Below are 71,909 nucleotides of genomic sequence, written 5' to 3' on the forward strand. Positions count from 1 at the left end.
GAAGCCAGCTCTCCCTCTCCCACTCCCCCTGCTTGTGTTCCTGCTGTCCCTATCTCTCTCTCTGTCAAATAAATAAATAAAATCTTTAAAAAAAAAAAAAAGAAAAAAAAATAGAAGGAAAAAAAAAATAAAGAAAACAAGCTGGTGGGGGAAAAAAAAAAAACAAGAGGAAAAAAAACACCATGGAAATTAGAAAATAAAAAAGTAGGATAAAAGTATCAGTAATATACATTCAGCATATTTATGTTCATTTCTAAAACACAAAATATTTTATACCATGGTAGTTATAGAAATATTATAACAAAGATATGAAACATGCATGTGAACAATACCATCAACTGAGGATGATAATTTCCTCTGGTGGGGAAGGGAGGTGGGGGGGGCAAGGAGTTGTAACATTTTGCATAAAAAGAGAGAGAAGGCTATCTAACCAAACAGCAACAACTGCCTAATTCACATGCAGATAATACCATAATAAACTTGTTCAGACTTAAAAGGTCTATAATTCTCAGTCTGTTTATAATACTTCATAATCAAAAGAAAAAGAAAAAGCTACCTGAAACAAATATTGCCCCGAAACCTTTAAGTTTAATTACTATAAACTCAAGAGCAAAAACTGAACTTTTTTCAGTTAACTTTATGTTACCTATGAAAGTAACATATCGGAAGATTAAATAATCACTTCATGGCACTGACCTATACTGACATATTTTCTGCCCACACTTCCCTAAGATGTTCAGGACTATCAAGCTAGATCACCCAGTGAGCTCAGGAAAAACAGCCTACCTCTTAAATACTCCTCCCCGTCCCTGCCCCTCCCTCAGCTCTCATCTCTTTACCCTATCATACTGAACACACACCCCAAAAAAAACAAGATAAAATTAAATAAGAAATTAAATCTATACACACACACACACACACACAGCAGAAAAAATTCAGAGCTAATCCTAGAGAAGAGTCAAAGGTCTCTTTTATAAAACCCTATTATCTCCGGAGCTTTTAAGATTAGATGTCCTTAAGGAAAAAACAATCTGTGTTAAATAAATCTATAAAACAATTCCTATACACCTGTCTAAAAGCAGAACTATATCATTTGTCAGAACAATCATTTCTCTGTTCCTTTTAAGCCTGAACACTTACACCATGCCTAAAAAGACTTAACACTGAAAAGAATTAAAAAGTACGCAAGAACTGAAACCTAAAGGACCTTCCTTGATACACAGCAACTGAATATTGACTACAAGAATTGTTGATACAATAAGAACAAAATTGTTTTTATTTTATTTTTTTTTTACTTTTTAAAGATTTTATTTATCAGAGAAAGAGAGAGCACAAGCAGGGGGAGCGGCAGGCAGAGGGAGAAGCAGGCTCCCCGCTGAGCAAGGAGCCCATCATGAAACTCGACCCCAGGACCCTGGAATTATGACTCAGCCCAAGGCAGATGCTTAACCGACTGAGCCACCCAGGCATCCCCAGTTCAAAACATTTTTTTTTTAATTTAATTTTTTTATTCTTATGACAAAATTGTTTTTAAAAAGCTCCCCAAGCATGTGGGCATTCAAGATAAGGCTGAGAACACTCATCAGAGAAAGCAGAAGTCATCCTGAGATATTCTGAATAATGACTAAAGGACGAAAATTACCCTTAGTCGACTGAGATACCTTGTCAGTATATCAACTGTTTGAAAAGGTCTACTTCATTCACCTGAATGTCAGCATCTGTACCACAATCTGGGACTGAATTCTGAAAACTTAAGTCCTAAATAGGATAATATTTGCATTTGACGTTCATACTGTTCTCTGAAGGACACTTACCTGTACCAGATGTATTGGCGTAAAAATAATAAACGATCTGTAATAAAAAATAGCAAAACCAAATATGAATCAGCTATTCTTTAGGAATCGCTTTCAATTAGTTTCACTGACGATAAATCTAAAATATACTGCAGATTAACCATTACAAAATATGGAGAACAAAATTCTTAAAATAAAGGTATATAATCTAATATACACTATAACTTTTATAAGATCATACATTTGCATATGTTAAGTCCCAAGTTTGTGTTACTCAAACATTTGAAGTATTTCCTAACAGTACAAAAAGGAAATGTGAGAAATGTGGTTTGAGATGTGAGAAATGTGGTTTGAAATGTTAAATTTCACCAAAGACTTCAATAAAACCAAGGAGTAGAAGTCACCCTTTAAAACCAAAATATTTGCATAAAAATTAAGATATTATTTTGTACTTTATAGCAAAGGTTTAAAAAAAAAAATACCTAAAATGCACAAGTCCAGGGAAAACAAAATCTCTAACACACTGAAAATAAAGGGACACCTCACTTAAGTAGAGTCGGAAGGCTAGAAGGGGAGCAGTACACTCAACATCAATTATGGGAAGAAGTGTCAGGCCTCAACAGAAGAATCATCAACAGCAAAGTATCATCAGTTATAGGCCCCAAGAAGGAAGAGATGTACCAATGTACCATCAGACTGCCTACAAGAAATGGACTCCCCCTGCAACTCAGGTGGTAAGAAACCATCATCACCTGAATGCTTTACTCCAATGGGCTTTCATTCAGAACAACCCCTCCCAACTTCCTCCTCCAGAAAATAATGTTCTTCTCCTCTGTTTGTTATACTTGGCTATAGTTTTACTGTAACTTGCTTGTCCTGAATTGCAATTCTGTTATTCCTGAATAACCCTCTTTTGCTGGTAGAATAACTGACAGTTTTACTTTTAAGATTAACTACACTATTGACAAATGACGCTTTATATGATCTCATTTAAAATGTGTATGGGAGTGTGAACATGTAGGTGTAGATCAATGAAAAAAAGTCTGAAGGGTAACAGATTTTCTCCAGGTGGTAAAATGAGAAAATTGTTCATTCGAATTTATAGTTATCCATATTCTCTGAATTTCTCTAAATGAATTTTATTACTTGTGTATATTTTCTAAGTTATCAAAATTTTAAAATATATATCACAATGAAAATTGAATATTCTAGTGCTTATAAGAGAAGATAAAATTATAGTTAATTTCAAGCATTTAACTCCTTTGAAACCGAATCTTCTTTTTAGAAGTAGCTCAAATTCACCAGTTATTACAAGGATGAGCTCTGGAGCCAGAAAGACATGCAGTCAAATTCCAAATGAGTGACCTTGGACAAGTTTCCTCATCTAAAAACATGAAGTCATAACAGCACCTACCTTGCTGGTCTAATAAAGGATTAGATCAATAAATATAAATAAAGTTCTCACAGCAGCAACGTAATACAGCCAGTGCTCAAGATTTTCTCAGATACTGTGAGCTCATATGCAAACTTTGTCAGGAGTTACATGAATGCTCTGGTTAATCAAATTTTTAATCTGAATAACTCTGACCAGATGTCGCTGAAACATCACATAAACCACTTAAAATTAAAATACACACATATATAAAATTAAAATCGGATAACATGTATGCTATTCATTTTTATCAGGCTCTATAAGTCTAAAGAACATTTTAAAATTGCTCAAGTTTTGGGGACACCTGGGTGGCTCAGTCAGTTAAGCATCTGCCTTCGGCTGAGGTCATGATCCCAGGGTCCTGGGATCTAGTCCCACATCAGGCTCCTTGCTCAGCGGGGAGCCTGCTTCTCCCTCTGACCCTCCCCCCTCTCATGTGCTCTCTCTCATTCTCTCTCAAATAAATAAATAAAAAACCTTTAAAAAAAAAATAAAAATAAATAAATAAATAAAATTCCTAAAGTTTCAAAAACAGCGAAGTTATAAATGAAATGAAAAAATTATCTAACTATATCATTGTATAAAGAAAAATAAGCTATACTTACCTCTAATCGCTTTTGTGACGATAAAGGATGCACCATGTTTTCGGTTGCCTCTAGACTGCAATGGGAAAAAAGAATATTACATTTGAGAATTTTCTACTAATACTTATACAATATGTAAAGTTACATTTCTTTGCTAATAGTGCAGGGTACAAGTTACCAGTATTTACAAATCGCTATTTAGAAACAAAAGAAGTAGAAGCAGGACTGAAAACAGTGAAAGCAAAAGTAAGCATGGTAGAGTTACAGGCATTCATCAGGACACAGGACAAGGATTGAAGCTGGAAACTCAAACACCAAATGTCGAAACACCAGTCCAGAGACAGAAGAAGTCAAGGGAAAAGACCATATTGGTTGCCAGTTCAGTAGTCTACTTGGGTGGGTTAGAAAGGCCTAAAATAATTTTTGCTTGCAGGAAAAGTGCTCGTATGGATTAATAAACTCGTACCTGGAGGCAAATTTGAGTATTTGTTGTATATCCACAGAGAAAATGCTACTAACACGTACACTGATATACAACTGCTACATTAAATAGTTCCTAAGCATAGACTAAACAATAAGCTAAACAATAGCAGGCACTACAAATAATAAGATGTACTAATGTGCTGTTAAGAGAGGAACATGGACATATAGTAAGTGCAGACAGATACAGCTTAAAAGCACAGAAAAGGTATTTCATTCCACAAACATGAATTGATTATCCACTGATCAGTAATACACAGTTCGGTCCTGGGGAGGGTTATAAAGATGAATCCGATGTAATCGCCCTCCAAGAGCTTGAAGTTGGGCAGGTGAAATCAATAGAACCAAAACAAAAACAAAAAAAGTGCCATGAGGTTTCAATGTAAGTTGACGCTGTACTTTTTTTAATCAATTTATAATGTTAAGCATTCTGAAACATTCCTGTAATTAACCAGTGCTAAGGAGTGAATATGCAAACTTTTCTGACCAATAGCAGCAGCAACAGCCTCCTAGCTACATACCCTACAATATTCACATTGTTCAAGACAAACAGAAACTAAGTATATACTTGAAAAACAACATGTACAGCCTGAAAGAATACATTATTCAAGAATTCAAGACAAGCAAAAACTGCAATGGAAAGGAGGTTAAAGAAAAACTACAAACTTCATAGATAGGAGAATGAGCAGTTTCTCCAGTAAAGAAACGGGAAAGATGTAAAAAAGAACTCGTATGTCAGGACTCCCTGATCTTTAATAAAAGTCCGTTTGAATCTTGTTGCATCCTCGCAGTCTAAAACAATGACAGGCACTCAGTAAACATGTTGAACAAATGTGGGTTCCTGGTTCCTACTGTTCACCTTATGCTGGGAGGCCCCTCTCTACCCAACGACTGAAAACCCTAAGGTCCAGTTAAGGTTACCAACCCCCTGAACCCCTTCTTCAGCAAGGAACCCAACCCCAGGTCAGCAGGTCCTCACTCATCCCTGTCGGGGCATTTTGTTCATACCACTATCACAGCGCAATTATACTAAGTGACGAAAAAGGTTTACTGGATGGTCTGCCATCTAGACTGCAGATACTATAAAAGTTATTCACCTTTCTATGCCCACCGCCCGACACAGTATCTGGGACGTGGACGGACACACACGTACATTATCTGGGACACGGGCCGACACACTGGCATATTAAATGCTTGTTTACTGAAATACACAGGAATGGGTGCAATTGAGCACCAAGGAGGGACAAAGGTTTGATGCCGCACTCCGCGGCGGCCCTCCAGATGCTGAGGCGACTGTAGGGTCCTGGAAAGTTCTCCCGCTGCAGATGAGGATCAGCCCTGGTCTGCTCTTGCCTCGCCCCCCGGAAAGGACCACCGAGAATCCAGGCAGCAGCTGTGCCTCCCCTCCAAATATAGACAGTGAAACTGAGATCCGGAATGGGAAAGTTCGTGCCCCAGAGCCCGAGGTTCTGCCCGGACGACCGAATTCGGGAGCCCAGGACGGACCTCGGGTACCTCCCGCTTTAGGGGACCCAGACCCCTGTTACAAATCCGCGGCGCCGTTGCCAGGGCGACAGCACAAGCGGCGGAGCCCTGCTCCCCCTCCCACCCAGCTCCACCACCCTACGTGGCTCCAGCTACGTGGCTCTGCCCGGACAGCGCCCGCGCCAAGCTGGCCGCAGCTCTGGAGGGGCCTGGTTCACCTGTACTTCTGTCTCCGAGGGCCACTCGGTGTTGATCAACAGGTCATAGAGAATCGTCTCCTCCTCGCTCTCCGCGGTGGCTGGATTCACAGCCGGCACTGATTCGGAGGCCGCCATGTTCGCCCGGGAGCCGAGCAACCGAAGCAGGACCACTACGGCATCTCGCAAGGGACAAACTTCCCAGGCCACTGTCGTTTTTGATTCACAGGAAGGAGGTGTGGTTAACTGGGCGTGGAAAGGAAATGCTGGATTAACCCTTTTAAGAGTAGGAAGTACAGTGACTTTTGCCTGTCAGGGGTACGATTTAGGTCCCGGTCCCGGGGTACCCCTTGTTTATTAATCTGCGTGAGATAAACAAGTCTGAACCCCTCCTATCCAGCCAGCTTCTGTAAAACAAAAATGGTAAAGTATCTAAGATGCTAGCTTTCATTTGTATATCTGTAGCCAAATACAAAGAGAGTGCAAACAGTGGTTTTTAAATAAACACCAAAAATTATGCAACTCAGTAGATAAAGTCAATGAAAGGTGTCAGAGGAATGATGCTATAGGAGCTCAGAAAAGGCAACAAAGTTAACAGAATCAAGAGGAGTGGAGCTTGTCCTTGGTCTTTAACATTAAGTAGAATTTGAATCAAATCGAGGTTTAGGGAGAGTATCTCAAGTAAGGGGGAATGGGGTCAGCAAAGACAGGCAGAAAAATACATAGTTGAAAGAACAGGCAGCTGAATATAACCCAGTAGGAAAAGGGTATGGAGGCAATAAACTTGAAATAATACATTGAGGACCTACTGGGAGGTAGTTAAAATGCCAGCCTCATTTGTTCATTTATTCATTTAACAAATGCCTCTATGTGGAAAACCCTATACTTGCAAGCAGAGTCTATCGTAACCCTAATGAATATACAGTGTACAAGAAATTAGCACTGTGTCACACTCAAAAGAAACACAAATACTGAAGATTTCTTGCAGGAATTACATTGCATAATATCCATTAAGATGCATTAGGCAGTAATGCAATTAAAAGCCTCAGCTGGGAAGCCTAGGGATCCCATTTCTTTCAAAGTTAAATGCTCAAAGCCTGCCCAATATCACCTGCCTGCTCCCCTTACTCTCTCACCTCACTCCTGCTCCTCACCCTTGGCCCTACCACCTTCAGCCTCGCTGACCTTGCTCTTTCTGAACACAGCAAGCACACTTCACTTCAGGGACTTTGCAAAAGTTGTTCTTTCTGTTTGGGAGGCTTTCTACCAAATATTTGTCTCTCTCTCTCTCCCTCATTTCCAAGTTTTTGTTCATATGTCACCTTCTCTCCGGAAGCCTAACCTGACTGCTTGTTTGTAAATTTGTAACCACCTTCCCTGAACTCCAGATCTCCAGATCCCCCTTACCTTCTGGGTTGGTTTTTTTTTTTTTTTTTCATAACACTTATCACCCACAATGCTATATAATGTATGTTTTGTTCTATTTTTGTATTGTCTGTCCCCATTCACTAAAATGTAAGCTCCACCAGGACAGAGTGCACTACTATATATGTACCGATGCTAAAATGGAAAAAAAAAAACTCAGCTTTTCACCTGTGTAGGGTGTGTTACTTCTTATGTTCCCATTCCTACTTTTAGAAACATATCAAACATAATTTGTTTCCCTACCTGATATTGCTAATATCTAATTTTTTTTTTAATTTCCTGCTGACTCTTGCTCATGGTGACTTGTTTCTTTATGCACTCTGTGTGTGTGTCATTGTGAACTGGAATCCATTCTGGGAGCAGTTTTGGAGGTCTGGCTTAGATGGTGCCTTCCCCTGGAAAGACTTGCCTTCATTTTTGCAAGGCACCCGTGAGACTTGGATCTCCTTTAAATTAAGACTCTAAATTATTTCAGATGTTACAAATACTGTAAATTCAGGCAGGCTGTGGCCACAAATTCTCAAAGGAGACTTTTATAGCCACTCAGATTCCAAGCTGAGCAGACAAGTTTATTTGCTGTCTGGCTCTGTTTTAGGAGATTTTATCTCCTAATAGGGTTGCTCATTATGGATCCTAATTTTTTGTAGGTTGATCAGTGCTCCAGCTCCCCTCTCCTCACAAGTCTGAGGCCTTGACCCAGTCTCTCCATCCCGCCGCACCTCTATCACCTGCCCTGAAATCTAAACTCATCCCTGAGGTGGCTATAATGACTTCACTGCTTCTTCTGTGGATTCTCTTGGCTGTTGCCAGGACTCGGGGATTCTTTTCCTTCTGACCAACTCATCCACTTATTTTAAAGGCTGTGTTTCTGCTTTTATATTCTAGCTAGCATTCTTGGGGTTTGTAAGAGTCTTTCAGGACGTCTTGTCTGACCCGTTATCTGAAATGAACCTCCTGAACCTCACAGAGGGAAACACAATGGGGGTAGGCATTCTCCCCAGCTTTGCCACAAATAGCCATGCAGCTCAGATGCACAGACCACAAATAGCAGCTCAACAGTGGCTCCAACAGGAGGCAACCGGCAGCATCCAAAAGAAATGGTCTTGTTTGTCAACATGTAGAAGACACCTCTGGGGCTCCCCAGAAATATTTGGGAGGGGAGTTTACAAAAGGCTGAGGGTCCTGTGTCACCAGCTAAGAGTAAGACCAGTGAAATGACAGTGTTTCATGTTAGGATGATGACTACCATTCCTGTCCACAGTCTGGGGACACCTAGGGGGTCTCAAATAACACCAATAATTCAAGAATTCAAAAGGCAACTATAGAACCTAAATACTGTAATTTTTTGTGGACAGGAACGACAGCTTTTTAATCTCTATAAACCCAGCTTGAAGGCTGGCCCTGAATACATTTTTCTTGACTGTATGAATTTTTCATGGTTATTTTCCCACTGTTATAGATTAACCCTTTTTTGCTTAAAAGAGAAACTGCAACTTTTAAAAGTCATTTATTTTCTCCGATAAAATAGTAATTTTCTCAAGGAAAATTTCTCTGGATAGCCCATTTATGAGCTATATTTTTTTCCTACAGTTGTATTGAAATTATGGTCAAGTCCAGTTTATCCTTGAGTTTCTGCTAATGGAAACCTACAATGGGAATATTAACCAACAGAACAAGGATTCAATGAAGCCGATGAGGAATTAATAATGTGTTTGGTAGAGCAAAGTACTAACTTTTTAGAAGCTATTACATAGGATTGGACACCCTCTACAAAGCTAAATTAAACACCATGGATTAAGAACCATTTGAGGTAGAATTATTAAACGTCTTCCAATTTTAATGATGTTACCTCTTCAGTGGAATTTCATGCAGTGAATTGTTTCCTGGTGAAGTCCTTATCATTTTAGGTTTCTCTTTAGATAAAAATGTATACTCAGTGTTAAACTCTCAGTTTTTTAAGTTTAAATTGTTATATTCTGATACAGACATGAGATTAATGATTTTAAAAGAAGCTTTCCAACCTAATTAAGTCCTAAAGAAATTAACCAAAAGAAAAATTAAAGGCATTTAAGGGGAGACACAAATCTTTACCAAAGTTAGGTCACCGAGGAATAAAACAGTATGTTAAAGTCAAATATACTGATATGCTAGGAATTGCTCTGGAATTGACATTGAACCTAAGAGGTGAAACCCAATAGTTTTTCAGTGAATGTACATTTATAGAATGGCATCTCTTCTACCCCAGTGGATCTTGACTTGTACAATCTTCCAATTCCTTCTCTGCCTCTGGCATAGACTCTAGATTCTGAAAAACTTCCTTTTGAATAACAGCTGTTACTGACTAGTTCTATTGCTTTGCACAAATTATTTAATCTATCTGTGCCTTGGTTTCCTAACTAAAGTAGGAAGACCTAAAGTAAGGCATTGTTCTGACAAAAATTCTGACCAAACTCTAGATGTTCTCCTCGAGTTGCACGTTCTTCTGACTGAGCCAGCCAGGTGCCTCCTCTGAGTCTTCCTCTTGGGTCTGTTAAAACATGTAGATTCTCTGGGACGCCTGGGTGGCTCAGTCGGTTAAGTGGCTGCCTTAGGCCCGGGTCGTGATCCCAGAGTCCTGGGATCGAGTCCCACATCGGGCTCCTTGCTCAGCAGGGAGCCTGTTTCTCCCTCTCCCACTCCCCCTGCTTGTGTTCCCTCTCTCACTGTCTCTCTCTGTCAAATAAATAAATAAAATCTTTAAAAAAATAAAAATAAAACATGTAGATTCTCAGCACAAATGATATTGTCCACCCCCTTCTCCCACCACTAAAAAGCTTAAACATTAAAAAAATTTTCTAACACCTCAAGATACATCCCTAAGATGGTCCCAGTGTCCCCCTTCCCCCAATGTGCCTGTTTGAAAAAGCTAGAACTGTTTGTTCTAGCCAACACCTGGCGGCCCCTGACCACCGATTCTCATTCCTTAAAATGAATTTACAATGGTGAATCCTCCCTCTGTCCCTTTGAGGTGTATATATACATATATATACATATATATATGTATATATATATTTCCTGCAACTCAGGAGTGTCTTTCTCAAGGACCTGAAAGCTTTCCTTTGAAATGTAATCCTCAGGAAGGACAGGGCCTCTGTGTTAGAAGTCTCTGTGTAAGGATAGAATCCTAACTTCCATAATTGCCAGCTAACACAGATGGCCTAAAATGCATTTACACTGACCAACCCTTTGTAATTTTTCACTTCCCTGACTTTGCTTAACCTTCCACCGGTTCCCTTCCCTATTCCCTGATTTTCTTTTTAAAATGTTCAGCCAAGGGCACCTGGGTGGCTCAGTTGGTTGAGCGACTGCCTTCGGCTCAGGTCATGATCCTGGAGTCCCGGGATCGAGTCCCGCATCAGGCTCCCTGCTCAGCAGGGGATCTGCTTCTCCCTCTGACCCTCTTCCCTCTTGTGCTGTCTCTCATTCTCTCTCTCAAATAAATAAATAAAATCTTAAAAAAAAAAATGTTCAGCCAAGCCTGTATAAATCAAAGTTTACTTAGTTCATTCTGGACTTTCTTTAATGCAACAATGTATTACTGATTAAAACCTGTCCTTACCACTTTAACCAGTGTCTGGCTCGTTTCATCTTTGACAATTCAAGAAGTGAGAAAAAAAAATGTTTTAAATACAATAAGATATAAAATAAAATAAATAAAATAATATAGTAGACATCTAAGAATAAAGCCATGAACTCAACATGACCAAGTAGATAAGCTCTAAAAAAAAATCAGTTCTAAAATCATCTCACTACATATGTGGTCCAGGGATGCCCACATCCATCAAAACGTGTTTAAATGCACATTTCTGGACTCCATTTCAGATGGGAGCAATCAAAATTTCTGATGGCAAGACCGAGGAATCTGAGTTGAAAGAGCTCCCCAGAGTAATTCTGATCTACTTGAGTTTAAAGATCAGTGGCCTAATCAAGTATAAATGTGCAGGTGAAAAATTTCTTCTAAACAAGCAGGTAGGGCATAGTACTTATTCTGTTGGCCTTAGCACTTATTAGGTAAGATTTCTCAAATAAAAATTAGGAGTGGAGGGTGGGGAGGGAAAAGAGCAGGTATGGATTTCTGCCCTTTTCTCATCAGAACCCACATAAATAGGAAAGAAGTCTAGGCCAAAGGACCGCAAGTCTTCCAGTCCTTCCATGGGGGGATATAGTCCCTTGAATGGATGCATAAAGCTTATATGTCCCCTGTTCTTGAATCTGCATTGGGTCTGTGCATGATTGCTCTTACATCTGAGCCTAGACTTAAGGCTTAGCAGCTTCTGTTTTCTCCCTCTTAGATTCCTGAGCTGCCAAGAAGGCCGGGCTATGCTACTGGAGAGAGAGGCCCAGTGGAGAGGCTCCAAAGGGAGGTGACTGGCAGCATCCAAAAGAAATAGAGTTGTTTGCCAACCTGCTGCCTTGCCTTTAATCTTTTTTCTCAACTGATGCTAACACCATTGACCCAGTTATCCCCACTAGAAACTCAGGAGTAGTACCAATGCCTTTCCTCCTCTCTCATTTATCCCACTTTCTCTACCTGCCACGCTGCCCCCAGTCAAATCCAACACTGCCAGTTTAATGATATTGCTCTTACCTGTCGCTTCCTGTCTGACATTCTTTCATGGTCCTGGTTCAAGTTTCAGTTACTTCTTATGTGTGTTACTGGGATAACCTGGTAGTGGTGCTCTACAAATACATTCCTCACAAGACCCCCAGAAAGAGTTATATAAAATGAAAATCTGATCATATCACTGCCTTGCTTGCTTTAAATCTCCTTCACCCACAACAGTGGTTCTCAAACTGTTGTCCCCAGACCAGCAGCATCAGCATCAGCATCAGCATCACCTGGGAACTTGTGAGACATGCCAATGAGAGGTCTACTAACCCCAGACCTACAGAATCAGAAACTCTGGGAAGGAGGGCCCCACGTCTGCATTTTAGCAAGCCCTCCAGGAGATTCTGAGGCACACTGAGGGTTGGGAAACACTGACTTACCAGATTAAACCAATCTTCTTCATCTGACAGACATAGTCCTCCCTGATCTAATCCGGGTCCAACTGCTGTAGCCTTATTTATATCCATTGGATGATTTGAACTTGACATCTGAAGAATGGAGAAATGTTTGTTATGTTCAGGTGTAGGAGCTCATCTCCAAAAATGCCCACCAACAATTCCAGCCTCATTTTATCCATGCTCTTGTGTAGCTCCCTCCACAGGGAAGAGGGCTTGTCCATGTATCCAGTAGGATATTGTGGCAACAATGGTATGAGACACGGGCAGGGAAATATGGAATGTGTAGTGGAAGAAAGTGGCTGTAAATAATAGCTATGACTAGGGGCGCCTGGGTGGCTCAGTCTTAAGCGTCTGCATTTGGCTCAGGTCGTGATCCCAGGGTCCTTGGATCCAGCCCCGCATCAGGCTCCCTGCTCAGCGGGAAGCCTGCTTCTCCCTCTCCCACTCCCCCTGCTTGTGTTCCCTCTCTCGCTGTGTCTCTCTCTGTCAAAAAAAATAAATAAAATCTTAAAAAAAAAAAATAGCTATGACCATGTGACCAGTTTCAGAAATGTGACTACAATTGTCGTATTTCTTCCCTATTTTGTTATGAATGTGTGTGTGTTACACATACACACTAAGCAAATATATTTCCTTTCCTCTATTATCCCTTTATCATGTAACATAAGATGTATTTATTTTATGTCCTAGTATTTAAGTATTGTTAACTTAACATAATGGTATTCAAATGAGAAGATACCAAGAAGAGTAAACATCATGCAAGGACTTTGCATCCTCATCTGGGGAAAGGGTTAGTGAGTTTTCAGTTGTACACAGGACAGTTGTATCATGTTAGCTGGGAGTGTGACCTTGTCATTGTCTTTGTTTGGAGATTAAGTATAGTTTAAGAAGATACACATGGGGGCCAAGTTGACAAGGGGCGAATTTGCGGTGCTTAATTTTATACATCAACTTGTCTGGGTAACATTGGGCCTCATTCAATCAGTGGAAGGCCTTGACAGAACACAAGGCTGACCTCCCGCAAGGAAGAGGAAATTTTGCCAGCAGACAGCCTTCAGACCTGAACTGCATTATCAGCAGTTCCTGGTTCTCCAGTCTGATAACCCATCGTATAGATTTTAAACTTACCAGCCTCTGTAATTGCATGAGTTAATTTCTTAAGTCTCTTTCTTTATATATATATATATACACATATATGTGTATATATATATATATACATCCTTTTGGTTCTGTTCTCTGGAGAACTCTAATACATGGCCACACAAATTTATACCCTGTCCCACATGCTTTTCTTGTAATGAAATGCTACCACTCATGTTTCAAGTGGTTATATCTAGAATCCCCTTGAACCTGGACAGATCTTTATAAATGCCTCAATTCATAGAATAGGGAGGAAGGGATACTGCTTGACTTCAGAAGCTTGGTCATTAAAGATGACCTGGTCCTTGGGATGCTGCCTTTGGAGTATAAACATTATGTTGTGAGGGAGTCCAAGTCACATGGAGCGGCCACAGTTAGCCAACAGCCCCAGCCAGGGTGTCGATGACATGAGAGCATCAATTACATCATGGGAGTGAAGGAACCTTCGAATGATTCCAATGCCTAGGCTTTGAGTCTTTCAGTTGAAACGATAGGTATTGAGGAACAGAGGTAAGTCATTCCTGCTGTGCTCTGCAAAGGTTCCTCACCCACAAAATCTACGGGCATAATAAATGGATATTTTATGCCACTACATTTTTGGGTAATTTGTTATGCAGCCGAAGTACCTGGAACATCACTATTCAGAGCTATACTTAAAGCAGCTGCCATGAATTCCCAGTCTTATTATTGTAATATCATAGGAACCTATGACCAGGTAGTATAAATTTCCATATTCACAATTATTTTCTCCAGGCATTTTGAAGAATTCTTGGCCATCTTTCTTATTGCCCCTGCTGCTGCTGATGCTTCTTCTTTTTTTTAATATAGCACGTTGTCTTGTTTCAGCCAGCTTTAAATAAAAATCACAGACCTTGTTAACAAGAAAACCTGTGATCAGTTTCACAGACAGGAAGGGGGTGCCGGGAAGCAAGGACACCAGGAGGGAGGCTGAAAAAGCAAGCCTGAAGCCTGTGTGCAGATGCAAAATGGCTCTCTTCTGTGGGTAATGGAACTCAGGGGTCCTGGCACATTCTGGGCAGCTGGATTCAGAACATTTTTCTGGTGCACAGTCTGTTCTTAAACACCCACAACCTCCAGGCCATGTTCTCTTGCTCAGGCTCCAAGTGTCATGCCATCTCCCCAAGAGCCATCAGCATCACTCACAGGGGCTGATGAGCACTCAAGATGGTGGGCGTGGGAGAGAGAGTGGCATTCATTGCCTGCCGGCCAGTTAGCACCCAACCATAAATCCTGTCCCTCCTGGCTAGCTTATAATGAGACCGACACTGTTAGTGAGATCTCTTTTTCTGTTTTACAGTCCCTCTGGAACTCATCTGGGTTGTCCTTTGTCTCCCTCTCCCCGTATATCTGGAGTGATGGACTTTATAGCCACCTCTTCAGGGGATAGAGAATTATAGATCTCTGGATTTATGTCTGTTTGCCAGGCCCTCTCTGGTTCCTGCACCATAAGGCGAATGCTGGGGCAGCGAGAATGATGTTGCATTCTAATAGATCTGGACCAGCTTCTGACAGCTTATTTTGACCAAAGCATAAAATTCAATGATTGTTGCTCAGCTTAGAAGCTACAGGAAATTCAGAGGGAAAAAAGAGGATGTTTAAGCGTGAACCTCCCTGTCTCCAAACTGCTTTCTGAGTAAGGCAAATGGAGAAAAACAGGGTAAGCTAAGGCCAACAAATTTAATAACAACAATGGCTGATCTGGAAGGAACACGATTTGTCCCAATGATGCTGTATGAAAAAACTGTTTCCTGATTTTGTGGGATTACCACCTGCTACTTGAATAGATCAGGGGTCTGTTATGAAAGCAAGGGGGTATGGTCGCCAGCCTCTAAGATGGCCCCCAAATGATCCTTATCTACTGGCACTGACACCTCTTTGTGTTTTCACACTGAACACGACTTTGTGACCAATAAAGCACTGCAGAAGTGACTGTGTGATTTTGATGGCTAGCCCATGAAAGATACCACACACTCTATCTTGTTCTCTAGGACCACTTGTTCTGGTGGTAAGGGAGCGGGGCTTGGGGGGTGGGGCACCAGCAGCCATACCCTGAGAACATTCAAGCAGCCAAGGAAGAGGTCTATGTGGAGAAGAGAAGCCTCCTGCTAACAGCCACACAGTCATGAGAGCGAGCTACCTTTACAAACTGAGCCTCCCTCCCCAGCCTCAGATGATTGCAATCCCCACCAGCAGACTGACTACAATAACAAGAATGACTGTCAGCAGAAGTGCCCGGCCAGGCTGCTCCTGAATTTCTGTTCTAGAGAAACTGTGAGTGATAATAAACGGTTACTGTTTTAAGTCCCTAGATTGTGGGGCAACTTGTTTTGTAGCAAGAGATACCTAATGGGGATATATCAATTAGGGTTAGATTTGGCTGTGTGGGACAAAGAGCCCAAAACAAGTAAGATAGATGTTTATTTCTCTCCCATGTAAGAAATCTCGAGTCACAGTTTTGGCTAGTATGGTGCCGCTTACTAGGGACTCAAGCTACTTCTCCCTTTTTGTTCTGCCATCCTCAATATATGGCTCTCTTCTCATGGTTCAGTAAGGCTGCTCAAACTCTAGCCATCATGTCCACAGTCCAGCCAACAGGAAGGAAGAAGAGCAAGAAGAATATATCACCTCTCTTAAGGAGCCTTTTCTGTGTATGCATTGGCCAGAACACAGGCATATGGCTATCTAAGTCCCAGGGAGGCTGGGGAGTCCTTATTCTGGGCAGCCATACGTCCAACTAAGAGTCAGAAATTTAAGGAAAAAGAGAAATAAATATCAGGGCAAACTAGCAGTATTTGCTAGCTGGGGATTGGCATCAAACAGGATTTGCTGCTAGGTGCTAGCTTAGCTGAATCTCAGTAACAACCAGGAGCTTGCTGAGAAGATAGGGGTGGTTATACTTTATATGTCTGTACACTCTTTGCCAATCCCTGCCTCAAAAGATTGAGTCTGTTTTCCCTTTTTATGAATCTGGGCTGGCCACATGATTTGTGTTAATCAACAGAATGTGACAAAAGTGACAGTTACTACCTCCCAGGCTGATTTAAGAAATATGCAGCATCTGCTTTCTATCTTTAGAACACATCCTCTTGGAGCCCAGCTACCGCGTGGGAAGTCTGTCTTGCCGGGACGAGTTTTGCTGTGAGAAGATCCAAGCTGGCCTGTGGAGAGAGGGAGACCATAATGGGAGCACTGTGGCACCACACACAGCAGTGAAGTCTTCTCAGACCTTCCAGCCCAGCCAGATGCCTGCTGAAGGCAGCTCACAGAATCATAAGCAAAGACATTGGTTATTGTATTCATTTTGGAATGGATGTTACACAGCAAGAGATAACCGAAACTAAAAAGGAAAGGCTATGCTAGGGAGAGGAAGCAGCATAAGAAAATACACAGCTGTAAGAGGCAATCTGGTGTATGTAAGGAATCCTACATCATTTAATTTGCTGGAGGGTGAAATGACCCTAAGTCATCATCTGGAAGTAAACAGGAGGCTGGGTATGGAGGGTCTGGTGTGTGCCATACTAAGGAGGGTTGGTTCAGGAGCCTTACCAACTATGAACTGTATCAAAGGGAAGGGGGTTTCCTATTGGAAGGTTGGCCACATGAGGTTTACTGATAGCAGGATTCAGGATCTGGAGCCAAGTACTCTAGAGTCCTCTCTTCTCCTAACCTGTGGATGGGAGGGCAGACTCCCTGGGCAGCACTGGAGGAGGCAGAAGCTTGTGGTTTCATGTACGGAATGATGGGTAGGTTTGTATCATATGAAGAAGGACTTGGGTTTGTATCATGAAGATATCGCATTTTCTGATCAACTTCTTTTACATTAAGACAACTTTTTCTCCCTTACTGCTTCCATCGTCTTGGGGGTTGGATCCTTAGGAACTAGGCAGCTTGCTTTATCTTTATCAAGAATCAGATTGAGATCTGAGGAGGGGGTTGGGTGTCAATCAAAATGTCAAAGTAAACAACCTGATTTGACTTCTATTTCCTAGGCTGGATTCAGGGTCACTGTATATGACACATTTCATTCTTATTTTTGGTTGTGAGGAAATGACCAGGTATTCAAGGACTGTTTTTGATGGTGCCTTCATGACCCAGGCCAAAAATGTCTCCTCCTTAGAGCCACAATTGGTTGCTTATTGCTCTATTCTAGATCATTTGAAAACATTTTCTGAATGACGCATTACACCAAATCCATACTGATGAATGTTTCATCTCCATTCTTTTCTGTACCTATTGGCAATGTGTTAGGTTGCAAGCAAGAGAGAATTATCAGTGGCTTAAGTACATAAGGCATTCTCAAACCACAAGAGATCTAGAGGTAGCCAGACCTGGGCTGGCAACTTGGATTACCATTGTCATCAAGGATCCAACCTCCTCCTATTTTGTTTCAATAGCCATAGCATGAAGCTTTCATCTGCATGACGCATTGCTGTCTTTCCAGGCACCACGTCCAGGTCCCAGGAGGAAGAAGAGCACGTGCCAGTCAGGTCTTTATCTTTTAAAGAGTCCCTACATGGGACTTCCATTTACATCTCTCCAGGCGGAACCAGGGCTCATGGCTATCCCTCTCTACAGGGGAGTCGGCAAAGGTGATTAGTTTTTTCTTTTCTTTTCTATCTCCCAGTCTGTATAATAGAGAAGATCAAGGAGGAAGGGGGCTGTGTGTGGCTTTCGGGTGGCCAGTCGACAGAGTCCTTCACTGGACCCCTTCTCTTTACACTGTCCTGGGTTTCTGAAGGGCATATTTCCCAGGCCTGTCTTAGTAGTTGCAAAATCAACCGTAGGTTCTTGAAAATACACAGCACAGTCTTTCTGGGTACATGGATTATGTACTAAAATTCCACCACAACATAATTATTGAGGTTCAAAAGACCCAAATACATAAAATGTGGGGTTCTATGTGAGGTTCTAGAAATAAATGTGGGGGGAAAGTCCCAGCTAGTAGTTTTAAATCCAGTGCAAACTCTACCAAGGCTCAGCTGCAGTTTGGCGCCACCTGCTGGTGGTTGTCATCCCACCTAAAGACCCAGGAGTGGCTGGTTTTCTGGGATTCTAGGACTTTCCCTGATAGTAGGCCTCCACGTTATCAGCTTGTTCTGGGAAGAGTAGACCAGCAGCATACTGGAGTGGGTGCACTCATCCTCTGTCTCTTGGTTTAGTGAAGGAGTTGCCTGCTATTTCTTTGCCTGGCCTTGTCCTTACCTGCCAAAGTGGGTAGCCAATCACATTTTATCCCAGTTCACATTATTCAGGGTATTACCACACCCCCACACACCGCCCCCCACTGATATTTATTAAAGTAGTATATTAAATGAGCTAAACCTGATAGAGCATAAGCAGAAAACATCATTCCTTCCCTTCAAACCCTCTCTATGGGCTGTTTCTTTCCCTGACCTAGATAGAGCCTCTGGCATCTTCCAAGGCTTTTCTGGTTACTCTCAGATAATGAAAAGTGGTCTGGTTTCTTCCATCACAATGAGAGCCTCATTTCTTTAATTAAATAAGCAAGTCCAGTGTAATGATCAAACTTCACAACTTGAACCAAAATTGTAGCTTCCTCCCTCCCCGGGTTGGCAATGGGGTGGAGTGTGTGGCCAGTCTCTGCTCTCCCCTCTCCCATTAGCTGTTGTTTCTGGTGTCTGGAGAGAGAAAAAGTCATGTGTGCTGGGGGAGATACCTACCTTCATCTGGCTGTTGCCATGTAATCTGATTCTGGGGCTCTCTGGTTCAGTCATGTGCAAGGTTGATTCTCTGAGGGGGTATTTTCTGTGGGTATCTTGGAGATTCTCTTGTTGGTATCTTCCCGGTGCAACTCACTTGAGGCAGGTGATACTGCTCCTCTGCTTAGAAGGTAGGAATTCAACAGGGCTCTTTGGGAGCCTGCCTGCTGTGTCACTTAGCTTCTCCAGGCAGCTCTTTGGAGCACATTTCCTTTGAAGATAGCTTCAAGTCCATTCCCACAGGTCCAGGGAGCCCTTGGGGGAAAGGTCACACATGTTCCCCCACAGGTGTTGGAAACGTGCCCTGCTCCCTCAGCAGCCTTGTCCTTCCCTTTGTCTGCCTGCCACAGCTTCTCACACAGCATGTCTAATGCTTCCCAAAGCCCAGAGATCAAAAATTCTCTGAGTAGTCCCCTAGAAAACACTTTGTCTTGAGAGAGGAAAAATGCCATAGGATGTCAACAACTCTCGTCAGAGAAATCTCTTTTTCTTATACTTTCAATCCTTTCACACATTTAATGTGGGGATTGGCTAAAGGCAAATCCTGCATGGTATGTGATCGTATGTCTGTCTTTAGAATGTGGCATCTATTCAGAATTGCTACATTGCATAACTCTCAGGGGTATCATTTGTAGAAATATATATAAAATGTGTGAGGTTATAGAATATAATGTAAGTGGTGCCCCCTGGAGGTGTGAAGCTCCAGGGCTGAACGGAATGTATCCGCCTTGGCTTTTGGAGCTTCAGGTGAATCCTGTTACACGTAACAGTAACACAGCTAACACATATCATCACCACGCGCTATGCTTTACCTATTTTGTTGAATCTTCCTAACAATCCTATCAGGCAGGTACTATTACTCATGGGTATTTTACGGATGAGTAAACGGAAGCCCAGACTTGTTAAGGTTACACAGGTTACTCAGGAAGTGGGGGTCCTGCAGTTGTACTTCTAACTCCGTCCACGCATGTTGCCTGAGGGGTTCACTTTCCTTCGTGTCATCCTGGGGCAGCCTAAAGATGGTACAGCACGCACCCTGCAGTGATGCGCACAAGGCTCAGACGCCACGCTGCCTCGTAGTAACTGTGTGTGGCTTTAGATGAGTTACTTAACTTCCCTGAATCTTCGGTCCTCATCTAAAAATACTAACACTACCTGACAGGAGGTGTGGGTAGGATTAAACATGCATTTACTCTTCCTCTCACTCTGCAAAGAGAAAGGAGTCAAAAAGGCACGGCAGTCAAATAACCTTGGAATGCTCAGTACATCAGACCCCGTGTCAGGGAGGTTGGGAGACCCAAATCAAAAGCATTAAGTGAATGTCTTGGGTGCTCATCTTCAGAGGTTGGGGGTGCTCAGAGAGGCTGCCGAGAGGGCCATGTTTTAGTGTCAGATCATCCTGGGCCACTGTGTGCCCCTCATCACATAACGTCTGGTTCCTCACGTGTGGAAAAGTGGTCCTGGTGACACATGGCACGCTCTAAGTAAACGGAAACCATTAGCACGGCTAATGATGATGACGGGTCCCTGCGGAAGGCGGGGTCCCTGAGGAAGGCGAGGTCCAGCTGAACCTGGGCAACGCGCGGCGCGCTCCAGGGCGGGCCTTTTCTTCGGCCGGAACGGTTCTCCTGGGGCTGGGGTCCTGCCCGGACTCGGAAAGCCGCAGACCGAGGGCCGGAAGCCCGCGCTGCCACTGCGAAGCGTGTCCGTGCGGAGGGAGGGAGAGCGAGCGAGCGAGCCGAGCCGCGCACTACCGGGCGAAGATGGCGGCCTTTTCTGGTGCGTCTTTGGAGCGGGGCGGGGGCTGCGGGCGGCTCCATCCGCGCCCCGGCGCTGGGGCAGCCGGCGGGGAGCCATGGGACGGGGGCGGACAGGTGCGGCGCGGCCCGGGAGGGAGCTGTCCGCAGCGGTCTCGGAACTGCGGGGAGACCCCTCGCGGGGGCCGGGCCGGTGCGCCTCGGTGTTGGCGAGTGCCTTTCTCTCTAGGGGTTGGCCGGGCGTCCCCCTGCTCCCCCTCGTCTTCCTGCCCGGCCGTGGGCCGGCCGGCCCGCCCGCCCGGGGACTCGAGGCGGCGGAGCGCTAGGCCTCCTGACCGTTTGACGTGGCAGTGGTGCTCGGGAACCCTTTTCTGCGCGCGCTTGGGGCTCGGCCCGGCCGACCGGCGGCGGCGCGTGGGCAGGGCTCAGCCGGACGTGACCGTCCTGCCTCTGTCAGTCTTTCCAAGCCTTTCTGGAACGAAAAGCCCCAGGCCCACGTCTACTATTTATTTGTTGTTAAACGCTGTGATAGCGGCATTAACGTGAAATATTGAAGCACGTTCGTCCGCATACACACTGGCGCAGCATACGTTTTGAAAGCTCATCTGTTCTTTATTTGTTGTATGATCCCCTCCTTTATTCCAAACAGTAATTCGAGGTGGCATATTTAACCCCAGAGTTGTGATTTTTTCCCTCTTCTTTGTCATCCTTTTTACATCCATAATTTTACGAAGCTTCCATAAACGTTATACATACTAAAGGTGGTGAGTTTATGTAACCGTAAATGTATCGAGTTAGGCCTAATATCGTTTAATGTTCTGAACCTATTAAGATGACTTCTGGGGCGCCTGGGTGGCTCAGTTGGTTAAGCGACTGCCTTCGGCTCAGGTCATGATCCTGGAGTCCCGGGATCGAGTCCCGCATCGGGCTCCCTGCTCGGCGGGGGGTCTGCTTCTCCCTCTGACCCTCCCCCCTCTCATGCTCTCTCTCTCTCTCTCTCTCTCATTCTCTCTCAAATAAATAAATAAAATCTTAAAAAAAAAGATGACTTCTGATATAACACAGTACTGTACTTCCTTCAGTTTACTCCTATAAGAACGTTAGGAATTCCACATCTTTAAGTCACCAGAGAGGATTTCTGGTTAGTGTTAGTTGCATCTCCTAAATGGAGGCAAGGCTGCGTCCACTTAGAGTGGTAGCTGGTTTTCTTTCCCCAGCTCTCCTAAAACAAGATTTTAGAGCCTGAGATGTGTAGAGCAGTTCCAGATTGTCATTTTAAGGTTTGCTTCTTTGGGAGTCAGGCACAAATTTCAAGAATGTTAGAGTCTGTGATAGGAAATAAAGACATGGAATCACAGAACATGAATATTCCTGTTTTTCTCTTAAATAGTAAAGTGTTCTATTTAGAGAAAACATGGTTCCAAAGCATACATGCAGAGAACATGACTAGGATGGAACAAAACGTCTAGAATTTGCTGAAAGCAGTCTGTGGTTGCTGCGTGCAGTATCACATTTCACAGGCAACTTGAGCTTGCAGTAGAGACTGCAGCATATTTAAGACCATCACTCCCCTTTTTTCAAGCACTTAGATTTTAGAGAGAGAATATAGGTGGACTCTAACGGGAGCAATTCTTAGAAAGGTCTGCTTGGATATACAACTTCAGATCTTGATTAGTTTTTTGATCTGTGGATTTTCCTGGGGAGACTTAGAGGTAGGAGAACTTTTTTTGAAAATGACTTTCATACTTACCCATATAGTTAATATTTATATTAACTAGTTGACTATGTACTAAAGTTTTAGTGTTGTACCTATTATATTAATTGCTAGTATGATTCTTCTCACATGCAAAGAAAAGCTGTTTTTCCGGTGCATATATTCAGTGTGTAGATTTGTGCCTTTTCACAAATAATTATAAGAAATAAAAAATTTCCAAATTGGTTATCTCTGGGGCTTAGGAATGTTTGAGTGTTGTTAATTTTCTAATAGAAATATGTATTTTTGTAGTAATAATAAAAGCTTCATTTTGTAAATGCAGACTTAAAAATTACTTACTTGGAAAGGAGGTCTACACAATCCAACTAACTACACGTGTAACTACCCTCTACAGTTCATTTGAGAAATGACAAAAATGACAAAATACAATCAGAAATAACCAAAGCTATTAATTTAGGACTGGCTTCAAAGTGAATTATTTAAATATCTGAACAATTAAGAACAGTAGTTCTTCAGCTGTGACTTCCAGTTACTCAAGTTTTCACTCGGCCCCTCCCTTTTTAGTTAGCCAGAGTTTGATTATGGTTGCCAATAAGTGTGGGCCTCTCTCTCCACTTGGCTGTTCACTTTTCTCAGATCGCTGAGGCTAATCACATGGTCTGCAAATAGTCAAGGCACATGACTTCCACATTATTTCTGTATAAAACAACTAAGATGTTGGTTGAGAAACCTCTCTCCAACTCTGGCAGATTTTTCACCAGTCATAGCAAGGAAGCACTCACTGCTGACTACTGTGTATCAAGTGACAACTATGTGTCAGATGTATTACATATTACCAACTATAATCTTCCTATAGCCCTACAAGGCAGGTCATATTAGTGTGATTTTGTGTGGAGAAAATAGGTTTATAGCTTCGTAAGCTCTAGAGCTCGCTTAAGGTCGCTTTGCTAGTGAGGGTTTGTATTTTAACTCAAGTCTGTTAACTATACTCTTTTAATGGTGCCATAGTCTGGAGGTACTAAATAACAGCTATGCTCCAAAGCCTTTTCCCTTTTCTTTGAACAGTAATTTTAAAAGCAGTATTATTTAAGTTTAATATGTTCAGTTTTTTAAAGTGAATTTTTATTTTCAGAGATGGGTGTTATGCCTGAGATTGCTCAAGCTGTAGAAGAGATGGATTGGCTGTAAGTACACAAAGCTTAAATGTACCTGTGACAACAATGTTCGGTAATTTAAACAGTGGCTAGTGAACTTACAAAATATTTTTGAGTCTAGTTGAGTAACTAAAATTCAGTTTTTCTTAAGATTCTCTTAAATTATAGAAAGCTTCCTTTTTAAACTTTTTAAACTTTGATTTATTTTTAACTGGAAAAGATTGGTGCTATTTACCAAATAAAGTTTTCTTTTAGGTTTATAGTTTAACATAACTTATTTAGCATAGGTACTTCTCTTTTTACTAACTAAAATTCTTCAAAATATGATTCTTTTAGTCTCCCAACTGATATCCAGGCTGAATCTATCCCACTGATCCTAGGAGGCGGTGATGTACTTATGGTATGTTTACATTTGGGGAGGTATTTGAGAGCTGAGGACACACATTTCTGGGGCTGTTTGTGACCCACTTGAAGAGCTCCATAGGCTTAGAAATGTTATTTTCACCAAATTACTTTTATTCACAAACATTTAGGATACACATACTGTATTCAAAGTAATGAGGCAGAAGTTGTGCGGAACACAAGGGTGAATAAGATGCAGTCTTTACCCTTGAGAAGCTTAAATCCAGTAGCATAGTAAGACAGGTACACAGATAAATGTCTGTCATACAAGGGGCTCTACTTGGGGGAAGTATATTTTGGACAAAGGAAAGATGAAAGAGAAATGCTCTATACATAGAGAATGTATCAACAACAACAGTGAGTAGGAGAATGCAGGATATGATCCCAGAATAATTCAATTAGATGGTAGCATAAAATGTATGTGTGTGTGGGGGGGGAGGTGTATAACTTGAGATAAGATGGGAAGTATATAGTGGGTCAGATTATTTGGGCTCTTTCTCAAGTGTCATGTTAAAGAATTGGTATTTGTTGGCAGGGCGGAATCATGGGAAATTTTTTTAAAAATTTATTTAGAGAGCGAGAATGCCTGCACGAGCCGGGGTTGGGGGAGGAGCAGAGGGAAAGGGAGAGAGAATCTTAAGCAGACTCCCCCAAGACTGGAGTCTGATGTAGCGGTCCATCCCACAACCCTCAGATCATGACCTGAGCCAAAACAAGGAGTTGGACACTTAACCGACTGAGCCGCCTCAGGTATCCTGGGATCACTGGAAATTTTTAACTGGGGATGTGTTATGTCGTTAAAACTGTATTTATGAAGACTGGTTTGGTAGCAGTTTGTAGTATAGCTCAGATTAGATACTGCTGGGATACTTCTGTAGTAATCTAGGTTAGAACGATGAGGGCTTGGATTTGAATGGTAGCAATGGGAAAGGAAAGGGGAAAGCAGATTCTTGAGGGATGGGGGAGAAGTGACAAGATTGGCAGTAGTCACAGTTGACTGAAGAAACCTGAGGAATCTAGAGGCACTGTGAAAATTACATAGCCAGTCAAGCCTTAAAGATTTCTCCATGCTGTCATGTTAATTTGACTTTTTAAATTGACAACCTAAATTGTAAACTCAACTATTTTTTTCCCACTTAGGCTGCGGAAACAGGAAGTGGAAAAACTGGTGTAAGTAATAAACTTAAATTGACTTACTTTGTAAGAGTTGATTTTTAAAGCAAGTTTGAGCAGTAGTTTTTACTTTGAATAGTTAATAAAACAACCTTTTCCAAAATGTAAGGAATGATTGCTTGCCACTGAGAGTGATATTTTAGTTGCCAGCTAATTCTGAAATAAGATGTGCAGGAGCATAGATTTAAGACTAGTACAGTTTTAAACTGATCTTGGATAAAGAGTTGTAGTATCTTTAGTATTTATATTTATTTCTGAATTTTAATGCAATGGCTCTGGTAATAAAGAGGCTGCACATAGAGGTGGCTCTCCTGTTGGCCTGGACCAGGGAAGCAGTTTGTCAGACTGGACAGTATTTTTCCTCTTTGAGATGTTCTGAAGGTCCCCATTGTTTATGGTTTTGGGTTATCAACTGCCTCCTGTTTCCTTCATTTAATCAACTCTCTTGTTATCTTGCTGGTATTTTGAGTTTGGGCAAATGAAATTAGAGTAGCAATCTGGAATATGTAATTATTTAATGTGCATGTGTAACTTTTGTAACGCTGACTGTTAAACTGTCATTAATATCTGAATACTCATGTAGAGAACTATTGTTTCTTTGATAGGCTTTCAGTATTCCAGTTATCCAGATAGTTTATGAAACTCTGAAAGACCAACAGGAAGGCAAAAAAGGAAAAACAACAATTAAAACTGGTGCTTCAGGTAAGTTTTGAATATTAATATTTTCCTTTTGTGTAAAAATAGTAATTCTCTTTCCTGGCATTGACAGATGGGGGGTGAGAGTGTGTGTTTTTACTCTCAATACTTGGGGGATAGGGCTGTTGGCATTGGGTGCCCTGGAAATCAGGGATGCTAAATGCCATTTACAGCATAAACAGTGAAATATTGTCCCTCCTAAAATACTAATAGTGCTTTCTTTGAGAAAACACTGGCATTTTGGAAATTATATTTAGTTATTTTAATGTTTTTCTTAATACCTTTTACGTTTAGTATTAAAGATAAATTGTTACAATGTTTTACAAAAGTATTAAGGATTTTATGAAAAATTGATGGAATTAAAGTCCATGATGGTGGGAAATACTGCCTTCCACAGGGAAAGGAGGCATGCATTGTTTTTCCTTTAAGATAAGAAAGGAGTCCAGGAAGTTAAAATGTAAAGTGTAAATTTTAAAGTGCGTTATGTTTCGTCCTATTTACATGGAGATTGATCCTTTACTAGGATTTTCAGTCCTGTCTATGCCATGGATAATCTTAACATCAGTTTCCTCATCTGTAAATTGTGTTGCTTTCATTAAATGGTTCTGAATCCCGTTCTACCTTGAGTAATCTATGGTTTTGTTATATTTTGACAAAATTTGTTCTGTATTTTAAGTCACATTTGTTTCATGATACAAAATGGGATTGTGACAAAGTAGCAAGCTTAAGTGGAATGAACTTGGCATATCAACATTTTTCTTCTCAGTAATTTGAAAGTAACAATGTTGCATATTCATAGAATATGTTCTTAGAATGAACTCATTTGTAAATAAATTGTGAGATAATGGATATGAACTCTTTAGACTATTGGCCTATTCAAAAATAGTTTTAGAACTTGTAACAACTATAAACCATCACTTATGAGAGATGGTAATAAAAGAGAATATTTCCAGAGGAGGATAACCAGAATGGTAGTAGTTTAAGAAACAAGCACAAAAGAGATGACATAATTGTAAAATCATTGAAGGGATCTGGAGAGAAAATAACTGTTCTAGAAAGGACCAGGACTAATTAGAAATGATCTAATGAAGATTTCTGTTTAAGTACTTACTAGTAATTAGATGGAGCCCACAATGAGAGAGAGAACCTCAAGAGTAAGTTACTTCTCCATCAGAGTGTTTAAGCAGATGGTAGATATCATTTGACCACAAGTAATCTAGAAAAGATTTCTACGTTGGGCAGGAAATTAGGCCTGAAAACATACAGAGTTCTTTAGCTATTACAATTCTTTGGTTATCCATAGACTATTAAGATGTTTTAAAAAAGGAAAATGCTGGTTCTATGCAAGTGAGGAGGGAAAAAAATTGTGACTTTTGAATGTGATATTGACTTATTTAAAGGACTTGCTTTTCTTTTAAAAATGATGATTAACTAGATCCTGATATGTTGGTCATTTATTTCAACGTGTTTAGTTACCAAGGCTTCATTTTATCAGTGCCTTCATAGTTAACGACAGAGATCAGCTCCATCTCTTACCAAGTGCAGTGAAGCAAGTGAGGAGAAAAGGCTTTAGCCCATAAGGCAGTGATTATTGCCTTTCACTTTCAATTTTGCCTTTAATAAAAAGAGCAAAACGTTTACTCGTATATTCCAAATAATTTGTAAAATCACATTAAATCTAGAGGAATTAAGGTATCATATAAAATATAAAATATATTTTTTAGAGAATGGTTTTAATTTTGTATGATTGTGTGTGACTTATTTTAATTTTAGTGCTCAACAAATGGCAAATGAACCCATATGATAGAGGATCTGCTTTTGGTAAGTGGATACATTTTAGCAGCTTATTTGTAAGAAATTTGTTTTTTTAATAATACCTGAGAATACCAAGAAAATTATGAAAAAGAATAGTAAATGAAGATTTAATTTACCAGTTACTAGAATATAGTCACTATGTTTAAGTAGTTTAGTAGTGACATAGGAATAGTCAAGTAAGTCATTGGAATATAATGGAAATATGCCCCAGTATATATGATAAGTTAATATTGCAGAAAACAACATTTCAGTGGGAAAAAGGATGATTTATTCAGTAAGGGCGCTGGCATAATTGATGCTCCATCTGGAGCAATGTAAAATTAACTTATAATTAGAAAAAATTCTACATGTACTTAGGATTTAAATATACATATATGTATAATTTTTATTTTTTTTAAAGATTTTATTTATTAAAGAGAGAGAGCGTGAGAGAGCACAAGCAGGGGGAGGGATGAAGGAGAAGGAGAAGCAGACTCACTGCTGAGCAGGGAGCCAACATGGGGCTCGATCCCAGGACCCTGGGATCATGACCTGAGCTGAAGGCAGATGCTTAACCGACTGAGCCACCCAGGTGCCCATATGTATATAATTTAAATATAGAAAACTACATATACAGTTTTGAGGTGGGGGAGTTTTCCTAACCCAAAGAGGAAACTTGGGAATTGTAAAAGATAAGAGGTTTATTTGTATACAATTAAAAAAAATACGTGGGAAAGATACCACAGAAAAAAGTCAACCGAAAAAAAATACAGAGAGAACACTTGCAATGTTGATGAAATATAAAGAATACTTATAAACTGGGCGCCTGGGTGGCTCAGTTGGTTAAGCGACTGCCTTCGGCTCAGGTCATGATCCTGGAGTCCCGGGATCGAGTCCCGCGTCGGGCTCCCTGCTCAGCAGGGAGTCTGCTTCTCCCTCTGACCCTCCCCCTTCTCATGCTCTCTCTCTCTCATTCTCTCTCTCAAATAAATAAATAAAAAAAATCTTAAAAAAAAAAAAAAAGAATACTTATAAACTGGTGAGTGGTTCTTGCATAGATAGCAGATTAAGCTACTTATTTTGGTAAGAAAGATCACCAATAATGAAAGTGGGCAGAGGGTACGAATAGGCAGTTCACAGAAGAGCAAATCCAAAAATAACGTTCAAAACATTCAAAAATAACATTTATAGATAGTAGGGAAATGGGAATTAAAGTTACAGTGAGATTTTTTTTTATACCCATTTATTGGTAAGAATTGAATAGAGTGATAACCAACCTAACAAATTATTGCCTTTCTGGAAGGCAGTTTAGCATTACCGATTAAAATAAAAATATGTATTTATTTCTGGAAGGTCTAGCCCATTAGAATAAATGTGTCAGTATATAAGGATATACATACAAAGCTGTTTGATACAGCATTATTTGTAATGGTAAAAACTGACAACAAAATGAATGTTATTGCTAAGAGATTGGTTAACACAGATTAGGGTGTATCTGGGGACTACCGTGTAGCCATTACAGAGAATGAATCAGAACTACAGTGTTGACTTGGAGAAATTTTCACCAGGTGTTGGTGAGTAAGAAAAACAGGATGCAAAGAAATTGAGAGTGGGCATGAGGAATCATGCCCCAAAGAGCCAAAAACATCCAAATTGCTGCTCTCCACCATATGACCTCTAATTTATATAAAGTTTATGTCTGTATACGTGCATAAAGAATTTTAAATATAAGAATTTTAAGGATTTGCCATTGCTTGGAGAACCTTTTAATAAAAGTTCAAAGTTTTGGGGCACCTGGGTGGCTCAATCGTTAAGTGTCTGCCTTTGGCTCAGGTCGTGGTCCCAGGGTCCTGGGATCAGGCCCCGCATCGGGCTCCCTGCTCGGCGGGAAGCCTGTTGTCTCCCTCCCCAACTCTCCCTGCTTGTATTCCCTCTCTCACTGTGTCTCTCTCTGTCAAATAAATAAATAAAATCTTCAAAAAAAAAAAAAAGTTCAAAGTTTTACAGAATGTAGTACCCATATGAGTAAGAATTTATACTTTGAATAAATTAATTTCTGGTGATGTGTGATGAGATGTTTTTCTTGAAAGTTTGTTTTACATTCAGGTGCTGAATATGGGTTGCAAGCCTGAACCAGGACAGAAGTTATAGTTTCTTTCCAGTACAGACAAAAGCCATAAGCTTTCCTTAGAGTCAGTAAGCTCTAATAAGCACTGTGACTGACCATGAGGTAGAATATAGAACATGATTTTTTAGGGTCCTAATATTAGCAAATAACAATGACAGGTTTGTTTATTTGTGCTTTTTCCTGCTTTCTCTTAATGGATCTGGATCCATGGATTGGGGAACAAGCCAGAGACAAGCCAGAGATACTTCCTGTTTTCCTTTTAGTGTAGTATTTGTTTAAGCTCTAATTTAAGCATAAAATCAGAGCAACAGGTATTGATGAGTGAGTGCTGCATCCCCTCTGAGGATCCATTTCTTTAAAAGACTCTAGAGAATGGTTGTCTAAACACATTTGTGTTGGTGATACAGCTACACTGTCAGTGGGAGTGAGATTAGGTGCTGTGTTGATTACTTTCCAGACTTGATGCAGTAAAATCTTGTCCTAGTTAACAGATAACAGTATAGGAACTAGTCCGCCACATGGCCAGGGCCCCCCAAGGGATTAATAAGGGTGATTACTTGTGGGGAAGATCTTATTACTCAGAAATCAGTAAGTCTCGGTGTTTGGAACGTTGCAACAAGTCAAGTGAAGCAATTATTTTGTTGGTGACTGAATGATATTTGTTTCAGGATGCTTAATTTGATATAATCTGTACTGACCTGGTTTTTTGTGTTTTTCTCAAATCCAGCAATTGGGTCTGATGGTCTTTGTTGTCAAAGCAGAGAAGTGAAGGAGTGGCATGGATGCAGAGCTACTAAAGGATTAACGAAAGGTATTTAAATAGCATTTTGACCTGTATCAACTTTAAGTAGCTTTAAATCAAGGATCTGAAAAGATTTCTAATGTTATAGAAAGATCGATAGTTCTTCATTTGGAACATACAAATTGTATGATTGTATGAAATTCAGAAACAATGGGAAAGTGGCTACATGGTAAATGATTCATAGGTGTGTATAAATCTCAAAGTATTTTGCCCTTATAGGGAAGCACTACTATGAAGTATCCTGTCATGACCAAGGATTATGCAGAGTTGGGTGGTCTTCCATGCAGGCTTCCTTAGACCTAGGTAAGCATTTCTAAAATAAACTGAATTTACTGGTTTATATTTGTGGGTTGTTGACATTTTATTATAGCGGGGAGCAAAATCATAAGCTTAACCACACAAAGTTTATGTTTTCAAGACTTGGAAATAATAAATCTATTTATACCTCACTGTGTTCCAAAAAAATTTGAAGTACTAAAAAAGTACATATTATTACAGTGTAAAACAGGAGGAAGAAGGTTAAGAATATGAGTGAAGTCAGAGTACAGTTAGTATGCATCAGTATGTACCACACGATATTGCATAGATGCTTCAAGTTTTTGTAGATTTATAGATTTAGTTTTATATTTACTCTTAACCACATAAATACATTTTAAAATCTAGGTACTGACAAGTTCGGATTTGGCTTTGGTGGAACAGGAAAGAAATCCCATAATAAACAATTTGATAATTATGGAGAGGTAAGTTGCATTATCGACCTAATCGTAGCATTAGTAACTTTTCTTGTGTACTTAATTTGGTCTCTTGTGACATGTCTAGGGGTATAAAAGGGACTCTGAAATTCAAGTGGATTTTCTGAATATTTTCAACAGAAAGTTCAGATTTGGATTTCAGCGAAGAAATGTTACAAAATGAGATAAATATTTTTCTCTTATGCCATTTATTAGCCTCTCTAAAATATATTACTTTGTCTCTGTTTTCACCCATTTTGATTTTTGGCTTTGACTTGAATGCATATGTTCTTCTCTTATTTTTCGTCGTGGTGAATCTAAATGTGGTTTTCTGTCACGTCTAAATCTATAGTAATGTGGATGAGCCTGAATATCATGTTGACTCTAAAAAGCCTGTCAGGATGCCTCTACTATGATATATGATTTGCTGTAATAGGCATTTTGTTTGTTTGTTTTGTTTTTAAAGATTTTACTTTTAAGTAATCTTTACACCCAACGTGGGACTTGAACTCGGAACCCTGAGATCAGGAGTTGTGTGCTGCACTGATTGAGCCACCCAGGCGCCCCAGTAGGGATTTTTAACACCTCCATTAGGGCTTCAAGGAATTATTTTGAAGCACTGACTACTTTTGATGTAGCTATAGGTGAACTTTTAGCTTTAATTTACAATTTTTTTTTTTCTATAAACAGCATTTCACTTTCTACTTTTCTAGGAATTCACTATGCATGATACCATTGGATGTTACCTTGATATAGATAAAGGGCATCTCAAATTCTCCAAAAATGGTAAGCTTTCAATGGATTGTCTTTTTTTTTTTAATTTTTTTTATTTGACACAGAGAGAGAGAGTGAGAGAGAGAGCACAAGCAGGGGGAGCGGCAGGCAGGCAGGCAAAGGGAGAGGGAGAAGCAGGCTCCCTGTGGAGCAAGGAGCCCAATGTGGGGCTTGATCCCAGGGCCCTGGGATCATGACCTGAGCTGAAGGCAGCTGCTTAACCGACTGAGCCACCCAGGCACTCCTCAATGGATTGTCTTTTTAGAGAAGATAGATACCCAGTATTTGTGATTTATAATTCCCTTACCCTCTTCTTCAGTCCTCCCTCCCTCCCTGCCCTTCTTTTGAACCAGTACTTATTGAGCATTTACTCTGTGCCAGGCACACTGGTAGGTGCTGGAGAAAGAGCAGAAGATGGAGTAGACAAACATGTTTCATCTTGTGGCTTACCTACTGGTGGGGAGAGACAGACAGATGCATAATATGTTAGGTTGGAACAAGTACACTGAAAGGAGTGTAATCAGGGTAAGGGACTGGAGGGTGATAACCGTCTAGGGGTAAGCTACTTTAGACTGGGTGGTCAGAGAAGCCTTCTCTGATAAGGTGCCATTTGAGTAGCAATCTGAATGAGTTGGGTGGGGTGGGCCGTACAGAAATCTTCAAAGAGTATTTCAAGCAGAGGGAACAGTAAATGCAAAGGCCTTGAGACAAAAGCGTGCTTGAGGTATTTGAGTGACACTGAGGAGGCCAGTGGGTCTGGAACACACTAAGCATGGAGCGGGATAGTAGGATGTTAGGTCAGTTGGGGTAGTGAGGCCAGGCCATATACAAACTGTCTGAGTGAGATTGGAAGCCATTAGGGTTTTGAGTAGAGAATTGATATCTTCTCTCTTCACGTTCACCGTATATCATGGCTTCTGTGTTAAAAACAGAGTGGCAGGCATGGGAGCAGTAGATAGGGAGCCAGTGGGATGCTGGGGGTTCTATTTGGGGCATATTAAATTTGAGATATTTATTACACATCTAAGTGGCGAAGTCAAGTAAGTGATTAAATGCGTAAGTCAGGAGGTCAGGGTTGGAGATACAGCTTTGGGAGACATTGGCTTATAGATGATAATTAAAGCCAGAGGACTGAATGAGATCACCTAGGGAATGAGAGTAAATAAGGAATAGGAGAGATCTGAGTCCTGGGGTGTTCTTTTGGTTAGAAGTCAGCAGATTGTGGAGAATCTTAGCAGAGGTGAAGGAGGAGAACCAAGAGAGATTGAGGTCCTGTAGTACAGCTGAAGAAAGTATTTGAAGAAGGGAAGAATCAGATTGTATCCAGTGCTGCTGATGGGTGTAGCCTAGAAAGAAAGATGAAGGTTAACTGCTGGGTTTGGCAAGTGGATATCACTGATGATCTCTGTTTGGTGAGCGTGACGGGTGAATTGGGGGGAGCCTGATTGGGAATCACTTCAATAGAGAATGGGATGAAATGAAATGACACAGTGAAAATGGAAATCAGGGAGTTTTACTACAAACGAGAGAAGAAAAATAGAAGGTAAATAGAGGAAGATGTGGATTCAAGGAGGCTGTCTGTGTTTTAATGTTATCGTATGCTCGTATGCCATGGACTATCTTGTTGTGTCTAATGGAAGTGATCGGTATGAAGGGAATGATTGAAAATGTAGAGCGGGTGAAGGGGCACTTGCAGGAGTAAAGTAAAAAAGAGGAGTTTGACATTAGGCAATCCAATTTATCCGTGGGAATAGGATGGGAAAGCATGAATGCGGGTAGGTTGGTAGATTTGATGATGTGAACATGTGGATGTTCTTTTCTGATCATTTCACTTTCCTCAATCTCTTTCTCTCTCTTTTTTTTTTTTTTAGGAAAAGACCTTGGTCTGGCATTTGAAATACCACCACATATGAAGAACCAAGCCCTCTTTCCTGCTTGTGTTTTAAAGGTAATCAGAAAAATGATGCTATGATTATAAGCTACTTTGATACGCTTTATTTTGTACTGGTTAGTTTGCTGTTAGGTTAAGAATTTTCATTTTCTCCCTTTATTCCATGCTAGAATGCCGAACTAAAATTTAACTTTGGTGAAGAAGAATTTAAGTTTCCACCAAAAGATGGTTTTGTTGCTCTTTCCAAGGCATCGGATAGTTATGTTGTTAAATCACAGCACACAGGTATTGCTCCTGAGTGGGTAAGAATTGCAAGAATGGGGTACTGGCGAAAACTCCAGTAAGGAGGCTTCTCATAGTGAGTGAGTTACACATGCTCCCTGTGCTGGTTTAGTCACACATCTTTACTTAACATGTCAGTAAAATTCAGTTTCAAAACCTAATTCATAAACTCTTGAGTATTTGGTTTCAGTTTAGACGTTTTGGGGAACTTGATCATGATGATGATATCTAGTATTTATAAAATTGTGCTTATTAAATGTCATGGCACTGTGTTAAGTTCTTTACATAGATTATTTAATCTTCACAACCCTATAAGGTAGTACTCTTCCCATTTTACAGACAAAGACCTCGAGGAATAGGGACTTGACGTAACTTGCCCAAGGTCACACAGCAAGTAAGTGGTAGAACTGAATTTAAACCCAAGCAGTCGGACTCCAAAGCTCATACTCTACCATTGTGTTGGCTAATCAATTTTAGTTACTTAAAGTAAATACATTTCATAGCTTGTTTACTTTATCACAAGACGTATAATCTATTGCAATCACTGCAAGTAAATTTAAGGAAGCTGTAGTTCATTTTAGGAATCTTAGCTTTATTTTGTTTTATGAACATCTATACTTTTTGACAGTTGTTATTGAAAATTTTGGTATTGGAATATTTGCGCTCATGCTTTACAACCGAAGGCATGGAGGGGTGATTTGAACATGGTCCATTGGTTTTTATTTTCTTAAGGTAATGCACAAGTGGCACAAACGAAGTTTCTCCCCAATGCTCCGAAAGCTCTCATCGTCGAGCCCTCCCGGGAGTTAGCTGAACAAACTTTGAATAACGTCAAGCAGTTTAAGAAATATATTGATAATCCTAAATTAAGGTAAAGCTTCCTTTTGTGCTCGAATGCCTTTTTTTTTTTAGGTTTGAGGTGTTTGGAAGAAGAATAAGAAAAAAAATGAGGTAGAAATTCAGTATGCATACATATGCACAGGTGTGTGTGTAACTATTTAACTTTGATACATAGTAGCATTTAGTTTTTATATAAAACTCCTGTTAAGTTTTTTAAATGTTTATTTTGTTTTTGTTTCTCTTTTTTTTCTTTTCCTGAGGGAGAGCGACTCCCACGCTGGGATGGGGAGGTGAGGTGGGGGAGGGGCAGTGAGAATCTTAAGCAGGCTTTACTCCCAGCCCAGAGCCAGACGGAGACTAGATATCACAACCCTGAGATCATGACCTGAGCTGAAATCAAGAGTTGGATGCCACCCAGGCACTCCTGAAACTCTTGTTTGATAAGTTTGTTCAAAAGTAAGTAAATTGAGATTTTTCTTTTCCATGAAATGTCATGGTTTACAAAACAGTATCAGTAAGAATTAATTTTTTATTTTGTATTTTTTAAAGATTTATTTTAGAGCGTGTGCACGTGTGTGGGGGCGGGGGGTGTGGAGGGGCAGAGGGAGAGAGGAGAGAGACTCTTAAGCAGACTCCTCCCTGAGCACAGAGCCTGAAGTGGGGCTTAATCCCATGACCCTGAGGTCACGACCTGAGCCAAAACCAAGAGTTGGAGGCTTAACTGACTGTACCACCCAGGCGCCCCAAAATTAATTTTTTAAAGGGAACATTTCATTCAGTTTAGATCCATCACTTTATTTGTGTAGAAAATCTATCACTGTTTCTAGCATGTTGGTAAACTGTTTGGGGAAGCTGAGTCTAGCCTGTCTCACAGGGATGAGGACTTTCCATTTGGCCTTTCACTGGTCACTACCTAGTTAGAGGGCTCTGGGTACCTTTGAGGGGAGACCGTAAGTTAGGTGATCTTGTGGAGCTCCTTGCTCACTAGCAATCCCTTTTGTTTTGGGGAAAGCCATACTTTATAAACTACTCTGTGGGTTGATTTGTCACTTGGTTTTTGTTAATTATGTTTTTTATTGAAGCATAATTCTCACACCATAAAGTCACCATTTAAAGTGTACAATTCAGTGGTTTTTGGCATAGTCAGTTGTACCAGCATCACCACTGTATGATTTCAGAAACTTGGAATCGTTGACATCACGCAGGACTGTCTTTTTAATACTGATCTTTCTTACAAGTTAAACTTACTCAGGGATAAATTATACTTGATGCAATTTTTCAAGTAAAATAATTCTTAATTTTGTTTTGAGGATTGATGCATGTCACTCATTTGGGAACTATTTGAATACCTACTATGTGTGAAGTCTTAGGCTCAGGATCAGGGCCATAACAATGAGAAAGTCTTTGCTTGCACAGAATTAAGTGTGGGAGTGTGGGGATTGTGTGAAAGGGAGAGAAACAATGGAATAAATGGGATAAAATGCCTGGGGGATATGACAGGGAAAGTCACTGTTGGAGGACACAACCAGGGCATCTGCTCGTGTAAGGGACTTGGAATTCTTCATAAGAGAGTGTTTTTTTTGAAGAATGTAAGATGCTAATATGAATGGATTGTTATGCTATAATTATGTGTAAAGATTAACATGCTTATGGACAGGGACTGGAAGGGAAGATGAATAATAAAATCAGTTTATTTGTTAAGAAGGTAAAATTGTGGTTTACTCATTTTGGTATTCTGTACAAATGAGCCTTCCTTGAAAACCCAGCTCAAGTCCTAGTCTGTGAAGCTAACCTGGCTGTACCAGCCCAGTCCTTTCTCCCTCCTTGGATACCACTGACTGTGTATGCCTCACCTTAATCCTTATACACTGTCACATGTTAGTGTTCCTTGTTTTAAGTATGCATAGCTTTGCTCATCCCAACTTAGTTTTACAATCCTTAAGTCAAGGGCTGTTCTTTTATATTCCTCAAGCCTACAGTGCTTTGCACACAAGCATAGATTGGGGTGTGTGTATCTTCTGCTAAATTCATAGGGATAAATATATCTGATGAGGAAAGTGGATAAGATTATTGTAGCAGAAGAAATGATAGATTTAAGGACCATAGTTTCCAAACCTGGGAACTTAGAGACCTTATTTAAAGATATAAATTATTTATTGTTCTTCTCTTGGATATACTGAATCAGAATTTCCAGGGAATAGGAAGTAGAATTTTTTGTTTTCTTAAGAATGGCAGCTCTTCCAGGTGATTCTTACCTAGATAATCTGGCATCTAGTATTACCAGATTTAGGAAATGTAATGGCTCTAGAGTGGTAGGTGGTTAGGGAATATGCCAAGATAATGGACATTCATAGGCAAGAAAGCACTTTGTGTTGTGTATTTCTCCTATCTAAATTGTTCAAGATGAAGATAGGAAACCATAAAGCCAATTCTTAATCAGTCGTGGTGTTATAAGACTCAGTGTTAAAGTCATCTACTTTCTTAGTGTGTTCTAGGATTTTTTAAAAGATTGATCATTAAGAATAAAATTAATAAAGGAAGATACATGGTAGATATTTCTGATTGAAAGTTATCTGGCTGTATCAGGAAATAATTTTGCCTGCTTTATAAGAAGGAGACAATCTTTTGGTAAATAGCTTTAGTGAGGTCTAATTCACATACCATACAACCCACTCTTTAAAGTGTTCAGGTTGCTTTTAGTTTTTATTATATTCACAGAGTTGTACAGCTATCAACAAAACCAATTTTTAAACTTTTTCCTCACCCTCAAAGGAAACACTGTACCTGTTAACAGCCATTTGGTTTCCTCTTGACCTCTCCATGTCTAGGCAACCACCAATATATTTTCTGTCTGTAGATTTGCCTATTTTGGACATTTTACATAAATGGGATTGGGTGATACATGCTTTTTTGTGACTGGCCTCTCTCACTTACCATGATGTTGTCAGGGTTCAGTGTGGATCTGTGCTTAGTTCTTTTTTATTGCCAAAAAGTATCCCATTTATATGCATGCACCATGTTTTTGCTTATGCATCCATTAGTTGATGGACATTTGGGTTGTTACCACTTTTTGGCTACTGTGTTGTGAACATTAGTGTGCAAGTTTTTGTGTGGACATCATTTTCATTTCTTCTGGATATATACCTAGTAGTGGAATTGCTGGCTCATATAGTAGCTTCATGTTCAATGTTTTCAGGAACCGCCCAACTGTGTTCTAAAGTGACAACACCATATTACATTCCTACTAGTTTTATGTGAGGGTTCCAGTTTCTCCAAATCCTCATCAACCCTTATCTCTCATTTTGACTGTAGCCATCCTAATGGGTGTGAAGTAGTATCTTTTTATGGTTTTGATTTGCATTTCCCTAATAGTTAATGATGTTGAACATCTTTTCTTATGTTTATCGGCCATTTGTAATGTCCACATTCTTGGCCCATTTTTCAATTGGGTTGTCTTTTTGTTGAGTTGTGAGAGTTCTTTATGTATTCTGATACCCATGTAATATTATTTATTAGATACAGGATTTGCAAATATTTTCACTCTCTTGATAGTGTCTTTGAAGTACAAAAGTTTTTAATATTGATGAAGTCCAATTTTTTTTTTCATTTGTTGCTTTTGTTTTTGGTGTTGTATGTGATGAGACTTTGCCTAACACAAAGTCATGAAAATTTCCCCTATGTTTTCTTCTAAGAGTTTTATAGGTTTATGTCTTATAATTGCACCTTAATTCATTTTGAGTTAATTTTTCTGTGTAGTGTAAAGAAGAGGTTTGACTTCAGTCTTTCGCATGTGCGTATCCATTTGTTCCAGCGCCACTGGTGAAAAGACTGTTCTTCCCCCCCCCCCCCCCCCCCGAATGGCCTTGACATAAGGTGATCTTTCTTAACCTAAACGTTAAAAAAAAAAAAAAAAATTATAAGGAATGAGAAAAATTCAAACAGTACAAAAGAATATCCTGTGAAAAATAAGTCTTTCACCCCAGTTTTTAGTTATCCTACCTGGAGGCAAGTTTTAAAAATTGGTATTTATATATTCTTTCAGAGATATTTTATACACATACAACCACAGCTGTCCAAGAAGGTATAGATTGAAAGCAGATTTTGGAGCCCCAGCAATTAACCTAGTACAGGAGGACATGGAGACAAACGGGAACTGGCATCCTCTGGGTTCTGAGCTTTCACGTGCTCCTTGGCACGTCGGCCTGCTCTAGCATTTATGTGGCTGCTGGAAATGAAGTGCTCGCTTTCCACCCTTCTGCAGCCTTTTGTTGTAGATTCTTTCTCACCTAACTCAACCTTCATTTCCACTTAAGAGAAATGGATAGAATAAATCAAACGATAAAGGAAGCTTTAATCTTTTTCTATGTTATCATTATGGTATTATTTCAGGGAGCTTCTGATAATTGGAGGTGTTGCAGCGCGGGATCAGCTCTCTGTTTTGGATAATGGGGTAAGTTGTACTTTTAATTTTTAAGAGGTTACATTATGAGTTGTCATTTTGGCAGTGTACTTCTGTTGTGTTTCAAGAAAAATCAAGTGAGGCTGAAATTAGAACTAGATCAAAACAAAATTTGTTCAAAAACATGTTGCAAGTATGTCTTTTCTTTTCCCAAGAGTATACATCACAGTAGTTACTTCCAAACCCCTCATGCAAAATTCAGCATACGTGATTTTTTTTTTTTTTTTTTTTTGGTTTACCTTTTGATCACTTGGAGATTTTCTTCTTGCTTTCTCATGAATTAAGAGTCCTTTCTTTTGGGGGCGCCTGGGTGGCTCAGTTGGTTAAGCGACTGCCTTCGGCTCAGGTCATGATCCTGGAGTCCCGGGATCGAGTCCCGCATCGGGCTCCCTGCTCGGCAGGGAGTCTGCTTCTCCCTCTGACCCTCCCCCCTCTCATGTGCTCTCTCTCTCATTCTCTCTCTCAAATAAATAAATAAAATCTTTAAAAAAAAAAAAAAGAGTCCTTTCTTTTGGGGATAATGGAAAAAGAAGAAACTGGAGTTAGGAGTAGAAATGGAAATCAAGTGGATTGCAGAGAATATAGATGTTTTGGCAGTGACCCAAGGGAAGGATGAAAAGTGATAAACTGTGGTTTCAGGAGGAGGGAAATGAGTGCAGATGTGGGTCAGGGGAGTCTTACAGAGGGTGCTCGAAGGCATGCAGTTACAAAGGACAAAGCTAGGACCAGGATCCTCATTATTGGGGAATATTCTTAACCGGGCCCATCAATTCTGTGAAGCTAGATATAGAAATGACTTCATAAAATATTTCATATGTATGAAATAACTTGCCTGTTTCAAATTTCTCTTCCATTTCCTTTCCTAAATATTTTATCATTTAATCTAACCCACCTGATACTGAACCACAGCAAGGAAATATGTCCACTTCCTTCAGTTCCATTGGTGCCCTGTCAAATGAAATTTTATGCCGTATGGTTTAGATTGACCCGGTGTGACATATTAAAAGCAAAGAATCCTATTACTGTACTTGTTAATACTATTTTAAGATAGTAATATTGCTTTGATAAGTTCTTATTTGCTGTGCTATATTTTTTAGTGGTTGTAAGAGATTTAATGTTCATTCCCATTCTTGGCTCCTCAAACCCAAATCCATTTTCCTCATAATTTATTAAGCTTCTTAACTCCTGTTTTCCAGCTGTGGAGCTTTTAGGGAATTCTATATGCTTCTGTCAGTCATATCTAAAATTTGGTACTGGCTAAATCCAATGGCAATGTTACTCTGTGGCTTTCTTGACAGGATTCAGTTCCATTCTACTTAGGGAATCTAATATATTCTCCTTCTGCTCTTTCCATCTGTATTCTCTCCTCCTTTGATCTCCCATCATCCTCTGACTCAGCCGTAGTCTTATGTTATGTCTTGTGCTGGGCTAGAAGTCAGCTTTGGAGTGAGACAGTAGAACTATGTAATTTTTACAATTTTAAGAAGTTGCACAGTTATGCAACATGCGCAGTTGAGGCCTAGAGGAGTAGTTGGTGCTATTATACAGGTTTTTCCAATTTATCCTTTTTTAAACCTGAGAGACCCAGTGTCTATATTTCACATAAAGTGAGTTTTCACACTGACTTTAGCTGCTGAAATTGAGAGTGGAAACTCACATGTGGGTTGGAATCCTTTAGTAAAGAGATGTTACACACAGAACCAGAATATTTTGTTCATTGCTATGTACAGCACCTGTCGTCACAGTGCTTGGCACGTAGTTGGTTCTTAATACATTAAACAGGCCTTATCTTCATATTTACAAGCAATATTCTCTACAATGAATTGAGACTTCCTTGTAGTTATCAGTACAAATGAAATAGTCGCTTCAGAAAGTCTTTCATTTTTCATGGGAATATAAATACCTCATATTGGTTCGAATCAAAAGTCTGTTCAGTGCAGTATTCTGCTTTTTCAAGGGGTGGGATATTGAAGTAATGATACTACAGTGATAAATTTGTTAGGAGAATGTTATGTTTTTAGGCTACGGTGGAGAAAACAATTAAGAATAGAAGTGAGTTTTCAGGCCGTTTAATAGAGTAGAAGTTTTGTTTTGAATTGCCTAATTTATTGAATGACTTTATATAATATCTTATTTGTGCTCACACACACTCATCCTTATGTACACTTTAACCAACTGAGCCACCCAGGTGTCCCGTTATGTACACTTTAAAAATAACTTTCCTTAGGGCACCTGGGTGGCTCAGTTGGCTAAGCAACTGCCTTCAGCTAAGGTCATGATCCCGGAGTCCTGGGATCGAGTCCCACATCGGGCTCCCTGCTCAGTGGGGAGCCTGCTTCTCCCTCTGACCCTCTCCCCTCTCATGCTGTTTCTCTCTCTCTCTCTCAAATAAATAAATAAATAAATAAATAAAATCTTAAAAAAAAATAACTTACCTTAATAATAACCACCTGGGTGGCTCAGTCGTTAAGCGTCTGCCTTCGGCTCAGGTCATGGTCCCAGGGTCCTGGGATCGAGCCCCGCGTCGGGCTCCCTGCTCCACGGGAAGCCTGCTTCTCCCTCTCCCACTCCCCCTGCTTGTGTTCCCTCTCTCACTGTGTCTCTCTCTGTCAAATAAATAAATAAAATCTTTAAAAAAAAAAAAGTTAAATAAAACTTGTTCTTGAGTTAGACCTTTTCTCATGTTTGGACTGAGTTTGAAATCCCAGTTTGGGTACTTACAAGCTATATCATTTAAGTTCTTGTGATTTTAGTATTCTAAACTTCAGGTTCCTCATTTAAAAATAGGACTAATTGGGGCACCTGGGTGGCTGAGTCAGTGAAGCATCCGACTCTTGATCACAGCTCAGGTGTTGCTCTCAGGGTCATGAGCTCAAGCCCTGCGTTGGGCTCCACACTGGGCTTGGAGCCTACTTAAAAAAAGGGAATAATAATAGTGTTTTCTTTAGTGGTCATGAGATGATACAGTACTTGTAAAACATTAGCACAGTGCCTGTTCATTATAAGCACTTGACAAGTAGTATTCCGAGGTAGTCAGATCATCACCGTTATCAACTATAACTACATTTATCAAGCACCTGGCATACTAGGCATCAGGTGATTTATGTATCTCATCTCTCAGTTGTCACAACTGTCTTGCAATGCCAAAGGTGTTGCCCATTTCAAAAAAGAGAAAGTTGAAACTAGAAGAGGTGAACTAAGTTGAGGTCACACAGCTGGGTAATGGTGGACCTGGGATTTGAATCCTGGTTTGATTTCAGAGTTCCCCATAAATTCATTCACTCAGAAAATACAAGTTTTATATATTAGACTGTACGTAACAGTTAAGGATGTCAAAATCAGTTACCAAAATCTTCACATTAATTCCAAACCAAATACAGGTTTGGTAATAGGGCATTATCTAGAGCTCCTGTCCTGAGAATTTTGAGCTGATAGAGACTGCTTCAGTATGCATGTTTTCACTGTAAGTAAACCACTGTTGGTTGCTGTTTTACAGTGATCATAATAGTGCTTTGGTTTTCATTAGGTGCTTCTTTTGATATTTTTCAGGTAGATATAGTCGTTGGCACTCCAGGAAGACTAGATGATTTGGTGTCAACTGGAAAACTGAACTTATCCCAAGTTAGATTCCTGGTCCTGGATGAAGCTGTATGTTGAAATATAGTTATGCTTTAAAAAAAAAAGTTTGCTTATGTTTTTGGAGATAAAAATATGTTAAAATGATGAAAAAAAACACAATTCAGTCATGATCCCAATACCTAGAAATAATCATTATTGCCAGTTTGGTATATTTTCATCCACTCCTTGTATTTATATAAATACTATTTTATGTGGTAAATCAGGCTATGTGAATAGCTTGATTTGAAATGATTTCAAATATGTGAAAAAAAAGAAACCTTTTTTTTTTCCTTAATAAAGTATCATAAGTATTTCATGTCCTTATTTGTGAACAGTTTTTAAAGGCTGTCTAGTGCTCTGTTATATGGATACTTCATGGTTTATTTAACCCTCTTGTGACTAGATATATTGATTTGTTTTTTGCTCCAAATAGCTATCTTTGTTGGTGCATAGATTATTTTACACATTACAATTATTTTTTCATGTCATAGTTGCACAATGTGAACTCTAAGGACATTAATGTCTTGGAGCCTCTTGAGATGTACTTCCAAAGTATTTTCAATATGAATTGAGGTGGTTTTTTAGCACTGAGGATTTTTGTTTTCATTTGTTCATATTAAAATCATGTGCTTAAGGATATATGGTAGGAGCGGTTATCTCTCGTATTCATTCTAGAATACTGGAGTATAGTTTTTGGATTGTTTACTGTCAGCTTTTTCATATTTTAGTCACATGGAGTTTAAAGTTGAATTTATAACTTGTCTTTATCTGATAGGAAATAATCATTTTGAGAATATGGGGATATGTTTGTTTATGAATTCATTTCCATTATCTTTCTACATTTGATTTACAAAAGAAAAATTCAGGTATTGATTAAAAAATGTATGCTTTTCTTTGCTTCTCATTCAGGATGGGCTTCTTTCTCAAGGTTACTCTGATTTTATAAATAGGATTCACAATCAGATTCCTCAGATTACCTCTGATGGGAAAAGACTTCAGGTATGAAATGACGGATGCGTCTTAAAATACATGTGGACAACTGTTATGTGTTAATGCTTATTTTGTTTTGTTTTACATTTTGTTTGTGTCTTCTGATTTAAGTTAACTGCTGTATAAAACGTTTTCTTTATTACTTGAGTAAATAGTACACACAAAGAAACAGTCTTAAAAGCTGCTTGTAGAAATGAAGGAGAAGGGAACTTGAGGAAATTAGGTGTCACAGAAGATGATAAGTAAAAAATTCTTAGTTGTTTTTTTGTACAGAGCATTTAGAGTTTATATTCCAGACTGTGAGTACTGCTTCCTGTTTGAGGGGGCAGTATCTTGAGCTGTTGAAAAACAGTTGTTTTCTTTGTAATATTTCTTAAAATACTACTCTTATTTTTCTCATCCTTCTTTCCTAGGAAGAATTTGAGAGGTAAAAGAGGCTTTAAGGGGGAGAGAAGGGAATTAATAGTAACTTAAGATTTTAGATCTTCAGAAACCTCTTCATCTTAGTCTTTGTAGGACCTTGTGGAATCGATGGCATGGTTTCTGTGGCAGTGAGGGGACTCGGTGTGAGCGAGGGGACTTGGTGTGAGCGAGGGGACTCACTGTGAGTGAGGGGACCATAGTTCAGAGAGATTAACCAGCCCAAAGTCACGCCACTAGTTGCTACTGCAGGGTCAGGTATTAAACTCATCTGTAGATTCCGGGTTAGCAGACTTTGGACCGCACATTAGTATTCATATGGTAGAATTATTATTGTAAAAGAAAAGTTGATCTAAATTTTTTTTTCCTCTTAGGTGATTGTTTGCTCTGCTACTTTGCATTCTTTTGATGTGAAGAAGCTGTCTGAGAAGATAATGCATTTTCCCACATGGGTTGATTTAAAAGGAGAAGACTCCGTTCCGGACACTGTACATCATGTTGTTGTCCCAGTGAATCCCAAAACTGACAGACTCTGGGAAAGGCTTGGGAAAAACCACATTAGAGTGAGTACTTTACACTGTTAACATTTGTGGAGAATAAAACTTTCATAAACTAGCTTAACCTGCTTAAGTGATGCTTATAGCCAGATATTGTACCTAAGAAAAGAGAAGTCCAGCACATTGAGCAGAAAAGTTTAGGCCTTGAGAGCACAGAATAAGTGATGGGCTTTTATTTTTTTCTCTGTAAGAGTTACTTTTAACGATCATCTTCCTTGATGTAATTTTTATAAATGAGTAGGATTATGTGTATACATAGATCTAATTTCAGACACAATGATTGCTATGTTTAATAATATTTTAGTGTCCTCTTGAAGTTCCTTATTTTCCTAAAAATCAATTTCATGTGTCCATCTATCTTTTCCCCCCCACTGTTCTTAGATTTACCTTTATAAAATAAAGGTGTGTTATAGTAAATATACAACATTCTAAAAGCCACCTTTGCATTTTTATTATTACACTTAAAATTGATTAGCCTTAGATCCACAGTTAATGGGATCCACAGTTAAAGGGTTTTCTAAATCTGAAGAATGGTTTTGCCTATATACTCTAAAGATGTATGTCTGAAATGCAGTCCAAAGTTAGATACTTTTTTCCCTTCAAAAAAAATATCTGTTTGGAATCCTTACTTAGCCACTTGCTACCCCTTTTTTATCCTTTTCTTTTGATAGACTGATGATGTACATGCAAAAGATAACACAAGACCTGGTGCTAACAGTCCGGGTAAGTTGAATGAATGAATAAATAAATGAATGAATGAATGGGTGAATGAATGAATGAATAAATGGTGTTGAAAGATTTTGAAAATGAATTGGTTTGTCTTACTGAATTTATGCCCTATTTGCATGAAGGATTTGAGGTGACCTACAAAATTAGAACAGGAAATCTGAAAGTAAAAGCAATAGAAATAATAAGGAAATGGGGGAAATGGCTGATACCAGTGAACTTAAGAGCAATATTAATCACTGAATTTCAGATGTTAGTCTGCTGGCATCTAAGTCACAAGTATTTTGGATTTGGGAATTCTTATTTGTTGTAGGCTATCAGCAAATTTCTCTGGTAGCAGATTTTATATTGGTCCTGAATTCCAGGAGAAATGTCATGTAGATTCTTCATTGAGGGAATTAAGTAACAAAGGAAAATAGCTTACAACTTTGTGAAAGATACAGAAATTATCTTGAAATATTTTTTCTTTTTTTTTTTTTTAAAGATTTTATTTATTTATTTGAGAGAGAGAGAGAATGAGAGAGAGAGTACGAGAGGGGGGGAGGGTCAGAGGGAGAAGCAGACTCCCCGCCAAGCATGGAGCCTGATGTGGGACTCGATCCCGGGACTCCAGGATCATGACCTGAGCCAAAGGCGGTCGCTTAACCAACTGAGCCACCCAGGCACCCTATTTTATCTATTCTTTTTGTGTGTGGTAAAGTATACCTAACACAAAATTTCCCATTTTAACCATTTTCAAGTGGATCAAGTTCAGTGGCATGAAGTACATTCCTACTTTGCGTCCATTGCCACCATCCATCTCCAGGACTTTTTCATCCTCCTAAACTGAATATCATTAAATCATTAAATATTTATCAGTTTTTTTAAAAAGCTGAACATTTAATTCAATGAAGATACTTTTGTGCAGAGCAGAGACCGTTTGTATCAGGTGCATAATATTTTAAAGATCTATGAAGGTACATTGTTTTGCAAGGATAGTGATTATAGAACCTAGAGTAGATCTCAGACCCATTAGGCTGCATGTTTGATGTCAGATGTCTCAGGTGGATCATTGGGAAGGGTGAGACTGCACTTGCTTCACGGTTGGATTCATGGGTAGATTTATGACAAGTATCCGAAAGGTGAATTTTCTGAAATCTTGATTAAATAGAGTCCCTTTGAATTCAGTTTTATGTGCAGTTCCAAATTTATAAAGTGCTTGCTCAACTAGCCTTATTGTTAGAGAAGGGCAGAGATGCTGATGGTTCAAAATAGTGTATTCTCCCACTGTTGGAGAATGCATTTTATAAAATAAAGATTGTTACTTCGTATATTTTTTCTTGTAAATGTTTTGCTTAAGTTTATACAACAATTAGATATGTCTAGAGAGACTTTAGAAATATGGTGGGGTACAGAATTAAAATTTCACATTAGGTAGTTGGTAACTAGCGCAACTTCCTACTGAAACAGAGATGGGGGGTGGGGTGATGGCTAAGAAATGACTTAGTTTGACGTACAGTTTTTATTCTGTAGAGTGATGTGAACTTTCTGATGTTAGATTGATTTAAAAAGTACATTAATTATTTTTAAAAGGGGTTAAAATAATTGAGTAAACATTTATTGAGCAGTTAGGGAAGTTAATGCAAGGCAGAATATGATTAGTTGTCCATGAGAGGTAGAAACAGTTTTGTTGTAGGTATGAAGTTCTGTTTACTTGTGTGTTTGTATGTCTGTTTTCCCTCATAAGAAGTATGGTTATAGGTCTTTTGGTGCCCCCTAAACTGGCACAAATGTACATTAACAGAAATAGGAACAAATGAGTGAATGGATATTTTCTCACCATTTCATCCTGTCTTAATCTTACTTACTTTTGTCTATAATACTTATATTAAAACAGAGTGTTTTAGGTGAGTTAAGCAGTAAGTCTATGACTGTATTTGTGTGTGTTTATAACAATTTTACATTGAAATTCTTTTTCCGTTTTTGTTGTTATGGTATTCAAGAGATGTGGTCTGAAGCTATTAAAATCCTGAAGGGGGAGTATGCTGTCCGGGCAATCAAGGAACACAAGATGGATCAAGCAATTATTTTCTGTAGAACCAAAATTGACTGTGACAACTTGGAGCAATATTTTATGCAACAAGGAGGAGGTAATGTTTCCTCACTTAAAATAAATTATGTTTATTTCCTCATTTAATAGATTATTAGTCTCATGTTGTTGCGGCCTAGAATGCATGCACAGAATTTAAAATAGTGATGTTGCATTGTAAGTATCTGTGCTCATCTAGTACTTTTTCATAGGATAAGCCCCAGGAAAACAGTGAGGGCTTTCCAGTTTCAGTAGAGTGTTCTGAGGCCCTGCTGTCATTTGGAAGAAGGGTAATGTTATTGATTAATGTTAAAATTTCAAGTATAATCATTAAATAGTAGAATGTATATCTTCTAAACCAATAAATGAGGAAAAAATGATCTTAAAAAGGCTAAGAAAGCAAGAGGAAAAATAATAAGAAAAAGCAGGATGGTTAGAAATTACAGAGTAAGATGGCTGGTGGAAAAATCTGAGTATCTGAGTGAACACTATATATCAGTGGACTGAAGTCCTCGGTTAAAAGGCATAGATGGTTAGACTGCTATATCCTGTTTACAAGAGACATACTTAAAACCTGAGGACATGGACAGATCGAAAGCGCTGAAAAAATATTTCAGCTAAACTACTAATCAAAAGAAAGTCGGTCTAGCTATATTAACAAGAGATGCAGTAGAATTTAAGACAAAAATATTAACTAGAAACAAAGGTCACTATGTAATCACATAGTTAACCTACAATGAATATATGATGATTCTAATGTTATGCTCCTTATAACATGAAATAAATAAACCAACATGAAGGGATGCTCAACATGCTCAGTCGTTAGGGAAATGCAAAGTCACAATGTAATACCATTGTACGCTCATTGTAATGGCTGGATTAAAAATACAACGCCAGATTTTGGTGAGGATGTGGAACAACTGAAGCACTCATACTAATTGCTGCACAGCCACGTCGGTAAGAGGTCTTACATTTTTAAATAAAATTAACATTGCTCTCTTATGGCTTAGTAATTCAACTCCTGAATATTTACTCAAGATAAGTAAAATTTATCCAAGATTTATTGACAAAAGCTATGGGCAAGAATGGTCATAGCAGCTTTATTTATTATAGCCCCAAACTGAAGATATACCAGGTGGCCGTCAGTAGGGGAATGGCTTAAATCAGATGTGAAGTATTTTCAGTGGAATACTGCTCAGTGATACAAAGGAACAGAGTCAACAGCTGTGGGTGAATTTCAGACAACTTGCAGAATGAATGATTTCTTACGCAAGCCTATATTCTGTATGATTCCATTTGTGTGAAGTTCTAGAAGAGTCAATTAATCTGTAAGGAGAAGAAACCCACAACAGTGGTCTTTCCCCAGCAGAATGGAAGTGGGGTTAACTGGGAAAGGGCATGAGGGTACTTTGTGGAGTGACATTCATATTCTCTATCTTGACAGGGCTTTGGGCCGCATAGGTGCATGCATTTGTCAAAACTCAGCAGATATACACTTAAGATTTGTACATTCCTTGTATGTAACTTTCACCTGGAAGGAAAGTCATAAAACCTAAACAAATAACTGCATTTCTAGTTAATGAGATGCATGCTGAACTGTGTACAGATACTTGCAATTTACCTTGAAATGCATCAAAAATACAAAAATGAATTCATAGGAAAAAGGGCTAGATAGACAGTAAAGGAAATATAGTAAATGTTAGTAGTATAATCTAGGATGTGAAAATATAGCTATCTACTTTTAGAATTCTTTCATTGTTGCTGTGTTTGAAAGTACACACACATATATATATATATATAAAGCAAAATATATAAAGCAAAAATTGACAGATGTACAAGGTAACAGATAAATCCTGCTTTCATAATGGGGAGAACTCTTAACACATCTCTTTTTGTAATTGGTGTACATCAGGGAGCCAGAAAACCCAAAACGTTTTAAAAAGTTGGAACAAATGGTCAGATGAAGAACAGGTTATATTGTTAATTACAGTGAACTGTTTAGTACCTTTTTTTTCCCCCAAGTCATAGCAAACAGACTTGCTTGGTTGTTTTAGTTATAGCAGCTGTTTTGTAATACTTCTTCCTGTCCATGTTGGTTTTGAATGGAGGATTTGATTATTTGGTAAGAAATGCCATTGCTCAAGCAGTAATATTCCTTAGTTCTTTTTACCTTCCTTCCCTAAGTATTCTGGGTACCTTTGTCTAAAAACCAAATTTCCAAAACCAAAATAACACAATATATACCAGAATTTCAGAGGTTTAAGAAAGGGAATTAAGGATCCCTCCCTTCTCTATACACAGCTCAACTGGGGAGTAGGAGTGTGTTTGTGATATTTTCCTAAACCACTTGAATTCCGAATGCAGTAAGACCTAAGCTGTAGGCCTCTGGAAGTTCTGATTAGCTATTATTTCTCCTCTGCATAATTAGTTCTTGTGTTAGTCATTTTGGGTGGGTAGGTTTCATAATATATTTTTCCTTGAATTCTGGAGTAATTTTATTGAACCTAAACTTTACTGTGGCGAGTAGTTACGGCATAATTGTTACTCTGTGCTCATAATGGAGCCTACAGGTTCTGTTGTGCTCTAGAAGGCTGTTTACCCTTACTTTGGTCTGGACTGGACTGCTTTTTGTTACTGTATCTACTTGAGCTTCTTCTTTAGGATTGGCTACCACTGCATCTGCCTTTCCATCCTACCAGTTTGCTTCTAATCTGCTTTGGCCAGGGTACCTCCCAAGGAGGGTAGGCTTGTGGGTGTGGCTTTTAGTAAGGGCATGAACTTCATAATGCCTATTTTGGTTCTTCCAAGATAGATCTCTCTTGTGTACATTTTTTGGTTCTTTGCTTTATATGGGATAGGAAAGGTTCCTGGTATACATGTGTGTTTTCCTTTTAGTAACACATCTTAATTGGCATACTGTTCTGTCTACTTCTGCAGATCAGGAAAAGTGACTTAGAAATATCCTTCAAAGCAAATCAGTTTTAATGCTCATGGAGTTTATTTTAATGGCATTTCACCTATGACAGAAATTGTGTTAACCATGGTTTATGGCAGATTGGGGAACAGATTTCTGTAGAATTATATGGCACCATTGTAGTCTGAATGCTGTTGGTTTTTTGACATAGTCTTTGGTATAATACTTCCCAAGGTTAACTGTTTAATGTGCTTTTCACCAGGACCTGATAAAAAAGGACACCAGTTCTCATGTGTTTGTCTTCATGGGGACAGAAAGCCTCATGAAAGGAAGCAAAACTTGGAAAGATTTAAGGTAGTTCTATTTAGTTGATTGTATTTCCTTAATAATTAAGAGGGGACTCATAGCCAATTTTAATCAGTTCCAGTTAATATTATTAAAGCCGTTCTTGTCCTAGAAATTTTAAAAGATTTTTACCCTGTTGGAATATCCTTGCCATGACAGGGCTTAGTCATCTTTAGCAGTCAATAGTAAATTAATATATTCTCTGCACAACACTGCTGTGATAAGAATTTTCAACTTAAGTTTTAGTTAAATTCTTTCAGGTAGATATTTTTAGGAGAAGCATCACGGGATAGTTAAACTGTGTCTGTGAGTCTTATTTTTTTTAACAGTTCGTAGTAATACCCATAGAGAAGTTACTTTGTAGATTAATTTAAGATAGGTATCAAGAATATGGTTTTGTGGAATTAAAAATACTTGTAATTGTTTGGGGCACACTGTCCCAGTTATATCCTGGCAGCCCAGGAACAGGTTGGTTAGCTCTTGGTGGAGGTGGGGAGGGCTTGAGCCATTTAGAACACAAGGTCAGTAGCCTCCACCCACAGCATTCTCATGACTTACCAGTGTGTTTACCCCAGTGCAGACAGAGTACAAATAGTATTTTCTCTCAGACCCATCATATGAATAAAAGGTGGGAAGAACTGAGCTTAGGAACTTTGGGTTATGCTTCCACACTGAGCAGAATGTGGATATTGAAGCATGTTTTATGGTCGCATTTCGGTGTGTGTGCCCGACCATATCTACCCAGGGTCTTACGCTGGACCCCAGTCATCATCCCTTCCCCACCCCATCTGTAACTTTGCTGTGCCTTGGGGCACAGATGGCATCCAAAGACTAATTTGTATTTCCTTGGTGAGAGCCCTGGGCCCACTCTCTGTTCCCTTGTCTTAGGATTTTGTTTGTTGTCACAAAAAGTGTAACCTCAAGGTAAAATACCTAGTATTCTGAATTTATTTTAATATAAGGGTAAAGATAATGCTTATATTGTAACATTTTTGTTCTATTTTATCTTTCCCTTTTTTTTTAAATTTTATAAACTTTCTTCTGAATTATCAGTCAGGATTTCTAAAGATAAAGCCAAATTATAGCAGTTTAATGTCTTTGGTGTGAGAAAAAAGAAAATAAAAAATGAATCAAATTATTGATTTATTCACCTTAAATGTCTTGTTTTAGTAGATCATAACTTAAAAATTTAAGATATAGTGCAGTGCATTATGAATATCTGGACCTCTAATCTGATAGTAACACATTAGTTATTAGAGGTCTCATTTACTGGACTGGTAGTATTTCTATTTATTTTTTAGTCTGTGTCCTAATAAATTCCTTTCTCTCCTCTCTGCTCTCTTTAGAAAGGAGATGTAAGATTCTTGATTTGCACAGATGTAGCCGCCAGAGGGATTGATATCCATGGTGTTCCTTATGGTAAAAAGAAAGTTTGATAACTGCAATTTAAATTTTATGGAATTCAAAGTAAACCCTCTAATGTTTTTGAAATATTTAGAACATCAAACATCTAATGAGGTTGAAAATTTTAGAAATTAATGGCAATTGGTAATAATTATTTTGATTTGCAGTTATAAATGTCACCTTGCCTGATGAAAAGCAAAACTATGTACATCGAATTGGCAGAGTAGGAAGAGCTGAAAGGTACTGCTGTAATTTTTTTTTTTTTTTTTTTACGCTTCTATGCTTCAGGAATAAAGTCTAATAAAGACTTCTCAAATCTTTCAGGATGGGTCTGGCCATTTCCCTGGTGGCAACAGAGAAAGAAAAGGTAATCTTTTCAGTGCTGTATTATATTCATTTTTTGTGTTGTCATTTTAGATATTGGAAGTAAAAGCAGTTTGGTTTTTCCATTTACGTTGAATTCAGTTGCATATGGAATATAAGTGAACTTTTTTTTTTTAAGATTTTTATTTATTTATTGAGAGAGATAGTGATAGAGAGCATGAGAGGGAGAGAGTCAGAGGGAGAAGCAGACTCCCCGCTGAGCAGGGAGCCCGATGCGGGACTCGATCCCGGGACTCCAGGATCATGACCTGAGCCGAAGGCAGTCACTTAAACAACTGAGCCACCCAGGCACCCTAAGTGAACTTTTTAATGGCAGCTTTTTTTCCATATTCTTGAATGGACCTGCAGTAGGATGAAATTTAGAAAGGAGAAATGCAAAATGTAATTTTCACTAATAGCTTTCATGTACTTGATTTCACCAAAAACTATTTAAGCCCTCCCTGACGTCGTGTCACAGAAAACTTTTGTGAGAGAGGGTGGTAACTTATTATTTTGCAATATAATTTGATATAATTTTACAGAATAGTTTGAAGAATAAGGAATTCCCATAAACTTGTTGTCCAAACTAGTTATTCATTTTGCTTTTTGCTATTTGCTTTATCACAGAAAGCATTTGGACCTTATTTTTTGATATAATCTTGATATACCATTCTCCAGTATTTACTTTTTCATCCTTGTTTTTATCTGAGAATTCGTTTCTGTAATTGACAGGGATTTTAGGAAGACTTCGGGATTATTCTCAAAAAGAACTTTTTCAGAAGACCTAGTTAATGAGCTCCTGAATGGTGGTAGTAATTGGATGACATACCATACTGCAGTCTGTTTTTCTTGTTCCTTGGGGACAGAGGGTATTTAAAAAGCTAATTGAGGATAAAAATATCTAGCATGTGTCAATCTCCATACGTGTTAATCTTTTTTCCACCTTTCGTGTAGGTTTGGTACCACGTATGTAGCAGCCGTGGAAAAGGATGTTACAACACAAGACTCAAGGAAGATGGTGGCTGCACCATATGGTACAATGAGATGCAGGTAAGACTCCTAAAAAACACATTAAAATGGCAAAAATAGACCACATTTAATTATAAAAGTAATACCTCAGGTTTTATCTCTTTGTTAGCTGTGGGGAAAAGTAGTAATTGATTATAAAGTTAGTTATAGTTTGTAAATCGTAACTTGTGAGTTTATCTCTTCAGAAATCTAACTTCCATTTATCCTAAGTATTATAGTCCTCCTGGTTTTATTGGACACTGTTAAAATGCAACTCTGTCAAAATGAAATTTTTATTTGAAAATGCTTTTTATATTTCCTTTCCTCTCTTAGTTGCTCTCTGAGATAGAAGAGCATCTGAATTGCACCATTTCTCAGGTTGAACCAGATATAAAGGTACCATTGGATGAATTTGATGGGAAAGTCACCTATGGTCAGAAAAGGGCCGCTGGTGGTGAGTTTTGAATTACTTTAATTTCTATTCTAAATGTGAATGTGTCCTTCTTGGGCTTTAGTGTGTAGAAGAGAGTAATTTCATCCCATCATGGTAAGTGTCTATTTTTACTTTATTAATCATTTCCTCCTTATTAACTCATAGCACGGTATCCATACCTGTCTTGTAGCGTTTTTTTGGTTGTGTGATTTGTATGTGAATGAAGGACAGCGGCTTAGCTGTTTCTCTTGAGGTGTTAATGTCACAAAGAGTAGTTGAACATTTATGGAATTATTAGGAAGCGAATATAATGGCAATTTTGAACAAAGAATTGAAAACCTTTGATTTAATTTCAAGTGGTAACCCAGCATACTCTTTCCTTTGCCTGGAATGCCCTTAGCTCGTTTCTGAAAAATTTTTTTTTAAGATTCAGGCTACTGAGCCTAGTGGTTTCCAAACCAAAAAAAAAAAGGAGAGGCGGGGGGGTTGCTAGGGGCCTTGGGACACTATTAGTGAGGTCTGATCATTCATTTATATGCATTTAACTAAATGTCTTTAAAACTCACTTGTGGAGATGACTTGCCCGGTGGTACATTTTTATTGCTAGAAGCAATGTATAAACGGATGTAATTGAGCCAGAGTATTGCTGACAAGTTATTTCAAGCATGTCATTTACATTACTTTATAATTTGTGTGTGTGATGCAGGTGGAAACTATAAAGGCCATGTGGATATTTTGGCACCTACGGTTCAAGAGTTGGCTGCCCTTGAAAAGGAGGCGCAGACATCTTTCCTGCATCTTGGCTACCTTCCTAACCAGCTGTTCAGAACCTTCTGATTTTAACGTACACTGAATAAGATTTGAGTAATAAAAGTCTGTAGTCTTAAAACTCTAAAACAGTTGTATTGCTTCCAAGCAGCAGTATTTATAGTAACATAAGCTATTAATGCTAACTCTTGCATGTCAAGAAACATTAATCTTAGGAATTCTTCATAAAATGGCAACCTAATGAGAATAATAAATTTGATGACTATATTTTTATGAAGGTTTGTGTCTTATTTTTAAAGTTATTTGATAGTTTTCTTTTTCAAGAAAACTATGGGTTGACATAAAGTTTATGGGTATGTGAATTTGGCAGAGGACCTGTGTGGAACCACCAGTGAATATCTTGAATAGAATTTATCATAGAAAGTGATCCTAAATGGAGATGTTCTTCAGATGTTATAGTTACCTAGGTGTACACTGAAGCTGGAGGAGACTCGTGACAGGAAAGAAAATTGGATGATCCCAAGGCAGAAGGACAGCTTGGTTAGTTTTAGGGGGCCTGGAGTTTTTTAGAGAGGTAGAAAGGGTTCTGTGTCTAAGGATTGAAGACTGGTGTGTGATGGTGATGGTGAAGATGTATCTTGGAAGGTTTACCTTCTAAGAACCTTTCTTTCCAGAGGATAGTTACTTATAAAGATAAAACTATTCTGTTTTTCTATGTTTTAAAATTACACACAGTTCTTTGGAATATATTTCCTCAATCCCTTTTGCCTAAGATACCAGAAGGAAAAGAGAAAATTTAAACAGATAAAATTGAATTGTTATTTTGTGCCTTTTGACTCTTAGTTAATAAAGTATTATTCCTGTGCTAGGATTCTTTAAGAACATAGGCTATTATAAATTCTTGTATGATGGTTTTCAAACCTTTTAGCACTGAAATAATTTTCTTCAAACAAAATCTTGCGTGAAATTCAGTGTAGACATTAACAGTGGGAAAACCATTGCCTAGTATTTTGAGTCATAGTTTGTGCGAAATGATGAGGAGAATACCATTGTCTCACATTTAGACCATGTTCTTTGGAGATGTCCTTGAACCGCCCCAGCTGATCTCAGAGCTATGCGCTGACAGCTCTCCAGTGTCCACGCATATTAATCACTGCTTTAGAAAGGGGTTATTTTAACTGATATAACAGCAAGGAAAAGACTGAGATCTGGACCATTTAAATACTGGAGCTGGGGGAGGTCCTTTTATAGATGCAGAAGCACAGTTTGGAGGAACGCATGCCCACGTGGCTTGGTTTGGAGAAGTGAGCTAGAACTTGGGTTCCCCAGTCTCTGCTTTTACTCTTTGTCTCCCAAGGTAAGATGATCCTCAGGTCCAAATGGGTAGGTCAGGGAGGAATGGAGACTGGAAGTGGGTATTTGGCTTTTCCAATGCAAATTACTGTCCACCTGCAGTGACCTGGGCAACAGAATTTCTAAAAGGGCAAGCTGTGTGGGACCAGACCAGCAGAGGGATTGCCAGGAGACCTGGCTGGCCCTTTCTATCTACTCATATCACCAGTAACCGTTCCCTTTACTCTTAGTCCCTACTTCCAGATACCCATTCCTTCAGGCCTCTGGATTCATGCTAACAAAATAAAGAACTGTTAAAAGTCTGCTTAAAGAGGTGGTCACTGAGCCATGAGGGATGCTAATTGCCTCCCTTCTTCCTTTTAGAAACAGAACCTCCTGAGTTTTTGTCGGTACCAGATTGCCTATCTAGAGACTGCCTTTCCCAGGCTCTGGTCAAGGGGTTTGAGTGGAATTGATGCGTATAACTTCTTGGTCACGTCCTCTACCTGCCCTTTCTCTCCTCTCTCAAGGTGCAACTCGGAGATGGTATTAGTGCGCCAGTGTCCACGTTAGAAAAGTGTCCTGCTTAGGGAATGACAGAGGGACAAGGAACCTAGAGGACCTTATAGGGGAGCTGCCATCCTCTTTGGCTGACCTGCCTATTAGAGTAACTATCATCTCCAAGCCACCATATGGTTAGGTCTCTATCCCAGCTAATACAGAACACTAGGGGTACACGAAAGCCCAGGAAATGTTAAATATTAGCTATCACCTGTTAGTCTTTCTGACGTATAGCTTCAGCCTTTACTCCACAGTGTAAGAGCTTGTAAGTGTACTCACATACCTTGTGCCTGTAATTCTCGGTCAGTCTCCCCGCTACACAAAAATACAAAGACTCACCCCACCTTCAACATATCCTAGATGGCCTGGGGGCTTAGGAGTCTTGCCACATTCCCCCTCATTATCTAGTCTTTTATTCTGTTCTCTTCGAATCTAGCTTCAGGCTTTGATTGGTAGAGTTATACTTTCATAGTGACTGGTTTTGTGTTTGGCGCTTTTTTTTTCTATTTCAAATATTAATAACTTAAGCAAGCTTCTCTGACTCTTTATGGATCCACTGTGTTAAAGAGAACTGAGTCTCAAGGACTCTTAACCAGTGGCATTAGTTACAAGAGTGCCAAAACCTCGCTTACCTCATTAGCACATATTTTCCTATTATAAACAGAAATGGAAATTTCAGGTTAGAACACTACCCACCCACCTCCCCTCTATCCTTTTGACATTCTGTTCCCACTCTCAGAGGAAATCACTAACATTTTAGTTCATTTTTTGTGTGTGAGATTTTTGGTATACTGTTTAGGTCCTCCATATGTACAGTTTTGTATTTTCATTGGACATAGTATGTTCCTTGTAAATACTTGAATGGCTACATAATCCATGGAATGTGCTGTGATTTTCATGACTGCTGCATTCTTAACTGCTCATGAGCACCAAGGGGTTTGAGGAGGATGTGAACCCGGGTGTGAATCCGGCCCTAACCCATGAGAGCTGGATGACACAAGGCCAGTTCCTTAGCCTCTCTGAGATTTAGTTTCTTTGTTTATAGAAATGGCGAGAAAGTAATTCTCATCATTCAGGATTATGTTAAGCATTCAGTGAAGTCCAGCAGATAAGAGGTGCTCGTAAAATATTTTATAGTATCGGTACTGTTCACTGCTGTGAACATGTTTGATCTCTTTTGGATTGCTTGCTACTGGATTCCTAGAAACTGGATTGTTGAATTAAAATGAGTGATGCTTATGACCATTTTTCAGGGTCATTACCAGATCACTTCCTGCAAGGGTTGTACTGCTTGACACGCTAACAAGATAGGAAGAATTCTGCACAATGTATTTTACAAATGGTACTTGTTGCATTTAAAGTTTGTTTTCATACTGGTTCTTGGTGTGGTGTGTGAGTTGGTACCAGTGGGCAGAGGTCGCCTAAATATTATGTGTGGCTTCTTTGCGCGCGACTCCTTGCCCCACCCTCACCGCATTCACGTGCCACCACCATCGTTTTTGCACAATGATCCAGCTTGTAAATCAGGGGCAAAACTTTTTTTTTTTTTCCCAAGGTAGAAGTGTGTATGTCAGTGACTGAAAATAACCTGGATAAAAAAAAAAAAAAAAAAAAAAAGGTTGGTTTCCAGCCAGTTCTAAATGGGCAAAACCATTTAGTCACATTTTTTACCTTATTCTTCAAACTTAAGAGGGAACTATGCACTTCACTGCAGTCTGAACAAGATAGGTAGGATATGAGAACTGTGTAGGTAAATATAAAATACGATCTAGGGTAGGTTCACTTTTACAGAGATTTTATTACTTTCCTATAGATGGTGACACCTACCAGGGATTTTTCCAAGTGACCTTATTTGGGGGAAAAAGGAATATTTGTTAGGAGGGAAAGAATGTAGTGGAACAGGAAGGAAAGGGAGGGATATTATTTGGCTACTCTAAAGTAATTGATAGAGGATTCCTTTGGAGGGAGGAGTGGAAGGGGAATTTTTGCTGTTGTTTTCCGTTCTATTGCTCTAAGTAATTACCTTTCATTTAAAATCATCTAAAGCTCTGGTTTTCCTGACAGAGATCCCACTCTTACTGGTCAATGGTGTTGAGGGGAATTTGAAAGAACCTGGAGTTGGACAGGCCTGGATCTGACCCTGGCCACAGTCCCTGACTTGTAGTTAGCTAATCACATGCGGAGATCAGTAGGTCTCAGGTAGGACCCGGGAATCGGCATTTTAACACATTCCTCAGAAGATGGTGGCGCAGATGCACCTTGAACCACAGATCAAGAAACACTGTTCCAGAGAAATGGCTCTTAGAGCTATAATTCTCACTGTAATCTTTTGCCCTAAGACCCAGGAAGATAATTCAAAAGGACTGCTGAGAGAGAGGCTTGCTCTACTAGAATCATCTGTGGTTCAGTGCTGGTCGGCTGCCTAAATGATACCTTGTTTTGTTCCTTAGGTTGGTGGTTCTCAGCCCTGGCTGCACACCTGGATCACCTGGGGAGTTTTAAAAGACCATGCCCTTACTGCACTTCACCTCCAGAAACTCTGATTTTATTCTGGAGTGGGGCCTGGGTGCCCCAGGTGATGCTCAGCTGCTGCTAGGATTGAGAGCCAATGCTTTAAACAGAGTCTGACTCTAGATAGTTCTTGATTCTGTTGCAAATCAGTGTGTGCCCTCTGCACATGGCCAAGCTAACGCATGTTTTAAGATTACATAGAGTTTAGGTTTATAAAAATGGTGTCCTATCATTTTTGAGAAACTAAGATTTTAAAAAATTTTGTAGCCAGATGAGTTTAGTTTCCTTCAAAATAGTGATTTTTGACGATTCAGACATCTTTTAAGGATGCTTTAATTTCTTTCTGTTTTTGACATTGCCACTTTGTTTTTACTTAAAACATTTCAAATGCTTTAGACAGAGCTACTTTGTAGACTTCTTGAAATCACTGGTTCAACCCATTATTTTACCTCAAATCTTGTTTCCCTGCCTGGTAACTCATCCTGTTCACCAGAAAAGGCTCTGGTTGCCTGTTAGCTGTATTGTTTCCTTAAATCCCAATCAAAGGATAAATACTCTCTACTGCCAAAGTAGGACTTTGAAGAGGCAGCCAGAGGTTGTCTCTCTGGGGCGATAAATTGGGTGTTAAGGGCGTCCCAGTATTTTGTGGTGGGTCAGGGTCTCCGGGAAGAGAGTCCAGCATGGGATATCCTGATCAGAATAGGAATTGCCTGGATGGAGGTTGGAGTCAGAGATCACCAGGAGGGATGGGGTCAGTTGAGTATGGGAGCAATGGGATCTGATAATGAGTTTGGGGTTTCCTTTTCTTGCATGGTGATCCCCTTGAAATCCTCAAAACTTTGCTATCTTGTTAGCAAGTAGGTATGTCAGTATGAATTGGCTAATAAAGGGAGGGCTCTGTGTTTTGACAAAGTGGTGTTGGAGGGTGTGGGATTTGGTTAGGACCCTGTCTGTCCTTTGGGAAATTGTTAACATAATTGCAGGGGTTGGGGTGGGGGACCAGAAAACTCTCCTGAGCAGTTGTCTAAACCAAAACTTAGAAAGCGGACAGTCAGGCTTAGTGGCAATCAGGTTTAGCAGGAACGCCCAAGAATTCTTAAGCATATTTGGGGCAGAATTGTCTAACCTGTAGTCATACAGGCTGGAAGTTTGAGGTACTCTGTTTGGCTCTTGAAGGCTAGCAATTTGGAGACATCGGATTATACCCTATCCTTAAATACTGTTCACTTAAAGCATTAGTTCTATTGGCTGTAGTAACAAACTCTGTCATATACTTCTGTCCATCAGTTGTTATTTACTTTCCCACTGTCGACTCACCACCCTGCACCGAAATAAAACTTTCCTACAAAATGATTGAAGGCAGCAGGACCCGTCACCTATGCTACCAGCTCTTGTGGTTTTGTGGTTTGTCATTTCCCTGTCAGTGCACCAGGTGGCGCTAACGTCCCACCGTGAATACCCACAAAGACCTAAACACAGGCTGATATATTTTTACCACTTGGGGTCAGTTAAGGATTACCTGACTTCCTTTTTTTTTTTCCCCCTTCTGCTAGGATAGAAATCATAGATTCAAAGGAATTATTTCCCATTACATCTGTCAGAGTCTGTGGTCTTTTTTTCTGGATCCTGAAGGCCAAGAAATGTGCATTAGGATTTTTTCCATGAGTTGGCTCCACACAGTTTGTGCTCCAGTGGTTTTCCTGTTACAAAGCACTTACAGGATCACAGCACCCACTTTCTCCCAGACCCAGCGTTTGGAGTTGTGTGTACAAAGAACTTCCACACAGGTCAAAATTGCATTTATGCTAATTGCCATTCTCTCATTACCATCTCTAGAATGCAGAATGTACTTCCTCGGTCACTTCCTTTGATTCTGCCTGTCTCTAAAGGCCCAGATCTGAATAAAGTGAGTGGGGGTAGCGTCTCATCTTCCTACCACTTCCCCGCTGATCCTAGGAATTACGGCATTGCCCTTTGAGAGCATGGTGGAGATTTGCGGAATGATCCCTAGTTGACTTTGCCTGCCCGTGGGTGGGGATGGGTGGCGGTGAGGGCAGGATGTGTGGGCTTGGACAGACAGCCCAAACAATGAGCCTAGTCACTTCAGAAAGTAGCTCATGGCTACTTAATTTGAGAAGTCAGAACGATGATCAGACACCCCGAGTGCCAGTCTCCCTGCTGACCTAGTGACTTCTTGGGGTTGTAAATTGAGAGACCAGAAAAATGAGCAGATACATGATCTGTCATTTGCCTTCTACTTTTTTTCCAAAGAATGCCATCTTTGAGGGGTAGAGGCAGGAGGAGACTTGAGTCACTCTTCAAGAATAGCCTTTTCTGGTGTAATATAAAGCTATGACAGGAACTCGTTTGCTTCTATCATTTTCAGCTTATAATTAATCCATGTCAACCTCCATTCAGGAACCTGCAATGGGCCTTTATTGCCTTCATTTAGTCCAGACTAACTTGGGCACTTAGGGTTCTCTAAAATTCGGTGCCAGCCTTCCTATTGTCATCTCCTTTATTCGCCATTCCTCCTGAATCGGGCCTCCTCATGCCCCTCCGTATGTAATAAAAATAGCTGACATCAATTGACCCTTCACTATGTGCTAGCTGTTGTTTTGTGGGTTTACTCATCTTTATGAATTCTCCTAACCACCCCGGGAGATAGGTTCTATTAGTGTTTCCATTTTACAGATGGGAAAACCGAGGCACCCGGTGCTTAGTGATGGCTTAGGATTCCCTGGCTAGTAAGTGGTGGGGTCAGAGTTTGCATGCAGGCACTGATCCACTGAGTCCCATGCATTCTTGCTGCTGGGACTGCATGGTTGCTCTTGCCTGCGGGCAGACCTTTCCACATCCCCCCTGCCTGCCAGGATGCCACCCATCCTTAGGGGTTGAGTCACTTCTACCTCCTTCATGGGGGCAAGAGAACACCACGTTTTTGAATGCCTGCCATGAGCCAGATATTTTATATTCAGCCTCATGTAAGAGCCAGAGTTCTTAATTTTTTTAATTTTTTAATTTTTTTGTGAAGATAAGAAACCCAAAGCCCAGAGAGGTGAGTCTAAGTCCATTAAGTTGTCTGTCTGGCCCCGGAGCCTGTGCTTTTCCATCCTAAGCTCTGCCCCGAGGAAGCCTTCCAGGATCTTACTCTGTGTGTTGTCCTCACACTTTAGGTGGCTCTTAATTTTTTTAATTTTTATTTTTATTATTTTTTAAAAGTTTTTTTTATTAGTATTTATTTATTTGACAGAGAGAGACAGGAGAGAGGGAACACAGCGGGGGGAGCGGGGGGGAGAGGAGAAGCAGGCTTCCCGCCGAGCAGGGAGCCCGATGTGGGGCTCAATCCCAGGACCCTGGGATCATCATGACCTGAGCCGAAGGCAGACACTTAACGACTGAGCCACCCAGGTGCCCCTAGGTGGCTCTTAATTTTTAAAAACTGTCTTATGACTTTTTTTCTCCAGTGTTGTCAGGTGGATCGAAAGTTCTTCCAGGGAAGGGTGGGTATCTGGGCTCCAGTCTCTCTCCCTGCAGTGTGCAGAGTGGGCATACAACAAGTATTATTGGTTAGCTAAGTTTCAGGCTATGGGGAGTGGCCATCAACTTAGCTGATGGCGGCAATTCTTCTGTAGAGGTTGAGACCCCAAACAGAGACCCAAAACCTTGTGACTTTTAACATGGAGCAGGAACTGTGGTCTCCTTCTGTGGTCTCCTCCAGGCCGGGATGGAAGACCAGCACCACTCTCAACAGGCAAATACAGCTTTTAGCTTCTTCAAGAAAATCTTGACCAAAATATGAGCATGATTTTGAACATATGGGGACTAAAGCTCCAATTTCCTATGGCTGAGATTTCAGTGTTATGGTGGACCGATACTTGCACAGAAATATGTGAATTCATCATGGTTATTTTTGCAGCATTGATGTTGGCAAACTTCCAAGTCAAGAACTTTCTGCCTTTGCAGTTCTTGGTTATTTGAGGTTGATGACTCACTTTGTGTAACATCCTCTTGTTTTCCTCCTTTTCCTCCCAGGGGCCCTCCTACCTGAGAGGACTGGCGGAGCGGGAGGGTTATGGGACTCCCGCCCCTGTTGATCTTTTCAGTTTTGTTAACATTTGTTGGGAAGCCATCTTGATCTCGGCTTCTCTTTCCCGCCGCAGGTAGGTCACGTCCCTCTTCTGTGCCCTGCAAACCTTTTGCTCCTTCATTAGATCATTTATATGCCTACCTTTTATTTACCTGCTTACATATCAGTGTCTCTCCCCAGGTAGGATAGACCCTTTACAGCAGGTCTGGTTTCAGTATCCTCGGTCCTCAGGGCAGAGTCTGGCCCAGAGAAGCTTCACAAACATGTGTTGAGAAGGAAGGATAGATAGGTGGATGGATGAATTATCACAAGAAACTTCTATGAAGGAATTTTAGACATTAGCTAACAAAATAAGGATGGGAGGTTAGGATTTGTTTGCTACTTAGTTTTTATGTTTTGGACAGGAGATCTGCATATCCTGAATAGAAGGCCACAGAAAAAGACAGGCTGTGAGCCTCATCTTTCTCTTTAAGAGGGCTTATGTTTTTCGGGCAGAAGCTATGCTGGCTTAACCCAGAACCCCCTTTGGAGGAAATCCTCAGCACCACCATGCTATACTCTGCCCAGTCGATCTGCGACACAGCAGCGATATCCACTGTGTGGCAGGCTCTGCCACCATGCTTTGCATTCTTCATCTTTACAGCTCTGCAAGGCAGGAATCATTATTCCTGCAAAGATGTGGTATAACAAGTCAACAATAGTACTTGGAAACTTCAATACCCACTTTTAACAATGGATGGACCAACTAGACAAAAGATGAATAAGGAAATAGAAGACTTGAATGACACTATAAACTGACTGGACCTAACAGACAGCTCCAGAACATTCCACCCAACAACAGGGGAATACACATTCTTCTCAAGTGCACATGGAACACTCTCCAATATGGACCATATGCTAAGCCATAAAACAAGCTTCAGTACTTTGGAAAAGATTGAAATTATATCAAATATGTTATTCAATCACATTTGAATGCAACTAGAAATCAGTAACAGAAAGAACTTTGGGAAATTTATGAATATGTGGAAATTAACACACTACTAAACAACTAATGAATCAAAGAAGAAATCAAAGAGGAAGAGAGAAAGTACTGTGAGATGAAAGAAAACAGAAACACAGCATAGGAAATCTTATGGGGATGTAGGTAAAGCAGTGCTTGGAGGGAAATTTATAGCTGTGAGTGACTATCTTAAAAAGGAAGAGAGATTTCAAATCAACCTAACCTTCTACTTTAAGGCACTGGGGGGGGGGGGAACCCAAAGCAAGCAGAAGGAAGGAAATAATAAAGATTAGAATGGAAATTAGTGAAACAGAAAAGAGAAAATCAACAAAACCAAAGTTGGTTTTTGAGACGATCAATAAAGTTGACCAACCTTGGTCAGAAGGAGGTGAGGTAACTTCCCAGTGTGACCCTGATAGTAAATGACAGAACCGGGATTCCCAGCCAGGATTGTCTGATGCCAAAGCTGGGCTTGGAGGTCTGTCTCCTCTTACTTAGACTGTGTCTCAAGGACCAGGAGCTCGCCTTACTTCTCTCTGAGCCCCACTGCCTTGCCCTGTGCCTGGCACACGCAGGGGCTCAGGAAATGTTTGCTGGACTAAAATGGAAAGTAAACCTCCTCCCCACCCTTAGTCAACCATCTGTGTGAGATGATAAATTATGCTTCCCATGCAGATCGGGCTGAATTGCACTATTTCTGATGAGAAATGCTGAAAACAGCAAACTGCTTGTCCTTAAAAATAAACCCTCGGCTTCAGGGATTTGGCCCAGAAATGAACCGTGTTACAGCTCAAGCCCCAAGATTGAGTTTATGACCCTGGAGCCAGGGGTGATGGGGTTTCTGACTGGAGTGAGAAACTCGATCACCTTGACCTGGCCCCTGGGTGCAGACTGGCCGCCTGGCCGCCCTCTCCCCCATCCTGGTTACCACTCATGCTGAGAGCTGGCCTGCCCAGAGGGAGCAGCCGATCCCACAGCACAGGAGGCTGAATCCTGCCCCACGCTGATAGGTTAGGAATGAGGGTTCAGCAGTGGCACCGTGCTGAGCCAGACCAGGCTCCACGTGGAGTCTAGCTTTCTGACATTTTATAAGGGGTGAAATGTAAAGAATGTTAACTTTAATTAACCCAAGTGCATGTTGATATGTCCCAAAAGGCTGAGGGGGGAAGGTGATCCCAGGTAGATTATATGCCAGAATGCCACCACATGTTCAGGCTGGAGGGACAAGGCCACCTGTCCTGGGAGCAGGGGGGTAGGCAGGATGGCTTCACAAATGGCACATCTTCTTGGGTGGACACCTGCTATGTGAGGAAGGCAGGATGCAGGCTGTTTGCCCATTTTCGAGAAGGACTAGATGAGGCCCCTAGAAGTCGCCCGAGGACTCACAGCGGGGAGGGCAATGAATCCATGCTGGGGACTCCCAGGTCCAGTGATTTCTGGCACACCCCTGCCTCTTGGAAGGCCGCTTGAGGAACGCCCGCCATTTATGAGTTTCCCATGAAGGGTGTGTGTGTGTGTGTGTGTGTGGTGCGGGGTGGGAGGCCGGGCACTGTGCACATTCATGTGTGTGATTTCCCCGGCTTAGATGCAACAGCCCCCTTTTTTCTTTTCTTAATTTAAAGGTGACTCTCCTGGAAGCCCCAAATGTGGAATTGACCCTAAATTGAAAAGAAGATCTTTTTAGGGCAAGAGCTTTGTTCGTGTGAATTTTCTGCCTCACCAACCATGGGGAATGTGAGCTGAAGGAAAAGTCTGATAAAGGAGCTGCTCATTCATTTCAAGGGGCTGAGGAGCTATTTTGAAGGAGAAAAGTCTCCTCATTCTCTTGGCCTTTTGATCCACTCAGGCTCCGTGGCAGGAAGACGTGGAGGAATTACTCTGATCACCCAGAGCCGTCCCACCTGCTGTTGATGGGGCGGAAGGGACCAGAATTAAGCATAAGGAAATATAAGCCTTAATTCTAACTTTAAAATTAATAACCTCTAATTTGCATACCATAAAATCAGTAAAATAATAGCCCCCCCTTTTTTAAATTTTTTTTTTTTTAGAGAAAGTGATGTAAAATGTCTCCCTCTCCTCGTTCCTATGTCCGTGTCTCCCACTGTTTTGCCACCAGGATTTCTGGCACACGTGCACTATTCAAAATGTTGGGCATAGATCTAAAATCTCATTTTATAATTAGAATAAAATAACTACCTATGATCAATTAATATTAGTGTAAAAATCTGGTGATACATTACATCAAGATTAGGTTCATTTACATACACCAGTATACTCATAATGGAGGCTTAAACACAAAGGAGGTATTGCTGTTTGTTTTTTAATATAACAAAAGCGTGGAGGCAGGCAGTCTGAAGCTGATGTGGTTGGTCCTTTAGAACCCAGGTTCCTTCCACTTTGCCATACTAAGCTCACTGCTTTCATCCTCAAAGATGCCTCATGGTCTTAGCTTGCTGCTGGGGCTCCAGCCATCATATGTGCACTAAAAACAGCAGAAAGGGGAGGGGGAAGAGAGGGGGGGCACTTCCCTACCTGTCATCCTTTTGAAGAATCTTCTCAGAGTCTGACCCAACAACTTCTGTTTACATCTCTTTGGCCAGAACTTGAGGCCACATCTCTGCAAGGGAGGCTAGAACATGTTTTCTCCTTTTTTCCACTTCCTTTCTCCCTTCCTCCCTCCCTCCCTCCCTTCCTTCCTTTCTCCTTCCCTCCCTCCCTATCTCCCTCCCTCTCTTTCTCTCCCTCCCTCCCTCTCTCCCTTCCTTCCTTTCTTAAAATCTGGGCACATTGGGATCAGAGCCCCACTGCAAATGAATGGGATGAGGAAGGAAGACCGTCCCCCAAGAGAAGTTGCTAGAGCTGTGGTTGGAAAGAGGGGCATGGAGCCTGGGTGACAATGACCCAACACCCACTCCAGATGGGCCCTGAGGGTGTGGACATTCACTGATGAAAATGATTAGGTTCACAGAGGTTAGATAGCTTATCTACAATCCATGGCTGGTGAGTAGCAAGTTGGGATTTGAGCCCTGGAAATCAGGGAAGACATCAGAATGTGAAATCGGATTTGTGTCCTGAGGCACCCATTGCTGTTGATCCATTTTACCTTCCACACAACATGGTAAGGAGATGTCCATCTGGGCATGTCTGTCTATACCGGAATCTTTGAGGTGAAGATGCATCTCCCACAGCCCTGCTGAGGAAAGCAGTGTGCCAGGCTGCCCTCAGTCCAGTGTGGCCACGTGCCGGGCCTGAGGGGCAGAGTCAGCCTCAGGGAGGGGGTGGTCAGCTAGGGCACCGGCTTCTTCTGGGATTAGAATGTCTGTTAGGAATAGGTGAAGGCCGTCCCTGTAACCGGGAAACACCCTCTAAGCGGCACATGCAGCACCCAGAGGCAATCACACCCTCAGCATGGGGACCAGTGCCGGGTGCTAGTGCTGGTGGGGGAAGGACACCCCTGCTGCCCTCAGGAGCTGGATGGCACCTCATGGAAGGGTGACTGCTTGTTCTGGTGGGACGGGAATGACTGATACCTCAGAGACCTGCGGCCTGGTGGCTTTTCTCTGGGATGCTGCTGAAATGGCCTTTAGGACCTAGAGGAAGAAAAAGCTAGCCCGACCAGTGCCTCAGTTTCCCCATCGGCACATTGAACACAGTCCTTTGAATGGTCTGCCCCACTTCTTTAGGCACTTTTTGTCTTATGATCTTGGTCACTTCAAGACCTGTGGCCAGTGAAACCACACCCCATATATTCAGGCTCTAAATTCCCTAGACTCAGGGCTGAGAGACCACTGATTCCTCTCTTAGGAAGGGGCTCCAAGGTGGACAGGCTCCTTGCGGCTGGGCTCAGGCTCCTGCCTGCTCCTCTTGGGGGACAGACACCCCTTTCCCCACTGGGTGCTAAGCCCCCTCCACACAGAGCACTCCTCAGGGACACCCCCAGGCCTCCGAGTTTCTGAGAGCACCCCTGTCCTCGCCGGCTCTGTGGTGACCTTCCCGCTGGCCACGCTGCCTGGCACGTGGCAGGAGCTGGGTCGTCTTCAGGGGCAGCATCCAGCACAGTGGGAAAGGGGTTTTACTAGAGAATTAGCTGAGGGAGGCGGAAGGCAGGGACAGGAAGGCAGAGGGGTCTTCCTCCGGCTGCGGGACGGTTGTGGGACGGCTGCTGCCCAGCATGTCCTCCGCTAGCTTCTGCCCAGTTGCCCAGCTGCCCCAAGCACTGTGAGGGCCATGGTCCTCACCGACGGCCCCGCCAGCCCTGCACCGCCGAGAGGCTGCGGCGGCCCCAGTGGCCATCACAGGATGCCCTGCCAGACGAGAAACAGGATACCAGGCCGGGGACTCCTGAGGGGCCAGAGCCAGGAAGTGCTTCTTCCTGCTGCAGGGACAGCTCCGCGACCTGGAAAGGTGTGGGCCGGGATGTTCGTGTTTCCACAGTGACATCACCTCTGCTGCGGACCTGAGGCTGGGCGTCTTGGACCTAACGAGCATGTACAGCCCACACTGTTGGAAGGGAGACTGGCAGCCGATGTTTCTGCATCTGGATGGGCACATCTTGCATTGCAACCTGGGGAAGAATTCATATTTAACCACAGAAGCTTATCTCAAAAATGCAGAGCAAGACACGGGGATTCACCCCTCCACCATGCATGTGGTGTTTGCATATCTCAGTTGCATGCTCCCAGGGATGGGGAGCTCACTCTGTGCAAGACCATGAGTTTACTGCTGGACAAATTATGGCTCTGTGTTGAAATATGGATTCCTATAATTCCCTCCATTACTCTTCACTCTTCCATCCCCAAACCAGATAAATCTCTACTCCTTGTCCTTCAGAAATACCTCCCACTGGGCTGCTTTTCTCCAAAGAGCCAGCACCCCTTCAATTGTGTCTCTTTAATGTGACTTCAAGGTCCTTTTTGTCCCGGCCACTTTGCTCTGAACTTCAAAATGGTAAGGGATGGACCCCAGGACTGACACAATGCTCAAAGTGGGGTCTGGCTGGTGCGGAATGAAGCAGGCCCTCACCTCTTCGGAAATGGACATTTGACCTCTATTTGTGTGGCCTCGGGTGGCCTTAAGTGTTGGCAGCTATCAGGTTTTAGGAGCAGCTCAGCTGTCTTTCCACCCCACCCCCACCCCTTCCCAGCCAGTAGACCATCCTCCTCAAATTGAATCTTGAGCCCAAATCTGTGCCTTATCCTGGTAGAGATTACCTTGCTGGTCCCAGCACATCAGGGTTCCACAGCTTTGATTCTGTCCTTCCCCCCAGGTGTTTTGCTTTTCACCTCCTAGAGGACAATGGTTTCTTCCCCCAGTTTCTGACCATCTTGGACCCATCTTTCCCATCTTCCCATGCAGCAGCTAATTGACTCCGAGCAGTGGGTCAGCTTTGCTGCAGACCCATCCCTGGCAGCCTCCAGCAGGGAGAGGGGAGACCAGGGCTGCCCGAGGCACCGGGGGTCCCAGGCCTCCCTCTTTCCTTCCTGTTCCCCAGTGCCCGATGGTCCCTTCTTGTTGCTGCATAGGATGTGGATTTGGTTCTCTCATATTCTTCTCTCTGTCTCTGTCTCTCTCTCTCTGTTTTCATACGTCAGCTCTGTCTCTCCTAGCTTGGTCCCACATTTATCCTGTGCCCCATTCACTTATCAAGCACCAACTCAGGACAGCACCCTGCCAGGGCTTAAAGGCAGGGTTGGGCCTTTCTCTTCCTTTGTCACTTCCAAGGACGTACCACATGGAGGGACATAGTCAGAGACATTAGTGACTCATGGGAGAGCACAGGAAGCAGGAACAGTCAACCTGGAAGGGCCAGGGGGATCCTCTGGTCCTACCACCTCTGGTCAGTGGGGAGTTAAGGGCAGACCTGGGTCTTGACACAGAACTGGGCTATGCATGAACCAACAGGGACTGCGTGTTGAGGACCCATGTGCTCTCATGTGTTGGGACCTGTGCAGGCATGCTTAGCCCAGAAGGTGTGGGGGGGGGCAAGTTCCTCCCGCACATCACTTAGGTGTTAGGCAAGCCATGATGAGATGGCTGAGGACTCCCAGGGGTGAGGCCGATGCTGCCGACGTGGTGAACCTATTGTCGTCAGTCTGAAGTCGGAGAAGCTTCCTCTAAGTCTTGGCCCCCTGCCTGACCTGGGGCTAGGCTCAGAGGGTCCAGGGGCACCCCAGGTCCAACCAAGGCAGAGCTGGAATCACAAGTCAGCTCTCCAGTCCCGGCTTGGGCTGCAGTGGTGCTTGGTGGTGGAACTTGCTGGCTGGCCACCTTGACAAAAAGCTTCATGAATCTCCCTTTCCTTTAACTAGTGCAAACTCAAACTTGGGGCCGATGATTAGAAATTGGGCTGTTGGGGCGCCTGGGTGGCTCAGTTGTTAAGCGTCTGCCTTCGGCTCAGGTCATGGTCCCAGGGTCCTGGGATCGAGCCCCGCATCGGGCTCCCTGCTCGGCGGGAAGCCTGCTTCTCCCTCTCCCACTCCCCCTGCTTGTGTTCCCTCTCTCGCTGTCTCTCTCTGTCAAATAAATAAATAAAATCTTTAAAAAAAAAAAAAAAAAAAAGAAAGAAATCGGGCTGTTGTCACAGGGCCAGTTTTCTGATTAAATAATAACAACAATGACAGGTACATTCTATTGAGTGCTTTCCCTAAAGCAGGGGCTCTAGGCTCATTATCTATTTTTATTGCCCCCAGATTTCTTCAAAGGAGGCCACACCGCGCCTCCAGTTTACAAATAAGGAAACGGAGGCTCAAGGAAGTTCTGAGTAATGCCCCCACAGACTCTCAACTAGTAAGTCTGAGCCTGGGTTTGGAACATTGGTATCTCTGCCTCCAAGCTCCTGATCCTTCCGCCACCCTGCTCTGCCTCCCTGGAATTAATCCTGA

The 71,909-nt window shown here is 40.8% G+C and overlaps 2 protein-coding genes across 3 annotated transcripts in view; one reads left to right on the top strand and one right to left on the bottom strand.

Annotated features, from left to right (window-relative positions):
- The window catches only part of NBAS (NBAS subunit of NRZ tethering complex), a 313,356-nt gene extending 307,247 nt beyond the window's left edge, over positions 1-6,109 (bottom strand). The window contains exons 1-3 of the mRNA XM_021697807.1: positions 5,993-6,109; positions 3,831-3,885; positions 1,815-1,851 (exon numbers count right to left, since the gene is read on the bottom strand). Of these exons, the coding sequence (XP_021553482.1) occupies positions 1,815-1,851; positions 3,831-3,885; positions 5,993-6,109 (209 nt within the window). The remainder of the gene's footprint in view (positions 1-1,814; positions 1,852-3,830; positions 3,886-5,992) is intronic.
- Positions 6,110-21,044: 14,935 nt separating this feature from the next.
- Positions 21,045-55,801, top strand: DDX1 (DEAD-box helicase 1). Of its 2 annotated transcripts, XM_021697315.1 has the most exons (26): positions 21,045-21,102; positions 23,927-23,978; positions 24,285-24,348; positions 25,491-25,520; positions 26,129-26,225; positions 27,993-28,040; positions 30,869-30,952; positions 31,163-31,246; positions 31,607-31,683; positions 32,388-32,460; positions 34,320-34,396; positions 34,510-34,624; positions 35,354-35,492; positions 39,851-39,911; positions 43,470-43,568; positions 44,448-44,537; positions 45,323-45,511; positions 46,177-46,228; positions 48,214-48,360; positions 51,476-51,567; positions 52,905-52,977; positions 53,130-53,202; positions 53,287-53,329; positions 54,280-54,375; positions 54,667-54,787; positions 55,473-55,801. In XM_021697315.1, the coding sequence occupies exons 1-26, from the start codon at positions 21,087-21,089 to the stop codon at positions 55,601-55,603; spliced, it is 2,223 nt and encodes a 740-aa protein (XP_021552990.1). In that variant the 5' UTR covers positions 21,045-21,086; the 3' UTR covers positions 55,604-55,801. The 2 variants fall into 2 exon arrangements, with proteins under 2 accessions (XP_021552990.1, XP_044774824.1); XM_044918889.1 differs by lacking the exon at positions 21,045-21,102 and having other exon boundaries at positions 23,925-23,978; positions 43,470-43,553; positions 44,502-44,537.
- The last annotated feature ends 16,108 nt before the right edge of the window (positions 55,802-71,909 follow it).

Source organism: Neomonachus schauinslandi, chromosome 10 (genome assembly GCF_002201575.2).
Source record: "Neomonachus schauinslandi chromosome 10, ASM220157v2, whole genome shotgun sequence".
Taxonomy (NCBI): Eukaryota; Metazoa; Chordata; class Mammalia; order Carnivora; family Phocidae; genus Neomonachus; species Neomonachus schauinslandi.

Bases quoted from the DNA above. Each gene is read 5' to 3' on its own strand.
- DDX1 (XM_021697315.1), top strand. The intron at 31,684-32,387 runs GTAAGTTGCATT...CTACTTTTCTAG, and splicing joins AATTTGATAATTATGGAGAG to GAATTCACTATGCATGATAC. The intron at 46,229-48,213 runs GTAAGTTGAATG...ATGGTATTCAAG, and splicing joins ACCTGGTGCTAACAGTCCGG to AGATGTGGTCTGAAGCTATT.